We start from the raw sequence: 72,089 nt of genomic DNA, 5'->3' as shown, positions 1-72,089 counted from the left end.
AGATTGGGCAAGATGTGCACTCCCAGGAATTTGAAATGGCTCATAGTTTCCACCGATGTAAAAGGCTGTGAGTGGTGTGAGTTCTCCTGAAGTCAATAAGTACCAGGCCTTGATTTCGTCTACCTCCTCTCTGTAGGCCATCTCATCATTATTGCTGATGAGCCCCACCTCGGTCACGTCATCAGTGAATTTGACAATGACATTACTCGGGTGTTAGGCCGTGCAGTCGTGTGAGAGTACTTTAAAAGGAAACTTAGAATTCTTATTTTTCTTACTAGTTTGCTTATTTGCTATTCAATTCATCTGTTTCTGTTACCACTCTAAGTCAAACCTGAAACAAATTTGTATGAATCAGCTTTTAAGTTTGGGCTTGCATGTCGTTAGTATTGAGCTTGAACAAATTGAGTATTGAGCAAAGTCCATAGTTTGACGAAGACCATTGCTGAAGAAGGAGAGCAAAAAAATGGGGAGATGATGCCTAAGAGAAAATTGGTTAATTAGAGAACCAGAGTGAAATTGCAATCATCCTGGTGTAATTTTAACAGTCTGTCTGAGCTGAACCATCCCACAACATGAAGGAATACAAATCTTTGCGCCATGAGTTTGTCACAATGTAGAGAAACACGAAGTTAAAGGTCTAATTTCATGTGGAAAGAAGCTGTCCTGGCTTGTTTGCCAGACAGAAGCAGCTGGAACAGTTTATGGTCGGGGTGACTGGTGTCCCGGATGATCTTCCAGGCCCTCTTTCTGCACCCGTTGCTGTAAATGCCCTCAATGGAGGGAAGTTCACAACCACAGGTGAGCTGGGCTGTCCGTACCACTCTCTGCAGTGCCCAGTGATCAAGGTTGGTGCAGTTCCCACACCAGGTGCTGATACAGCCAGTCAGGATGCTCTCAGTTGTGCCCCTGTAGAAGGTCCTGAGAATTTGTGGGCTCATGCCGAACTTCTTCAGTCGCCTGAGGTGGAAGAGAAACTGTTTTGCTTTTTTTGCCTCAAAGCCGGTGTGTACAGTCCAGCTGAGATCATCGGTGATGTGTATACTGAGGAACTTGAAACTACTCACCCTCTCAACTGCAGACCCATTGATGTTGATCAGCCTGAGCCTGCTGAGTTTATTGTCATATGCACAAGTACATATCTGCAGAAATGCAATGAAAAAATTATTTATTGCATTAGAGACACGACATTCACAAGAAAAAACTAATCTTAAGTATGCAAAATTTGGTGTGGCAATGTGTGGTGACACTTGCAGACTGACCCCACCTAACGTATACTTTAAGTTGTATTGATGCAAAGAATAAATTTTACTGTTTCAATGAGTCTGACTATTATACTGGACTATCGCTCTACCTTCTCAGCTTAGTGAAACAGAAGCCAGATTTCTCTATTCTAATTCTTTTTAAATACTCTATCACCCTAGTGAATATGCACTGTTGCTTTTGAAGTCAGCACTTTAGGAGATATAACAGTTCAGCACAAGAACAGGCACTTCTCTATGATGTCTGCATAGAACTAAATCTCTTCTGGCTGCATGTGACCCATATCCCTACAGTTCCTACGTATTCACGTGTCTAACTAAAAGCCACTGAAATGCCATGATCATTTCTGCTCTCATTACCTGCACTGGCAGCCTGTTCCAGCACTCACCAGTCTGTTGTCCACTTGAACACGTTCAATCTGCTCGTGTGCAGCAGAAGTTTCAAAAGCAATATATGATTCCAGTTAAAGACCCTGTGATGAAAAGGGAGGAGCGTTCTGATGGGGTCTTGATGCAAAATATCGACCATTTATTCCCTCTATAGATGCTGTCTGACCTGTTGAGTTCCTCCAGCATTTTGTGCGAGTTGCTTTGGATTTCTGGCATCTGCAGATTGTCTTGTGTTTGAGAAATGGAGATAGGGTGGATGTTGGTGATCAGCTGCAGCTCAAAGCAACAATTACTGAAAGCTAGTGCAGCGTAGGTAGACAAAGTGCAAGGGCATAGTAGGTAGATTGTAAGATTAAGAGTACATCTTTATTGAATGTGCATTTAAATTCATCTATTCAAGGTGGTTATTGCTCGATTTGGGAATAGTTGTGCAATCTTTAAAGGTTTTTCTCTGACTCTTAGACTATACTTCCTGGAATCTGCCCCATGGTTGTTTTATTATTGTCATATCAGAATCATAGAACCATAGGACACTACAGCACAGAAAACAGGGCATTTAGCCCTTCTAGTCTGTACAGAAACTTTATTCCACTAGTTCCATTGACCTGCACCCAGTCCATAACCCTCCACTCCTCTCCCATCTATGTATCTATCCAATTTATTCTTAAAACTTAAGAGTGACCCACATTTACCACGTCAGATGGCAGCTCGTTGCACATTTCCACCATTCTCTGAGTGAAGAAGTTCCCCCTAATGTTCCCCTTTCCCCTTTCACCCTAAACCCATGTCCTCTTTTATTTATCTCTCCTAATCTAAGTGGAAAGAGCCTATTCGCATTTACTCTAGCGATACCCCCCATAATTTTGTATATCAAATCCCCCCTCATTCTTCTACACTCCAAGGAATAAAGTCCTAACCTGTTCAATCTTTCCCTGTAACTCAACTCCTGAAGACCCAGCAACATTCTAGTAAATCTTCTCTGTAGTCTTTCAATCTTACTGATATCCTTCCTGTAGTTAGGTGACCAGAACAGTACACAATACTCCAAATTTGGCCTCACCAATTTCTTATACAACCTCACCATAACATCCCAATTCCTGTACTCAATACTTTGATTTATGAATACCAGGATGTCAAAGCCTTCTTTACAACCCTGTCTACCTGCGACGCCACTTCAGGGAATTATATATCTGAACTCCCAGAGCCCTTTGTTCCTTTGCACTCCTCAGTGCCCTACCATTTACTGCGTATGTCCTACCTTGATTTGTCCTTCCAAAATACAACACCTCACACTTGTCTGCATTAAATTCCATCTGCTATTTTCTGGCCCATTTTTCCAGTTGGTCCAGATCCCTCTGCAAGCTTTGAAAGCCTTCCTCACTGTCCACAACACCTCCAATCTTAGAATCATCAGCAAACTTGCTGATCCAATTTACCACATTATCATCTTGATCATTGATATAGACAACAAACAACAATGGTCCCACCACAGATCCCTGAGGCACACCACTAGTCACAGGCTTCCAGTCTGAGAAGCAATCATCCATTACCACTCTCTGTCTTCTCCCACACAGCCAATTTCGAATGCAGTTTACAACTTCTCCATGGATACCTAGTGTCTGAACCTTCTGAACTAACCTCCCATGTGGAACTTTGTCAAAGGCCTTACTGAGGTCCATGTAGACAACATTCACAGCCTTTCCTTCATCTTCTTTCTTGGTAACCTCCTCGAAAACCTCTACAAGATTTATTAATCACGATCTACCACACACAAAGCCATGCTGACTATTCTTAATCAGCCCTTGGCTGTCCAAATACTTGTATATCCTATCTCTCAGAACACCTTCCAATAATTTACCTACTACTGATGTCAGGCTCACCGGCCTGTAATTACCTGGTTTACTTTTGGAGCCTTTTTTAAACAACAGAACAACATGAGCTACCCTCCAATCCTCCGGCATGGCTAAGGACATTTTAAATATTTCTGCCAGGGCCCCTGCAATTTCTACGCTAGTCACTCTCAAGGCCTGAGGAAATATCATGTCAGGTCCAGGGAATTTATCTACCTTTATTCGCTGTAAGGCAGCAAGCACCTCCTCCTCTTTAATCTTTATATGTTCCATGACACTACTGCTTGTTTCCCTTCCTTCCATATACACTATGCCAGTTTCCTGAGTAAATACTGATGCAAAATCAGGTTTATTATCACTGACATATGTCGTAAAATTTGTTGTTTTGCGGCAGCAGTACTGTGCAATATATAAAAATTATGATAAATTACAATAAGAAAATATAACAAAACAAATGGTGGAAAATGAGAATAAAATAGTGATGTAAATATATCATGCGCCATATATGAATATAGAGAAAAATAACAAAATCATAAGGTAGCAAATAGTGTTCATGGACACGTACATTGGCTGTCTGGCAGGAGGCAGAACGAGGCCTTTCCTGGTTGGCTGCTTGTGAATAGTGCTGTTCCACAGGGGTCAGTATTGGGACCGCTTTTTTTCACGTTAGGCCAATGATTTGGATGACAGAATTGACGGCTTTATGACCGAGTTTACGAACAACACTGATAAGTGGAGGGGCGGATAGTTTTGGAAGCAGGGAGTCTGCAGAAGGACTTAGACAAATTAGGAGAATGGGCAAAAAGGGGCAGATGGAATATTATGTAAGGAAGTGCATGATCATGCACTTTGGTACAAGAAATAAAGGTGTAGACTATTTTCTAAATGGGGAGAACATTAAGAATTCAGAGGTGCAAAGGGACTTGGAAATCCTCATAAAGGATTCCCTAAAGGTTAACTTGCAGGTTGTGTCAGTGGCAAATACAATGTTAGCATTCATTTCAAGAGGAATAGAATATAAAAGCAAGTTAATGCTGAGGCTTTATAAGGCATTGCTCAGGCCACACTTGGAGCATTGTGAGCAGTTTTGGGCCCCTTATCAAAGATAAGATGTGCTAACATTAGAGAGGGTCCAGAGGAGGTTCATGAAAATGATTCCAGCAATGTCATTAGAAACGGGGATGGTGCCAGAGGATTGGCGTATTGCTCATGTGGTTCCATTGTTTAAAAAGGGTTCTAAGAGTAAACCTAGCAATTATAGGCCTGTCAGGCCTGGAAGATCATCAGGGACACCAGTCACCCCGACCATGAACTGTTCCAGCTGCTTCCGTCTGGCAAACAGTACTGCAGCGTTAAAGCCAGGACCAACAATCTACAGGACAGCTTCTATCTACAAGCTATTAGACCTTTAAATTCATGTGTCTGTACATTGTGACAGAGTCATAACTCAAAGATCTTTACCCCCTCACATTGTGGGACAGATGTAAGATTTAAATAAATTCAAATGCAAATGTATTTATGTACTTATTTATTTTTTTTGTATTTGCACATTTTGTCTTATTTTGCACGTTGGTTGTTCGTCAGTCTCTATGTGTAGTTTCTCATTGATTCTACTGTACTTTGTTCTACTGTGAATACCTGCAAGAAAATAAATCTCAAGCTAGTATGTGGTGACATATACGTACTTTGATAATACACTTACTTTGAACTTTGAGTTAACAAAGAATGTCTGAAGCTTGTTTATCTTCTGTGGCCTTGTGTACTGGTAGATGTAATGTCAATGTTGCCATTCTTTGTGAGGTGTTTTATAAATAATGCCATTGGATAGGGATGGTGAAAGGGTGTGCTAGTTATAGGGGTTATGGTCTGGTAGCAATGTCCAACATGGTGACTCATAGTGACAAGGAGTCACTGTCTTGCCTTCACTCTCTAATACTACCTCCTGATTCACATTCAAGTTGCCCCTGACAAGGTTTCTTCAAGGATTGTAGATCAACCTTTTTCCCCATTGTGCATTTAGGACAATGTGATGTGTTTAACATATTTCCACTTTGAGGTTGTATTATCAAGTAGAATAACTAATGATTAGTTTATTGACATCACATGACTGAGATGCAGTTAAAAACATTTTATTTTGCATCTGGATCATTCTGTACCCAAGAAAAGGCAAGCAACAACAGAACATAGTGATACACTGACATAGAGATTGTTGTGCTGGTAGACAAGGGCCTTGATGAGGAATACTGAGAGGTCAAGTTTATCTTTGTTAAGTATGGGTTTAAGTGTGTTAAACACAAGAGATTCTGCAGATGTTGGAAATCCAGAGTGACACATGCAAAAAGATAGAGGGACTCAGCAGGTCAGGCAGCATCTATGAAAAGGAATAAACAGCTGATGTTTCAGACCAAGATCCTTCATTAGACTGTTGAGTCCTGATGAAGCGTCTCAGCCCAAAGCGTCGACTGTTTATTTCTTTCCATAGATGCTCCCTGACCTACTGAGTTCCTCCAGCTTTTTGGTGTTACTTTAAATGTGTTAAAAGTGGTTTTAAATGCATCCAGTAATTGTGATTATTGATCTATTGGGAGCATTTGTGCAATCTTGGATAATAGAGAACAGATGTAGATAATCATTCACTGAGACTCTGATGCACCATCAATAACTCTCAGAGGCAGGAAGTGAACGATAGGCTTTTATTAGCAGCAAAAAAGGGAGCCCACGACATCTCGGAGACTGAGGGAGGAGCAGTGCTCCAATCGCCTTTATACAGGGGTCTATGGGAGGAGCCACAGGAGCAGTCAGCAGAGGGGCGTGTCCAGACAGGTATACATACTTTACCACAGACTAATAATACATAAACTGTCCCTGTCAGCTCTCACCAGATTTTATAGATGGAATGTGGAAAGCATTTTGATTGTTGCATATAAGTTTGTTTTGTTTGTCACATGTACATCAAAACATGCAGTGAAATGCATCACTTGTGTCAAATCAAATCGGCGAGGATTGATTTGTAAAGTGATTAACATGCTTTTCAGAAAATATATTAAAACATGCATAAGAAGTCATATAACACCAATCAACACATTAATTGATTCTATAATCTCACACAAAGCTTGTCAACTTGTTACATAATATCAAGCTAGTTGTAATTGAAAACTATAACCATAATGCATTGATATTTATAATAAGTGAACATAAATAAAATATATCTGAAATTCTTAACCCTCGTTGGTGTTAACAAAATGATCCAAGTGTTGTATTACTATTTTTTCCACTACAGTTTTCTACTTACTATTTGTTGGGTTTCAGATATTATTTATTTTCTAAAGGAAGAAACTCATTCCTCCAAAATAATCCGTTAGCCAGCATCTCTCAGGTACCTGGTTCAAGTTGCACATTTTAAATTGTTTGGGCCACTGTTGTAGGATGGTTTCATAAAGGTGCAGGTTTTTCAGAATAATTGTGTAGTTCATGAAAAGTATTGTCACCTTTGTGTAACCAGAAATAAATAGTTCACCTTAATTAGTTAAGATTGTACTCAGCCTACTGTTCTCTTTATGTATTGGCATGATTATTAAACTCTTCAGTTTAACACAGTCAACTCTGATCCAGCAGACTGTAGTTTTAAGACCTTCTTTCAAGGCTTGATAACAGGAACAAGGACAAAATTCAGCAAATTGTATCAGACTCTTGTGTTGTTGTGGGTGTTGTTTTTAGAACATTAATGAAACCTGGTTTTGACCATTTCAGGGGATAAATAATCCCATAACGCTTGCTGAAAACCGCAGGCAAGTAATTCTAGTGGTTTAGTTAACACTGTATCACTCGTCCAATATCATTAATGGGTTTGCACCTCATTTTCTGTTTGGGGGTGCGTATGTGGCTCTGTTGGCACATTTGCTTATATTGTAATGACTACACTTCAAAAAATAAGTACTATAAGATGCTCTAAGGCAGGGGTTCCCAACCTTTTTAATGCCATGTACTATTAAGACCATTCAGCAAGAGGGTCTGTGGACCCCAGGCTGAGAACCCCTGCTCTAAGGTGGTGAAGAAAGAACTTAAGGGTTTACATTACAAGGAAAATTCATAAAATAGTTTCAGTTTGAATGGAACAACATGGTTAAAATAACAATAATTTTTAATAGATACAACTAGATTAGGTAGTCCGTCAAGGCTGTTTAGTAGCAAAAGCAAGGAACCCCACTAGATTATAACCATTAGTTGAAATTTGCAACTCACTTCCCAACAGGCTGTGGTGAAGTAACAAACTTGCGGTCTGAAGGTGATGGATTTTTGTTCTGTATCAGGGGATGAGGTATAGGGGCTCTGACTTACGCATAATCAAATCGACTGGCAGCAAATGCTCAGATTTATTATTAGTCTATTCCTCTTCTAATGCTCCTATATAACAGCTAACACAGTCTCAGGATGTCCTAAAGAATTAGAAGGTCACTGAAGTACAAACAAAATGTTTGCTATGACCTAAGGAAAATTGACTCATCATATGTGTGCATACCATTTCTACAACAGCATAATGACAAACGACTAGATAATTTCCTGCAGTTGCATTGCTTCAGGGACCAATGTTATCCTGCACATATCATCTGTTATTCTTAAAACATTATATTTGAATTTTTTGTGTTTACCTGAGGTGACCTAGGATTTTGAGAGCTTTGGTTTACTTGTTCGCTAATAAGATTGTAGCCACAACATCTGGCAGCTTGATGCTTATTGTCTTGGCAGAGTAGATGTCAAATTAGTTCTAAATTGGCTATTAATGGACCTCTATGGTATAGGTCATAGTTGCCAACACAGTGGGAAAGGTATAATCACATACACATCATTGTCCATCCAACATATGCAGAGATTTCAGAAGAATGAGGGTTGACCTAGTTGAGTGTTGAAAGGCCTCAGCAGAGTGGACGTGAAGAAGATGGTGGGAGAGTGTGGGACCAGAGTTCACGAGTGTCACCTAAAACGTTGACAAATCTCTAAAGTTGTACTGACTGGTTGCATCGTGGTCTGGTATGGAAACATCAATGTCTTTAGATGGAAAAGCCTACAAAAGGTAGAGGATCCAACCCAATCCATTCAGAGTAAAGCCTTCTCCACCACTGAGCACATCTATGAGCCAGCATCCATTATCAAGGAACCCACAATCCAGGCCATGCTCTCTTCTCATTGCTGCCATAATAAAGGAGGTACAGGAGACTCAGGACCCACACCAACAGGTTCAGGAAATGATTACCCTTCAATCATCAGCCCCTTGAACCAGAGGGGGTAATGTCACTCAACTTCACTCACCTCAACACTGAATTGTTCCCACAACCTATGGATGTTGTTGTTTCATATGGCAAGTGTTTTTCTCTTCACACTTCCAATTGGCTTTTGTCCAGCTACTCCTCCTTGATTCATGATGAAGTGTGGCCCAGAAGGGGCAGACAGGAGCCTGTCCATTCCGGAGCCAGGGCTCGATTGTAGGAGGATTGTAAGAGTAGCCATGCTTCTGGAATCAACATAGCATGTCTACCAATCCAACTTTGGAATGTGGCAGGAATCTAGAATCAACAGAGCATGCGCATCCATCCAACTTCGGAATGTGGCACAGGAAACTGGAATCAACAGAGCATGCTCATCCATCCAACTTTGGAATGTGGCAGGAATCTAGAATCAACAGAGCATGCTCATCCATCCAACTTCGGAATGTGGCAGGAATCTAGAATCAACAGAGCATGCTCATCCATCCAACTTTGGAATGTGGCAGGAATCTAGAATCAACAGAGCATGCTCATCCATCCAATTTTGGAATGTGGCAGGAATCTAGAATCAACAGAGCATGCTCATCCATCCAACTTTGGAATGTGGCAGGAATCTAGAATCAACAGAGCATGCTCATCCATCCAATTTTGGAATGTGGCAGGAATCTAGAATCAACAGAGCATGCTCATCCATCCAACTTTGGAATGTGGCAGGAATCTAGAATCAACAGAGCATGCTCATCCATCCAACTTTGGAATGTGGCAGGAATCTAGAATCAACAGAGCATGCTCATCCATCCAACTTTGGAATGTGGCAGGAATCTAGAATCAACAGAGCATGCTCATCCATCCAACTTTGGAATGTGGCAGGAATCTAGAATCAACAGAGCATGCTCATCCATCCAACTTTGGAATGTGGCAGGAATCCAGAATCAACAGAGCATGCTCATCCATCCAACTTTGGAATGTGGCAGGAATCCAGAATCAACAGAGCATGCTCATCCATCCAACTTTGGAATGTGGCAGGAATCTAGAATCAACAGAGCATGCTCATCCATCCAACTTTGGAATGTGGCACAGGAAACTGGAATCAACAGAGCATGCTCAACCATCCAACTTTGGAATGTGGCAGGAATCTAGAATCAACAGAGCATGCTCATCCATCCAACTTTGGAATGTGGCAGGAATCTAGAATCAACAGAGCATGCTCATCCATCCAACTTTGGAATGTGGCAGGAATCCAGAATCAACAGAGCATGCTCATCCATCCAATTTTGGAATGTGGCAGGAATCTAGAATCAACAGAGCATGCTCATCCATCCAACTTTGGAATGTGGCAGGAATCCAGAATCAACAGAGCATGCTCATCCATCCAACTTTGGAATGTGGCAGGAATCTAGAATCAACAGAGCATGCTCATCCATCCAACTTTGGAATGTGGCACAGGAAACTGGAATCAACAGAGCATGCTCAACCATCCAACTTTGGAATGTGGCAGGAATCTAGAATCAACAGAGCATGCTCATCCATCCAACTTTGGAATGTGGCAGGAATCTAGAATCAACAGAGCATGCTCATCCATCCAATTTTGGAATGTGGCAGGAATCTAGAATCAACAGAGCATGCTCATCCATCCAATTTTGGAATGTGGCAGGAATCTAGAATCAACAGAGCATGCTCAACCATCCAACTTTGGAATGTGGCAGGAATCTAGAATCAACAGAGCATGCTCATCCATCCAACTTTGGAATGTGACAGGAATCTAGAATCAACAGAGCATGCTCATCCATCCAATTTTGGAATGTGGCAGGAATCTAGAATCAACAGAGCATGCTCATCCATCCAACTTTGGAATGTGGCAGGAATCTAGAATCAACAGAGCATGCTCATCCATCCAACTTTGGAATGTGGCACAGGAAACTGTATGACCTGATGGAAGCGCAAGCAGTCATGGAAAGAGTGTACAAACTCCTAACAGACAGCATTGGGGATTACAGCTGGTGCTTTCATGTGTCATGTTAACCACTATACTACCAGCTCATGCCTGCTTGATATGGCAACTACTCTGTACATGGCCCCAGGGAACTGCAGGGAAATGTGGAACACAGCTCAGCACATCGTGGAAACCAGACTCCCCTCCACGACTCTATCAGTAAAGCAGCCAGTATAGTCGGAGACTCCAGACGTTCTCTCTTCTCCTCTCTCCCATTGAGCAGAGGTACAAAGTCCCCTACCACCAGGGTCAAGAACAGCTTCTATCCCAGTGTTAACAGATTTGTATAACAAAATGAATTCTTGGCCTCACAATATACCTCGTTATGATCTTGCATTTTATTGATTACCTGCACTGCACTCTTTCAGTAGCCTTTACACTTTATTCAGTATTGTTATTGTTTTACCTTGTTCTTCCTCAGGGCACTGTGTAATGATCTGATCTGTCTGAACAGAATGCAAGGTCAGTTTTTCCCTGTATCCTGGTCATGTGACAATAGTAAACCAATACCAATGCTTAGAATCCACCACATGGTTTGTTTATTATTGTCACGTCTACCAGGGTTCAGAGACAATCTACTGTTTCATGATCTATCCAGACAGATCATGTCATACATAATTACACTAATGTAGTAAAAAGAAAACAGCTTGCAGAATATAGTAAGCACAGGAGATTCTGCAGATGCTGAAAATCCAGAGCAACACACACAAACACACCAGGTCAGGCAGCATCAATGGAAGGAAAAACAGTTGCCTTTTCACTCCTCCTTCCCTTTCTCCCATGGTCCACTCCCCTCTCCTATCAGATTCCTTCTTCTCCAGCCCTTTACCTTTTCCACCTATAGGCTCCCAGCCTCTTACATCATTCCCCTCCTCCACCCACCTGACTAGTTTGTCCTTCTTCACCTTCCCCCACCTTCATAGTCTGGCATTTTCCCACTTTCTCTCTAGTCCTGATGAAATGTCTCAGACAGGAACATCGACTGTTCATTCCTTTCCACAGGTGCTGACTGACCTGCTGAGCTCCTGCAGTATTTTGTGTGTGATGCGGAGTATAGCGTTACGGTTATAGAGAAGGTGCGGTGCAGGTGGACAATAAAGTGTAAGGGCCACAGCAAGATAGGTTGAGAGATCAAGAGTTCGCCTTTAAAAGGTCTGTTCAATACAGTGGGATAGAAGCTGTTCTTGGGTCTGCTGCTATGTGCTTTCAAGCTTTTCTGTCTCCTAGAGGGGGAAGAAGAGAAAATGACTGGGATGTGAGGGACCCTTGATTGTGTCGTCTGCTTTCCCAGGACAGTGCGAATTGGTGCCAGAACCCAGTCCATCATGCCATCAACTTCCCCTCCACTGACTGCACTGTGATTTCCGGTTGACCACTAAGGGCCTGCAGGTGTACGACAGGTGACCAATGAGTTTAACCAGATGGAGGAATTTCTTTAACCAGAGCTTGGTGAATCCATGGAATTTATTGCCACACAGATAGCTGTGGAGGCCAAGTCTTTGGGTACATTTAAAGCAGAGGTTGATAAGTTCTTGATTAGTAAAGGTGTCAAAGGTTATGGGGAGAAGGCAGGAGAAAGGGATTTAGAGGAATAATCGAGCATACTCGAGGGGCTGAATGCTTATTTGACTTATTCTAGAGCTCTACAGCACAGGAAAAGCTCCTTCTGCCCATCTGGTCCATGCCAAACCGTTCTTCTGCATGCACAGAGGTTGGTGCAGAGAGAGAACCTTGCTGACGTTTCTTCCACAGCTCCCTGAAAAATATCTGCCTGGGAATTCATTAGACTCAATGTTCTATCTACAGTAGAAACTGAAGCACGCATTTAGATTTCAGCCAATAGTTAACTCACAATAATCCATTATTGTGTAGATATGTAAACACCCAGACTTTTCAGTTGAATCTTGCATCCATACATCATCATGAACCATTCTTGTACTCTTTTGGAATACTTATTTAATTGTTTTTAATATATATCCCTTATTGTATTTTCTAGTATATTTTATGTGTTGTACTGTACTGCTGCCACAGAACAACAATGTTGCGGCATATGCCAGTGATATTAACCCTGATTCTATCTCTGCCCCCTCCCATTCAGTCTTGTTCCTGCTTTAAGTGTGACCCTTCAGTGAGTGATGTGAGTTGTGAAGCTCTCGTGTGTTTATATCGAGTAACAGGCAGTTAACTCCTACTAAGGAGAGCTCCTAAGTGAGTCTGCTGATGTGACAAATTTAGGCAGTGAAGTAAGCTGTTTGCATTCCAACCCGAGAATGGAGTGCTGTTGAAGGAGGAGGCATTCATGGTGTGCAGTTTAAACTTGATCTGTGCTGAGAACACCGGACACAGAATGCAAGAAGCTTATGAGGAGCCAATAGAACAGGTACAAATACCGTGCATTGCAGGGCCAGCAGTGTCTTGATTATTCCTTCCTCTGAGCTTGTTCTTCAGTCTGCTTCTCTACTCCCTCTCCCTCATTTGCACTTGACTTTGCACCTGTCCTTGTTCTTCACTCTCCTCATTTTTCTTATCAGTGCATCGTTTGTTAACTCTCTCTCCTTGTTGCTTGTGCGCACTGCCAGTTGCACCTCCCCAGGATTGCCATCACTTCTTCTCATTGCTACCATCGACGAGGAGGTCCAGGAGCCTGAAGTCACACTTAGTGCTTCTGGAACAGCTTCTTTCCCTCTGAAAGGACAACCAACCATGAACACTACCTCAATATTTTCGTCTCTTCTTTTGCACTAGTTATATTATTTAATATTTAAAATGTTTTTCTTATTGTAATTTTGATTACTATGCACTGCAACGCACTGCTGCGACAAAACAACATATGTCAGTGAAATATTAAACCTGATTTTGATTCTGACCCCCATGAGTGGGCAGTAAGGAAAGCAAGTGTAATGTTTGCATTCATTCTGAGGGTGCCTGGATTACAGCACCATCTGGGTGTTAAAGAACTGTCCCACTCACCTTCTTTGAACCCCCCCCCCCCACTTTAAATGCATATTAGACACTTTCATCATGGAAAAAATAGACGAGCTTTAACCTAGAACATAAAACTGCACAGTCCACAATGTTGTGCCAAACTATTAAACTAACTCTAACTCTTCCCTCCTACATAGCCCTCCATATTTTTAGCATCCATATGCCTAGCTGGGAGTTCCTTAAATACCCCTAATGTGCATACCTGTCGATACCATGGTCCCTGGCAGGGTGTTCCACAAACCCACCACAACACTCTCTGTGCAAAGGACTTAGCTCTCTTACACACCTTTTGTACTTTCTTACAATCAGCTTAAAATTATGCCTCTTCTATTAACCATTTCTGCCCTGGGAAAAAGTCTCTGGCAATCCACTCTATATCTGCCTCTTATCATCTTGTACACCTCCACTGTGTCACCTCACATCCTCCTTCACTCCAAAGAGCAAAGCCCTGGCTCCTTCAATCTATTCTCATCAGACTTGCCTTCTAGTCCAGGCAGCATCCTGGTAAATCTCCCTTGCACCCTCTCCAAGGCTTCCACATCCTTCCTGAACTGAGTACAGTTTTCCAAATGTATGTGGAAATGCACCCGGAGGAAATCCACATGGTCACTGGGAGAACGTACAAACTCGTTACAAACAGCAGCGGGAATTGAACCCCAGTCTTACACTCTAAGGCGTTGTACCACTGACCAGCTATCTATACCCCTCATAATCTTACAAACTGCAGTCAGGTTTCCCCTCAGCCTCTGTTGCTCCAGAAGTGAAAAGACTAAGTTTGTCCAACCTCTCTCTATTGCCTGTACTCTCTAATCCAGGCAGCATCGTGCTGAACCTCTCCTGCACCCTCTTCAACCTTCTTGTAATGGGGAACCTGAACTGAATACAATACCCCAGATGTAGCCTAACCAGAATTTTATAAAGGTGCAATTCATGAATTCCATGACTAATCTAATAAAAGCAAATATGCCACACACCATCTTTATGACCCTGTCAATCTGTTGGCTTGGCAGAGAAATAGATGTTTGTCAGAAGTAGACAGGAGGATCACATTATACACAGGCATTACCTGTCAGACTGTCTTGAATTCTTTCTAAGTCAAGAAACCCCTTCTCACACAGCCTCTGTCACTCTGCTCCACCAGCTACCATAAACATGATGGTGTAGGGTACAGTTTACCATCAGACTTGTTCAACTTATAACACAATGGTGTCACCTTTAGACTAGAAACTGTGCAAAATTGGAATTAACAACTGCACAGTGATGCAGAGGAGACAAAATTTGAAACTGTGGCTTCAGATTTGTAAAGCTTTCAATGATAGAATGTTCTGGAACGTTTTTAAGATGAACAAGGGGAACGTTGCCATGGAGAGAGATATGAATGTGTGTGAGTGGGGGGGGGGAGAGAGAGGGAGGGGGAGAGAGAGAGAGAAGAAACAAATAGGGTGACAGTGAGTGAAAGCAACAGGAGAGAAAGTGAGAGCGAGAGAGACGGGTAGAGGGAGAGAGTGTGAGAAGAAGAGAGAGGCTGAAAGAGAGAGGCAGGGAGAAAATAGGGGTGAATGAGAGAGAGTGTTTGTAAGAGTGAGAAAGGTGACTGAGAAAAAACTTGAGTGAAGGAAAGAGAATGATTCTAAAGATAAAAGGAATAACAGGTTTAGAAAGAAGCAGGACAAATGAACGAGACAGGAAGGAAGGCAGGTGTGAGAAGAGCAGAATCTGGTGGGAAAACTGACTAAAGCTCAGGACTGAGAAAGGCTGAAATCAGAGCAGCAGAGGAAGTGAAGGAGGAGAATTTAGAATGAAAGTAATGAGGAGGGAGATTCGGTCTCTGCCTATCCCCTCACTGAGATGAACCTTCTTTGCACTGCTGCTAAAGCTAAGAGATTAGATTTTAAGCCAAAGTCTGAACAGTGTTTTCAGTTTTGCATTGTACATTTAAGGAAAATTATTCAAATTCAGCTACAGGCTGTATAACATGAGACTTTTAGATATGGGAGCAGAATTAGGCCATCCAGCTCCTTGAAACTGCTCTGCCATTTCATCATGGCTGATTCATTTCCCCTCTCAATCCCTCTCTCCTGCCTTCTTCTTGTAACCTTTCTTATCAATCAAGAATCTATCAACATCTGCTTTAAATACACCCAATAACTTGGCCTCCTCAGTCATCCGTGGCAATGAATTACATAGATTCACCACTCTCTGGCTAAGGAAATTCTTGTAAAACCCCTCTGGACCTTCTCCAATGCCAACATACCCTTTCTTAGATAAGGGGCCTAAAAAACTGCTCAAAATGCTCCAGATGCAGCCGGACTGACTATTGCCTTATAAAGCCTCAGCATTTCATCCTGGCCTGTATATTCCAGTCCTCTTGAAATTAATGCTAATATTACATTTGCCTTCCTTACCACTGACTCATCCTGCAAGTTAACCTTTAAAGGATCCCATATTGGGACTGCCAAGTCCCTTTGTACCTCTGATTTCTGAATTTTCTCCCTGTTTAGAAAATAGACTCTGTCTTTATTCCTTGTGTCAAAGTGCATGATCATACACTTCCCTACACTGCATTCCATCTGAAATTTCTTTGTCCATTCTGCTAATCTGTCTAAGTCCTTCTGCAGACTGTCTGCTTCCTCAACATTACCTGTTCCTTCACTTATCTTCATATTGTCCATAAACTTTCCACAAGGTCATGAACTCCGTCACGCTTTTGAATGTTTCTGATAGAGCGCCTTTATGCCCTTTTTTAAACCATTTGATGATAACCGTGCACCATCATTGTTATTAAGCTTGCAGATCAGGACAGCAGTCTGTTTGAAAAGTTTCTGCCTGACAGTGTTGGTAAGTACCTCTGTTTCTATCTATAAATGTGCTTCATTCTTCAATGCAATACTATACAAAAAAATCTAAATCGTCAAATTGGTTTATTATTGTCACAGTGCATTGAGGTGGATTGATCCCCAAGGAATTTACAGTGTCACAGTAGTATTACACAGGTATAAATATTAGAAGAGAAGTAGAAAGAATAAAAAGTAAGTGACCACAAACAGTCTAACAGGAGGGGGTCATCACTTCCCCGGCTTTAGGTTGACTCATTATCGAGCCTAATGGCCGAGGGTAAGAATGACCTCATACGGCGCACTTTGGAGCAGCTCTTGGAGTATTACAAGATAAAACAAGATCAGGATGCAGAATATAGTGTCATGGTTACAGAGAAAGACAACAAGGTAGATGGTGAGGTTAGGAGTCCTTATCATACGAAGGGACTGTTCACTAACTTTATAACGGTGGGATAGAAGGCTTTGCCAGGCCTGGTGGTAAGTGCATTCAGGCTTTAGTATTTTCTGCACATGGGAGGGGGAAAAGGAGAGGTTGAACGGTGAGGGTGGAGTTTTTGATTATTAGCAAGTCAGCGAGAAGCATAGACAGAGCCCAAGCAGTGGAGGCAAGTTTCCATGCTGAGCTGAGCCATGTCAACAACTCTCTCCAGTTTCTTGAGGTCGTTACCATATCAAGCCATGATGCATCCAGATAGGGCACTTTCTATGATCCATCAATAAGAGCACCTTGGTAAGAGGACATGCCAGGTTTATTCAGTCTCCAGAGGACGTAAAGGCATTCATCTATGTGATTGCATTTCCCAGCTTCTCACTCTCTTCTCCCCGCCACACCCACCTGGTTTCACCTATCACCTTTTAACTTGTATTCCTTCCCCTCTCTCCACTTTCTGATTCTGTCTTCTTTCCCTTCTTGATGAAGGGTCTCGGCCCAAAACTTTGACTGTTTATTACACTCCATTGATCCTGCCTGAACTCCGAGTTCCTCCAGCATTTTGTCTGCATTACTCTGAATTTCTAGCGTCTGCAGGATCTCTTATGTTAATGGCAGGCTGTTGGTGATGTTCAGTCCTTTTAACCTCAGCATTATGGATTTAGACAGAACCACATGCACTGCCCCCTTCCTGAAGTCAAAACCAGCTCTACTGTGTTGTTGACATTGAGAGAAAGGCTGGTCTCTTGGCACCATGTCACTAAGCTCCCTATCACCTTCCTGTACTCCAGCCCATCATTATTTGAGGTAGGGCCTGCTACAGTGCAATCACCTGCAAACGTAGATGAAGTATGAATGAATCTGGCAATGCAGTACAGGGAGCAGAGAAGGGGGCACAACCGTGTGGTGTACCAGTGTTTAGAATAATCATGCCAGAGGTGTTACTGCCTGTCCTTAACGAGTGTGGTCTGTTGGTCAGGAAATCCAGGATCCAATTGCAAAGGGAGCTGTTCAGTTCCAGATCTGGAGGTTTTGATGATGAGTTTGCATCAAATTAGTATCAATAGCCAGGCCTAGCTTTCTTTACGGTTTAAGTACAGTATTCATCTCCGAATGAAGGCGCTTTGATGGCATAATGCAAATCCTTGCAGTTGTTCAAAATCTGATATGAAAGTCAAGTTATTGAACATCATGGATCTAACACATTCACCGTGACCCTCTGACGTAGTCACAGCCAGAGAACAGAGGCAAGGAGGAATTTCTTTCACCAGAGGCTGGTGAATCTGTGGAATTCATTGCCACCGACGGCTGAGAAGGCCAAGTCATTGGGTATATTTAAGGTGGAGGTTGATAAGTTCTTGATTAGTAAGGGTGTCAAACGTTACAGGAAGAAGGCATTGAGAGGGGTAATAAATCTGCCATGATTGAATGGTAGAGCTGGCTTGACAGGCCTAGTGGCCCAATTCTGATCCCAGTTCTAATGGTCTTATTCTCTGTAGTCATGAGGGGATAGAGTTGTACAGCACAGAAGCAGGTCCCGTAGCCTATTTAGTCTTTGCCACCCCTGCCTCTTTACCTCCCCCCTCATATCTCTCTCATCTATGTACCTGTCCAAACCTCTCATGGATATTATGTATTGAGTAATCTATATGTGTGGAGGGCGGCACAGTAGCAGAGCGATTAGCGTAACGTTTTACAGCACCAGAGATCGGGGTTCAATTCCCTCCAATGTCTGCAAGGAGGTTGCACGTTCTCCAGTCTCCTCCCGCACTCCAAAGACGTATAGGGTAGTAAGATAATGGGTCACATGGTGTAATTGGGCAGGGTGAGTCTGAAGGGCCGAGTGGGTCTGTTACCGTGCTGTGTCTCTGACTTAAACTAAACTCCTCATCCTCACTAATCTCAGTTACCAGCACTTGGCCTGTTGGCATTGATACTTTGGTGATTCAAGTGCTCCTCTGGATATTTGTTAAATGTTTTGTGAGAGCCTACCGCCTCCAGGGAACCGCCCTCAGATACCTCTGACTTCCTAGGAGATGCAAGGTGCGGAGATCTGGAGCAAAAGGCAGCTGTGCAAGGCAGATTCTCGTTCACACAGAGGGTGGCGGGTGCTTGGAATACGCTGCCTGGGGCGGTGGTGGCACGAGGAGGCACGAGGGCCGGTTAGACGGAGATTGACCTGCGGGGTCCTGTGATCAGCTCGTCCAGGGGTCGATACCGAGGATTGATCAGTAGTCCGGAAGACGTAGCTCCTCAGCGGAAGCCCAGAAACTGGAGGGCAAAAGCCCTGTTCTGGGAGGGTGGGTAGGCGGGAAAGAGGAATGGGGCTGTCTTATTGCTTGTTGTGTTCTGTGTTCTTCTACCAAGCAATTTTGGTGCTAGGACGTGTTGCTGCACTTGCAGGCTGTCCTCAGCACATCCTTGTGTTGTGTTGGTTGTTGACACAAAAGATGCATTTCACTGTTGCAATGTGTACAGAACATAGAACAATACAATGCAGGCCCTTCAGCCCAAAATGTTGTGCTGAGCCAATTAAATTAGTAATCAATGTGATAATACATCTGAATAAAAATAATAATCTGAATAATATTCAGATAGAAGTGTTTTAGAGGCTGTTAGATATATGCGTGGATAGTAAGGAATGTAGGGATTTGGACCACATGCAGGCAGAAGAGATTTGGTTTAGCTCTGTTACGAATGTGACGCAACTCTGAGGGGCCGAAGGGTACAAAGTCGCCCCTCCTTTGTGAGAATCGCAAGATCGCTATTAATTCGGGTCTGGAACCCAGGAAATGAGAGAGAGACACGCAGAATACACAAGGTTTGGAATGTGTCCTGGCCTCAGCGAAACTGAACCACGGATAACGGCTATTGTCTCTTGGAGACGGAATTGTGTATTGAGTACTGTACATTGAAGCCCCTCAGGGGACGACCAGAGTGGGCTGGTTGAGGGATTGCATCATCCCAATCTGATTGACATCTGAGACCCCGTGAGTAAGGATAAAAGAGGGTCTGGGGAACAACCCCTTTAGACGCACCAGGAGAAACGCTGGAAAGCCAGTGATCGCGTTTTATAGTGAATGCCGGTGAGAGCTCGTGTGCGTCCTCCCTTGCCAGGGTGGTGGGCTCATCACGGAAGAACGGTTTAGCTAAAGGAGAGGCCACAAGTAAAAGGCCACGACAACGAGACTCCTGACGGATCGAAATCATAAAAGGAAAGCCGGCAAGTTTTCCTCAAAATCTCTCTCTCTCTCCAACAATTGCAACACAAAGGCTGCAGCCTGCATGAACTGAGTGAACTTTATATTTCCATCGGACAATACATTATCCCCTAGACAACGATAGAGCTTATTTCTTATTGATTATTATTATACCCGCACTTTTAGATTTAGTATTGACGACGTATATTATCTGTATATTTGCATTGATATTATTTTTGTGTATTTTTACTAATAAATACTGTTAAAATAGTATCATCAGACTTCAACAGATGTCTCCATCTTTGCTGGTAAGTGACCCAGTTACGGGGTTCATAACAGCTCTGCAACATGTTCAGCGCAGACATTATGGCTGTAGGGCTGTTGCTGTGCTGTACTGTGCTATGTACTAAAATACTGGTCTCAAAGTGTATATTCACTAGGATGATACGGCGTTTAAATAGTTAAAAGAAAGAAATGTGGCTTCTATTTCCCTAAGTTGATAAAGTGGAGTGGTGACCTGCAACACTAAAGCTCCATCATGCTGAGCATGGTGTCGTGTGCTCAGTGTGTGCTGACTCACGACTGCTCTGCCAGATCCTGCTCAAACTACGTCAAGTTCGCTGATGATACCACAGTGGTTGGCCTCATCGGCAACAATGATGAGCCGACATCCACAGAGGAGGCAGAGAGGATTGTCAACAACCCAAGTCTCAATGTGGACAGGACAAAAGAGATGATCGTAGACTTTAGGAAGGCATGTCAATGGCTCTACTGTGGAGAGAGAGAGAGAAAGTTCCTTGTTGTGCACATAACAGATGATCTAATCTCGACCCACCACTTCTTCTCAATAGTCAAGAAGGCACAGCAGTGTCTACAATTTCTGAGGAGATTGAGGCAAGCAAGGCTCCACTCCGCCATTCTAACAACTTTCTACAGGAGCACTATTAAGAATATCCGGTCTGGCTACATCATTGTGTCCTACAGAAGTGTGAGGTACTGGGCTGCAAGGCCCTACCGAGGATAGTATAAATGACCTCTGGGGTCTCCCTCCCTCTTCTTTGTGACACGTAGCAAAGAGAATGCCTGGAGCCTCGTTGAGGATCCCTACCACCCATCCCACAATCTCTCTGACCCTCTACCGTCAGGAAGGAGGCACAGGAGCATCAGGACTAGGTCTGCCAGACTGAGTAGCAGCTTCTTCCCTCGGGCTGTGAGACTCATGAATACCCTGCCACCACCCAGGTCTCGTCACCAGGACAGTGAGCTGTTTACTGTTTACCTGTGCTGTGCACTACATGCATTTTGAATTACACTGTATTAACTTATTTGTGGCAATATTTAGTTTTTTGTGCTGTGTGTGACAAAGGTACTGTGGGTGTACCGTGTTCCAGAGGAATGTTGTTTCATTTGGTTGTATATATGAACTTGAACGTAAAGTAAAATGATGACCAAGTATAATTTTTATATATTTCAGGATTAATTTTGTTCTCTTGTGAATGTTGTGTCTCTAATGCTATTTGCCTGTGAAGCAGCAGTATTTAATTACACTTGTGCAGACATGTATTTGTGCTTATGACAATAAATTTAATAAATAAATGGTTAAAATAACTATTTCCCCCACTGAATTTTTTTCTAGTTGTGAAAGAACCCCTAGTTAACCAACCTTCTCTTAAAGATTGCCTCCCCAGATGTTCACTCTGTTTGTTTATTTATTTGGCGGTACCGTGTGAACAGGCCTTTTGGCCCAATGAGCCGCACCACCCAGCAACCCATCTATTTAACCCTCGTCCAATCACAGGACAGTTCACGACTGGTATGTCTTTAGAATGTGGGGGGAAAGCGGAGCACCTGCCGTTCATGGGGAGGAACGTGCAAACACCATATTGAACACTGAACTACGACCGTCCCCACCCCACCGAGCTTCAATAGCGTTGCGTTAACAACTACCCTACTGGGGTGCCCACAACGGTACGGACTTCGGGCATGTTGTATGCTGGTGAGGCTCAGCAGATTGAGCAGCTTCTGCAGAGGCAAAGGGATAGTTGATATTTCGTGTCACCAGATGCCAGTTGTCCTTTTTACCCCACAGATGCTGCCTGAACTGCTGTGTTCCTCCAGCAGCCTGTTTTATTGAGCCACAACCAGATGGAGTAGGATAGTTGGGGTACAATTCCCGATTCGATCCTGAATCTCTGTGAGGTTTGACTCCATTTCTCTTCCCCAAAGGGTCGGAGCCAGATGCTAACATCTACATGAACTTCATGAAAGCACATCAATGCTATGATGCCATCCCCACCAGTTCCAAACTTGTTGTCTTCGATACCACCTTGCAGGTGAGACAGGGCTGATGGGGATGTGACTGGGAGTGTCGGCAAGGGGCTAAAATGTGATTCTTAAAAGCGTGGAGGAAGAGAGGGATCAGAGTCGTATGTCCCTCAAAGTTGCCACGCGAGTTGATCAGTGGGAATGTTGCCCTTGATTAGTCAGTGGCATGAGTTCAGGAGCCCATCTTTATAAAGCTCTGATTGTGTTCAGTTCTGGTCTGCTCAAATGGAAGGATGTGGAAGCTTTGGAGAGGGTACAGAGAGATTTACTAGGATGCTGCCTGGATTAGAGAGCATGTCTCATGAGGTAGGGAAATTCTACTTGGAACAAAGGGGGAAGAGAGGTGACTTGATAGAAGTGTACAAGATGACAAGAGACATAGATCGAGTAGATAGCCAAAGACCTTTCCCAGGATGGAAAAGGCTAATACCAGTGAGGATAATTTTAAGGTGGTGGGAAAAAAGTATGAGGGGGTGTCAGGCATAGATATTTTACACAGAGTGGTGGGTTGCCAGGGGCGACGGTGGGGGCAGGTACTCTTAGAGACTATTTAAGAGATTTGTAGGCACATGAATGATAGAGAACTGGAGCACCGAGTGGAAGGAAGGATTCAATTGATCTTGGAGTAGGTTAAAATGGTGGCAGAAAACCAGGGACCAAAGGGCCTGACTGTGCTGTTTTGTTCTACGTAAAGTTCACAGTACAACAGTAGGCTGTTATACCAGCTGGTCAATACTGGTTCTAACCCTTCAGAATCAGGTTTATGTTCACTGACACGTGTCATGAAATGTGTTGTTTTGTGGCAGCAGTACAGTGTAAGACGAAAATTACTTCAGCTGCAAAGATTATATAAATAGAGCAAAAGAGGAACAATGACATAGAAGTCATGGGCAGTTCAGAAATTCGATGTTGGAGGAGAAAAAGCTGTTCCTAACAAGTTGAATGTGGGCGCCCAGGCTCCTGACCTCCTCCCAGACAGACACTATCTTTCTTTACACACCGCCATTTGAAGATGTCCTTGCTGGTGTGGTGAACTACATATACCAGTCTGGACATGCCCCCTGCTGACTGCTCCTGTGGCTCCTCCCACAGTCCCCTGTATAAAGGCGATTGAGGCCTGAGCCTGCCATCTCAGTCTCCAGGATGTAGTATGGTGGTCACTCACTGCTTGTTCCTTCTTCCAGTCAATAAAAGCCGATATCTGGCCTTTACGTCTCAGAGTGAGTTATTGATGGTGCATCAGCTGGTGGGGAGGATTGTGCCCGTGATGGAGCTGGTGGAGTCTACAACCCTCTGCAGATCATTGCGATCCTGCACATTGAAGCCAATACCAGACAGTGATGCAATCTGTCAGAAAGCCCTTCATGGTACAACCATAGAAATTTGCTAGAGCCTTTGGTGACATATCGATCCTCCTCAAACCCCTAATAAAATATAGTTACAGGCATGCCTTCTTTGTATTGCATCTTTTCCCCTGTCATCATGTCCATCTGCTCCTTTCCCGAGTCTGCATTTGTCCTGCTTTTCCTTAAGCATCAAAACCTTCCCTATTCCCTGTGAGGGTAACCCCACACACTCATCGGCCCCTAGATGAAGAAATGTCTGCTGAATTCCTTGTTTGAAATAGAGAACAGTACAGCACAGTACAGGCCGCCATTGTTATTCTGACCTTTTAACCTTCTCCAAGGACAATCTAAAGTCTCCCTTCTTCCATTGTTAGAACATGGAACGTTACAGCTGCATACTGGCCCTTTGGACTTTAAGATCAATCCAACTCCTTCCATTTTCTGATCATCCATATTCCAGAGATGTACAAAAGAGCATCTATGAGTTTCTTAAATGCCCGTATTGTATCTGCCTCTAACACCATCCTTCACAGGGCTTTCCAGGCACTCACCATGCTCTGTGTAAAGAACTTAACTCTGACATAACCCCCCCCCCCCTATATTTTCCTCCAATCACCTTAAATTATGCCCCTCCTATTAGCCATTTCCACCCTGGGAAAAAAAAACTCTGACTGTCGGCTTCATCTATGCCTCTTACTATCTTATACACCTACAATCAAGTCACCAACTTCAGCTTGTAGAGAAGAGCCCCAGCTCGCTCTTAACGCAGTTAGCATCTTGGTAGATCTGCATCGTCTTTAAAGCTTCCACTTCCTGACAGGAAGAAAACAGGAACTTAAATAACCTTGAATTGTAACAGTGGTGAGCAGCAGAGCATCTCTGAACACACAACTCATTGAACCTTGAAGTGGATGGGCTCTAGCAGCAGAAGACTATACTGGGTTCCACTTCTGTACCTCATAAATGGCCACTGGGTGAATTTACCCATCCAAAAGCCTTTTAACTGTTGTAATTGTACACACCTCTGTCACTTTCTTACACCCATGGCAGCTCATTCCATACCCCACCACCGTTTGTGTGAAGAAGCTGTTTCCCAGTTCTCATATAAATAAGACCATAGGACATAGGAGCAGAAAGACCAGCTAGTCTGTCCCACTATTTCATCATGGTGATCCATTTCCCTCTCAATCCCACTTTCCGGCCTTCTGCCCATATCCTTTCACAGTCTGATAAATCAATAACAATCAGCCTCCACCTTCAATGCACCAGTGACCTGGACTCCACGGCCTCCTGTGGAAACGAATACCACAGATTCACCACCGCCAGGCTAAAGAAATTCCTCTTCCTCTCTGTTTTAAATGGGCGTCCCTCTTTTTTGAGGTTGTGCCCTCGGGTCTTAGGCTCCCCCACCAAATGAAACATTTTCTTCACATCCTCCGTATCTAACCCTTTCAACATTTGATAGTTTTCAATGAGATCCCTCCTCATTCTTCTGAATTCCAGTGAGTACAGGCACAGAGCCTTCAATTGCTGCTCATGTGATAAACCTTTCATTCCGGGAATCAGTCTGGCAAACTTCCTCTGAACCCTCTCCAATGTCAGCAGATCCTTTCTTCAATAAAGGGGCCAAAGCTGTTCACAATACTCCAAGGGAGGCCTCACCAGTGACTTGCTTTTATATCCTAGTCCATTTGAAATGAATGCCAACACTGCATTCGCCTTCCTCACCATCAATTCAACCAGTAAATTAACCTTTAGGGAATCCTACAGGAGGACTCCCAAATCCCTTTGCACCTCAGGTTTTTGAATTTTCTTCCTGTTTCAAAAATGCTCTGTGCTTTTATTCCTTCTACCAAATTGCATGAGCATTCACTTCCTGGCACTGGATCCATCTGCCACTTCTTTGCTCATTCTCCTGTTTAAGTTTTTCTGCAACCTCCCTACTTCCTCAACACTACCTGCCCCTCCTCTTATCTTTATATTGACTGCAAACTTGGCGACAGTTATCAATTCCTTTATCAAAATTGTTGACGTACAACATAAAAAGACTTGGTCCCAACACAGACCCCTGTGGAAAACCACTAGTCACCAGCAGACAATCTGAAAAGGCTCCCTTTATACCAACCTTTTGCCTCCTGCCATTTAGTCAATATTCTATCTGTTCTGGTATCTTTCCTGTAATAACATGGACTCTTATCTTGTTTAGCAGCCTTATGTGCAGCAGCTTGTCAAAGGCCTTCTGAAAATCCAAGTATACAATACCCACCAATTTGGCCTTGTCTATCCTGCTTGTTATTTCATCAAAGAATTCCAACAGATTCGACAGTCAAAACTTTCCCTTAAGGAAACCATGCTGACTTTGGCCCATTTTTTCATGTGGCTCCAAGTACCCAACACCTTATTCTTAACAATTAGCTCCAACATACTCCCAGCCAGAAGCCAGGCTAACTGGCCTATAGTTTCCTTTCTTCTGCCTCCCTCCGTTCTTGAAGAGTGGAGCGACATGTGCAGATCTTTACCCTCTCATCCTAAACCTATGTCTATCAGACAGGAAGCCTTTGCACGTTCTCTGGACTGCACGTGTTTCGAGCTCCTTTCCTGGCAGGACATAGTCCAGTACAGGAGCAGGCCCTTTGTCCCACAAGCAATGTTATTTGTGGTTTCACCCTAAACCCTGGCTTGCTCCAAAGAGAAAAGCCCTGATGTGCTCAACCACTCGTCATAAGATACACATTCTAATCCAGGCAACATCCTGATAAATCTCATAAGCGCCCACTCTAAAGCTTTCTCACCTTTCCTAATCTCAGGTTTTTATTTCACACAGTGACAGTGGCAGTGGAAAAGCTAGATACATTTAGAACATTTAAGAGGCTCTTAGATAGGCTTTTAGAGGGCTATGTGGGAGGGAGGGGCTAGATTGATCTTGCAGTACTTTAAAAGGTTGGAACTTCTATCAAGCCATTTTCATCCTCTTTCGCTCCAAAGAGAAAAGCCCCAGCTCCCTCAACCTATCCTCATAATGCATTCTCTCTAATCCATGCAGCATCCTGGTAAATCTCCTCTGCACACTCTCTAATTATGTCATCTCACCAGCTTTGACATAATTTCTCATCTTTCCAGAGCTGAATCTCATTGCTCTGTTTATGATCTTTTTGATGGTTTTAATAAGGAGGTCTAGTGATCCTGGTGGTGGGCCTCACACACCCCTCAACCTCGCTTGCCCCATTTTCTGAGAGGTGATGCTGCAAAGCTGATGGTACTCCCACTAATGGTGAGTGGGCACAGCCTGTAACCCACAGCCCAGTGAGACTGAGGTCTATTGAGGGAATTAGAATCAGAATCAGGTTTAATATTAATGTTGTGAAATTTGTTGTTTTGTGGCAGCAGTAGAGTGCAATACATAATAAAATAACTATAAATTACAATAAAAAATATATAATTAAAATAAATAAGTAGTGCAAAAAAGAGAGCAAAAAATAGTGAGGTAGTGTACATGGCTTCATTGTCCATTCAGAAATCTGATGGCCCAGGGGAAGAACCTGTTCCTGAAACATTGAGTATCTGTCTTCAATAAGGAGGTTCTTCTTCCTTGACAGAAGCAATGAGACGAGGGCGTGTCCTGGGTAATGTGGGTCCATAATGATGGATACTATCTTTTGAGGCATTGTCTTTGAAGATGTCCTCAATGCCAGGGAAGCTAGTGCCCATGATTTTGCTGACTGACTTTATAACTTTCTGCAGCTTTTTCTATACAGTGGCCCCTCCATACGCAACAGTGATGCAACCAGTTAGAATGTTCACCATAGTTCATCTATAGAAATTTGCACAAGTCTTTGGTTGCATACAAAGCTCCCCAACCTCTTCATGAAATTTTGCCACTTCTGTACATTCTTTGTAATTTTATCAATATGTTGGGTCCAGGACAGATCTTTGCAGATGTTGACACCCAGGAACTTGAAATTGCTCTCTTGTCTCACTCCTGATCCCTCGATGAGGACTGGTGTGCGTTCCCTTAACTTCCCCTTTCTGAAGTTCACAATTATTTCCTTGGTCTTACTGATGTTGAGTGCAAGGTTGTTGTTGCAACACCACTCAACCAGCTGATCTATCTCACTCCTGTACAGCTCCTTGTCACTACCCGAAATTCTGCCAATAATAGGAGTGTCATTGGCAAATTTATTGTTAGCATTTGAGCTGTGCCTCAGTGTTGGTTGGGATGGAGGTTTGGGAGTGATCACAAACAGAATGAGAGGAATAAGAGGCTGAGGCTTGTCTCAACTCTGTGCAGGTGAAGAAAGCCTTCCTGGCAATGGTCGCCAATGGTCTGAGAGCAGCCCCTCTCTGGAACAGCAAGGAGCAATGTTTTGTGGGTGAGTTTAGATCCTGGAGTCAGAATGTAACTGGAGTGTACACATCTTTAGACTCATAGAGTCATACAGCACTGGTACAGGCCCTTCAGCACAACTCGTCCATGCCAACCAAGATGCCATCTAAGCTTGTCCCATTTGCCCCTCTAACACAATATATCAATCTACCCTTCCCTCCCACATAGCCCTACCCTCTGTTTTCTTTTCTTCCATGTGCCTATCTAACAGTCTCTTAAATGTCCCTAATGCATCTGCCTCTACTTCTGGAGACCCTCTCCTAAAGAACAACTGTAATCATTCAAAGTGAGTTTCTCCAGCAGGTAGTTGCTTCAGATTCCAGCATCTGCAGGATCCCTTATGTTCCCAAACATTAGAGATTCTGCAGATGCTGGAAATCCAGAGCAACACACACAAAAAGCTAGAGGTGCTCAGCAAGTCAGGTAGCATCACACCTATAGAGGACAATAACCAGTTGATGCCCTAACAAAGGGCATCGGCCTGAAGCGTTGACTATTTATTCCCGACTATAGATGCTGCCTGACCTGCTGAGCTCCTCCAGCATTCTGTGTTCCCACTATGTGCATTTACTTTATCTATATCCTTCATGATATTATTAAAACTGCTGCTCAGTTTCCTACATTCCAAGGAATGAAGTCCCATTCCGCCAACCTCTACTTGTATCTCAGGCCCTTGAGTCCTGGCAATATTCTTGCAAATCTTCCTTGCAATCTTTGCAGCTTGATGACGCCTTTCCTGTAGCAGTGTGATCTAGTACACCAAGAGTGGCCTCAGCAATATCTTGTACAACATCTTCCACTTCTGAAGCAAGAGCAGATGACTGATATCAGTAACCTTCATACCTCGAACATGTTCAAACTGCTTTGTCCTATCAGTCACTGGTGTAGTGAAGTATGGCTGCCAATGTGTGCACCAAGTATGGTGCCACAGGCAGCAGTGTAATAATGGTCAGAACACCTGTCCCCCCATTCTCCACCTTCACTCTCCCTGTTCAACCTGTCGCTCCTCTATTCCCAGTCTATTTCACAAAATCTCTCCCAATCTCCCCCACTTTCCTCCCAATCTCTCCCCAATCTTCCCCACTCTCCCTCTCAATCCCTAATTTCCCCCACTCTCTCCACTGCCCTATACCCATCCACCCCTTTGTCATCAGCACCCCCACTTTCCCTCTGAATTTCTCTCTCAGTTACCCCACCATTCTACCCCAATACTTCCCCTCTTCACTCTTGCCCCTCTCCCCCACTCTCCTTCTTCACCCCCTCCTTCCCCTCTCCCCTCCCCTCCCTCTTCCCCTCACTCCTCTTCTCTCCCCCACTCTCCTCTATCACTCTCTCACCCTCTTTCCCATTCTGCCCACTCACCTACTCCTCTCTCCTCCCCTACTCTCTCCCTTTCTCTGCCCTCTCTTCTGTCTTCTCCCTCTCTGCCACTCTCGCAGACCCTCTCTCTGGTCAGTGATGTTAACAGGCCCCGTGTATAACTGCTCTTTCTCCACTCTCTGCCACTCTCGCAGACCCTCTCTCCGGTCAGTGACGTTAACAGGCCCCGTGTATAACTGCTCTTTCTCCGCTCCCTGCCACTCTCGCAGACCCTCTCTCTGGTCAGTGACGTTAACAGGCCCCGTGTATAACTGCTCTTTCTCCGCTCTCTGCCACTCTCGCAGACCCTCTCTCCGGTCAGTGACGTTAACAGGCCCCGTGTATAACTGCTCTTTCTCCGCTCTCTGCCACTCTCGCAGACCCTCTCTCCGGTCAGTGACGTTAACAGGCCCCGTGTATAACTGCTCTTTCTCCGCTCCCTGCCACTCTCGCAGACCCTCTCTCTGGTCAGTGACGTTAACAGGCCCCGTGTATAACTGCTCTTTCTCCGCTCTCTGCCACTCTCGCAGACCCTCTCTCCGGTCAGTGACGTTAACAGGCCCCGTGTATAACTGCTCTTTCTCCGCTCTCTGCCACTCTCGCAGACCCTCTCTCCGGTCAGTGACGTTAACAGGCCCCGTGTATAACTGCTCTTTCTCCGCTCTCTGCCACTCTCGCAGACCCTCTCTCCGGTCAGTGACGTTAACAGGCCCCGTGTATAACTGCTCTTTCTCCGCTCTCTGCCACTCTCGCAGACCCTCTCTCCGGTCAGTGACGTTAACAGGCCCCGTGTATAACTGCTCTTTCTCCGCTCTCTGCCACTCTCGCAGACCCTCTCTCCGGTCAGTGACGTTAACAGGCCCCGTGTATAACTGCTCTTTCTCCGCTCCCTGCCACTCTCGCAGACCCTCTCTCCGGTCAGTGACGTTAACAGGCCCCGTGTATAACTGCTCTTTCTCCGCTCTCTGCCACTCTCGCAGACCCTCTCTCTGGTCAGTGACGTTAACAGGCCCCGTGTATAACTGCTCTTTCTCCGCTCTCTGCCACTCTCGCAGACCCTCTCTCCGGTCAGTGACGTTAACAGGCCCCGTGTATAACTGCTCTTTCTCCGCTCTCTGCAGGCATGCTGACCATTACTGACTTCATCAACATCTTGCACAGATACTACACGTCTCCAATGGTAAGGGTATAAGTAGGAACGGTAAGGGGCAGTATGGTAGCAGAGCGGTTAGTGTAACACTATTACAGCACCAGTGACCCAGGTACGATTGCTGCCGCTGTCTGTAAGGAGTTTGTATGTTCTCCCTGTGACCTTGTGGGTTTCCTCGGGGTGCTCCGCTTCCCTTCCCCATTACAAAGACGTATGGATCAGTAGCTGAATTGATCACATGGGTGTAAGTAGGTGCCGCGGGCAGTCTAGTCAGTAAAATGATCCCTTTTAGAACTAGTTCTGTTGTAGGAGCACAATGAAAGATTACACAGAATTGGTGTTGGACATAACGTGTAATTTATTAAAAACTGGTTCACACCAGAAGACCAGTCAAAGCTGATCTACCCGAGCATGGATTTGTTACAGTTTTTACATTCCCAGTTGGTGAGATTACCAGTAAACTACATTTTGTTAGCAGAATAGTGGCTACAGGAAGACTTAATTAAGTAGCAGACTGGGTCCTGATTACAGAATAAAATGACGATCTACAGGTGTAACAGTAAATCTAATTTTCTCTTACAATGGGTGCACGCTGCAACTTCATTAGTGAAGTTCCTGAAACTGGGTGTTGGCCCATCTGGATTCCATGTTTTTAGTTCTCAGCTTCATCTGTGCTTCCCTAAAACCACATTAGCATAATCCATATCCCAATTTAGTAGTTATTAGCCCTCACTATCCCCTCCCCAACAGCAGTAATTGGGCAGTGCAAGCAGGCTACTGTTCATTAATTGATCCCTTTTAGAACCAGTTCTAAGTCTACACCCACACTGAGAGTTGTTACCGTGCTGGATCTCATCAATAAAAGTAAGGACAAGCCACGGACATTCATTGTTTGACCAGACTGAGTTCAGGGTATAACGAACAGAGTCCACAACACCCCGTCACCATCAATGCTGTTTGTTTATTTATCTACATATCTGACTATTCATTCAATCATTTATTTATCTATCTATCTATTTCTTTATTGACATATTTATGTATTAATATACACTATTTCTCTATTTATGTATGTATGTATGTATTCATTTATGTAGAGATACAGTGCAGAACAGGTCCTTTTGGCCCAATGAGCCAGACCAGCCAGCAACCCACCTATTTAACACTAGAGTAATCATGGAACAATTTGCCATCACCAACTAGCCTACTAACTGTGATGTCTTTGGACTGTGGGAGGAAACCAGAGCACCCAGAGGAAATCCATATGTTCATGGGAGGAACTTCCGTGTGTACCTGCATGTATTTACCCATCTATCTCTGCGTGATTATTTTTCTTCTGCGCTTTGGTTGTTTGTCAGTCTTTGTTTATGCATACTTTTTCCTAAATTCTGTTGTATTTCATTATTTTCCTGTAAATGCCTGCAAGGAAATGAATCTCAGGGAGTTATATATGTACCTTGATAATAACTTTACCTTGAAGTTCGAAAAACACCAGATCCTTTTTCAATGATAAACCAATTAACAATACAAGTCAGGCCATTAAAGAGGCGACAAGATTTTGCCCAGGCATGACAAGAGATGAAGGCATTGGCAGTCGGAGCTCCTGTGGTGAGGTGGGTGTGTTTTGGGATGAGAACGTACCAGGAGTCCAGAGCACCCATATTCTGAAATATTATAAGTTGGTACATTGATTTATTATTGTTGTGTGCAGCAGGGAGAAAGAGATTAAAGGATGTTCTCCAAAACGTTCTGCTTTCTATTGGTTTAATATTATTGTCACATGTACTGGGGTGCAGTGAAAAGCTTGAACTTCACACTGTTCATACAGATCAAATCATCACATCAGTGCATTGAGATAGAATGAGGTAAAGCTCTCGTAGAAAGCAGAATAAAGATGTACCGTGGAGAGCGTTCGAACAGGCTGCATCAGCGTCTGGCATGGAGTGGCCACTGCGCAGGATCAGACCAAGCTGCAGAAAAGTGCAGACTCAGCCACCTCCATCATCGAGGACATCTGGTTAATTGGAGAAGCTGCTTATTTGGGACATCCCTTGAAGAACAAAAACTAACAGAGAAAATAGCTGGGATTCTATTCATTTATTTGACACACTGCCATTTCATTGGGACAGAGGGTTTGTAATTAGCCTAAGTCACATGAACGTGTGGCTGTTAGACACTACACCGCTTAGCAACAACAGTATTGAAATAGTGTTCAAAAAGCAGAGATTTTTTCACTGATTGTTGCTGAGAAAGAGGCAATAAGACAGTTCAGAACTGGTTCTACTCGCTGCAGTTTCAAGCATTGAAGTTTGGAGGAGTCAGAAATGGCTGGGAGTGAAAATGAAATGATTTCATTATTTCAACAGGTTGGGAACTATGAAAAATTTGAAGGTATTGTCAATCATCTTGAATGTTACAATGAAAATGAAGATTTGGAGGATGCAATAATTGAAAGCATTGTATGAAGGCAGTCCATTATCTGCATCAGGTGTCTGCACTAATCTTGTTCTATTACAGTCAATCAGGAGATCAGTTGCTGGGCGATGAGAGTGAAACCTGTGCTGAAGAGTTTTTAACGTGGAGAAGCTGCTGCACTTGGACAATTCCACTGTCTTGACCTTGGACGACCATGTCCAGTGGTATGAGTTGTCATCACAAAATGGGGGCTTTCTTGCCGCAGTGGATAACCATGACTTCTGTGCTTTTCATGCCCTTTGCTCTCCACGAAGCATTGAAGAACGGCCTTCCCTCTGTTGATATCACCCACCCACTCTACCAGAGCGGATTTCACGTGCTAGGACAGACATGGGTATGAGGCTGTCAGCAACCCTCACCTGGTTTAGCCTGCCTGTCGAAGTGGTGTGGCCGCTGTCGCATGCAAACAGCTTTCTGGAGCCACAAGTGAGAGCTGACTGTCCTGTAGGGCCCAAAGTGAGTGAGCTGCCACAGAACGGACACAACAAGCTCCTTCAATGGGGTTCCACCCTCTCCGGACACCCCTTATACACCAGTCTACCCTGGATGAATTCATCCTTCCGTAACTATTGGGAAGTAATACACAGTTTTATTGTACTGTCATAATGTTGGTAGTGTTCTAATTTGTTCTGATTTCATTTAAATACATAATTTGTTACTTAGTTACTTAAGCGGTAGTTTGTCTTTTTTATATTTTTCTAACTATATCCAAGAAACTTTGTATAATTGGGGCAGCAGCTTAATTGGGCCAAAGTGACCCAATTAACCAGAATCTGTTGTATATATAAATATATTTCTAATCATAATTTAAAGTTTTTAAAATCATGTATTAAAATATTCCAACTGTGGTCAGACCAAAGCCAGTTAATGCCTCAACAGCACATCCCTGCTTTTACAGTACAGTACAGTCCTCTCAAAACAAATGCTAACTTTGGACCCACCTCCCCTACCATCAACTCAGCCTGAAAGTTAACCTTAAGAGAGTCCTGAGTTCTTCAGAACCAAGGTGAATAAATTACAATACAGGAGATATATATATATATGTTAAATAAGTACTGTAGTGGAAAAAGAGCTCAGAAATGGTGAGGTAGTGTTCATGGACTATTCAGAAATCTGATGGCAGCTGGAAGAAGCTGTTTCTAAAACCTTGAGTGTATGTCTTCTGGAAAGCATTATAGAGCTATTAAAACAAAGACTACATGCTACCTTAACTTCCTCCCCTAGGCAGTTAATCTGATCAACCATTCTGGTTAGGCACCCCCGCCCTCCCCATTACTGCACTGCAGTGTAAACGCTTTAAAAATCAGTTTTTATAATGGTATTTATTTATTCATGTGCATTTTATTCCATATTTGTACTTTAGTCTCTAACTTTATTTTTATTTAATTCTTTATTCTTTATGATTTTTGATGTTATTGTTTCCGTTGCATGTCGCACACCCTGACCAACACACCATTGCAAATTCCTAATACATGTAAATGTACATGGTGAATAAAGTTGATCCTTGATCCTTCACACTCCTGTACTTCCTCCCTGATGGTAGTAATGAGAAGAAGACAGGTCATGAGTTCTTCCATGAGGAACTGTGACAATCAACTTAATCCCAAAATACGGCAAAGCCGTGTGGCTGTTTTGATGTGAGCTATGAGGTCACCAGTTCCTCCTCCTGCAGTCCTCAAGTCCTCCTCGTTGACAGTGACAGGTATCAAATCTACAGATTAGCACATCAAGTGACCCCTGCTGACTCCTTCACCACTGCAAGGTGTCAGTTCGGATGAGATGGGGATGCCTCTGACAGGGAACGAACTCAGAGTTCAGAGCAGTATTACTGACATAATGGAACTCAGCAGTTCAGGCACCATCTAGAAAAAGGATTAAATCGCCAACGATGGGTCTCGGCCCAAAATGCCGACTGCTAATTCCTTTCCAAGAAGCTGTCTGATTTGCTGATTTCTTCTAGCATTGTGTGTATGTGTGGATTTCCAGCATCTACAGACTTTTTTAAAATCTTTTAACACCAGGTAATTAACTTTCCTCAGTCAAGTAAAACAAAAAATCAGGTTTATCTCTTTGTTGTATACTGCTAATAACTATTATCTTACCTCAATATATGTACAAGGGAACGTGTTAGTACACTGACAAAACAGTATGGAAGTTACTGATTATTTTAATTAGTAATTGGTTTATTAAAGATCAGATGAAGTTTAACATAATTTGTCACATGTGCAGATAGAGGGAAGTCCCTTTAGAACAGAGATAAGAAGGAATTTCTTTAGCCAGAGGGTGGTGGATTTGTGGAATTCATTGCCACAGATGGCTGTGGAGATCAAGTCATTGGGTATATTTAAAGTGGAGGTTAATAGGTTCTTGATTAATAAGGGTGTCAAAAGTTATGGAGAGAAGGTAGGAGAATGAGGTTAAGAAGGATAATAAATCAGTCTAAATGGAATGGCAGAGCAGACTCGTAGGCCAAATGGCTTAATTCTGCTGCTATTTCCCATGTTCTTATGGTCTTACATGTAATTATGTAACCTAGCAATTATAGGCCTGTCAGCTTGATGTCAGTGGTGGGTAAATTAATGAAAAGTATTCTTAGAGATGGTATATATAATTATCTGGATAGAAAGGGTCTGATTAGGAATAGTCAGCATGGATTTGTGCGTGGAAGGTCATGTTTGACAAATCTTATTGAATTTTTTGAAGAGGTTACTAAGAAAGTTGACTAGGTTAAAACAGTGGATGTTGTCTATATGGACTTCAGTAAGGCCTTTGACAAGGTTCCACATGGAAGGTTAGTTAGGAAGGTTCAATCGTTAGGTATTAATATTGAAGTAGTGAAATGGATTCAACAGTGGCTGGATGGGAGATGCCAGAGAGTAGTGGTGGATAACTGTTTGTCAGGTTGGAGGTCGGTGACTAGTGGTGTGCCTCAGGGATTTGCACTGGGTCCAATGTTGCCTGTCATATACATTAATGATCTGGATGATGGGGTGGTAAATTGGATTAATAAGTATGCAGATGATACTAAGATAGGTGGCGTTGTGGATAATGAAGTAGGTTTTCAAAGCTTGCAGAGAGATTGAGGCCAGTTAGAAGAGTGGGCTGAATGATGGCAGATGGAGTTTAATGCTGATAAGTGTGAGGTGCTAGATTTTGGTAGGAATAATCCAAATAGGACATACATGGTAAATGGTAGGGCATTGAAGAATGCAGTAGAACAGAGTGATCTAAGAATAATGGTGCATAGTTCCCTGAAGGTGGAATTTCTTGTGGATAGGGTGGTGAAGAAAGCTTTTGGTATGCTGGCCTTTATAAATCAGAGCATTGAGTATAGGAGTTGGGATGTAATGTTAAAATTGTACAAGGCATTGGTAAGGCCAAATTTGGAGTATTGTGTACAGTTCTGGTCACTGAATTATGGGAAAGATATCAACAAAATAGAGAGAGTACAGAGAAGATTTACTAGAATGTTACCTGGGTTTCAGCACCTAAGTTACAGGGTGCTAAACAAGTTAGGTCTTTATTCTTTGGAGCGTAGAAGGTTGAGGGGGGACTTGATAGAGGAATTTAAAATAATGTGGGGGATAGATAGAGTTGACGTGGATAGGCTTTTTCCATTGAGAGTAGGGGAGATTCAAACAAGAGGACATGATTTGAGAGTTGGGGGCAAAAGTTTAAGGGTAACACGAGGGGGAATTTCTTTACTCAGAGAGTGGTAGCTGTGTGGAATGAGCTTCCAGTAGAAGTGGTAGAGGCAGGTTCAGTGTTGTCATTTAAAGTAAAATTGGATAGGTATATGGACAGGAAAGGAATGGAGGGTTATGGGCTGAGTGTGGGACTAGGTGAGAGTAAGCGTCAGCACGAACTAGAAGGGCCGAGATGGCCTGTTTCTGTGCTGTAATTGTTATGTGGTTATATGGTAAACATCACTTATGTCAAATCAAATCAGCAAGGGTTGTGCTGGGGCAGCCCACAAGTGTTGCTGTGCTTCAAGCACCAACATAGCATGCTCACAACTCATTAACCCTAAACTGTACATCTTTGGGTAGTGGGAAGAAACCAGAGCACCTAGAGGAAACTCACGCAGTTGCAGAGAGAATGAATAAGCTCCCGACAGACAGCGGCCGGAATCAATGATCACGGGTGCTGTAATGTGATTGCCCTAACTGCCGCTCGAATGCTTTGTCACATATTCCAAGATACAGTGACGAGCTCTTATTTCCATACAGATTATTCCTTATGTAAGAACCTCAAGGCAGTAGAAAAGGAAACAAGATGTGAATGCAGTATGTATAATGTTACAGTTTTGGAGAAAGCACAGTGAAAGTAGACAAATAAAGTGCTCAGGTCATTAAGAAATAAGGTTTTTTTACAGAGACGTGGTTGGTGCGGGGAACACATTGCTGAGTGTGGTGGTAGAGGCAAACACATCAGGCACATGGATGATGGAAAATGGAGGGAAGGGCTAGGTTAACCTCACAGTGAGTTATAAGGCTGACATAACATTGTGGGCCAAAGGCCTGTAATGTGATGTGGTGTTCCATGTTCTACGCGGTAGATTGAAGATCAAGAGTTTATCTTTGAATTGGTTTATTATTGTCACATGTGCCAGGTAAGTGCCATCCATACAGATATTTCATCACATCAGTACACTGAGGTTACAGAAAACAGCAGAATGAAGAATATAACCTTCGTTTACAGAGCAAGTGCAGATCAGGCAGACGATAAGCTGCAAGGCCATGACAAGCATAGACTGTGATGTTAAGATTCCATCTTGTCGGACTAGAGGATCACCCTTCTAACAGTTGGATAGAAGCTGTTCTTAAACCAGGGGTACATGCTGTTGAGATGATTAGAGTGGATGGGGTCTTTCATTACATTGTCTGCTTTACCGAGGCAGCAGGAACTGTATACAGTCAATGGACGGGAGGCTGGTTTTCCCAATGGAATGGGCTGTGTTCATAACCCTGTAGGTCCGGATCATTTTGTTCTTAAACAGTTCATTCATAGGACTTGGCAAGACCATCAAGACATCCCTGAGTTAAGCTTGAGAAGGTAGAAGTGAGATTGTTAAATTTTATTTAGAGATACAACAGAGTAAAGCCATTCCAGCCCAACGAGCCTGTGTTACCCCATTACACACATCTGACCAACTAACCCACTAACCCACATGTCATTGGAATGCTGGAGGAATCTGGAGCACCCGACGGAAACACAAGGAGTCACGGGGAGGACACACTTAAGATAGTGGTGGGAATTGAACCCAAGTTGCTGGTGCTGTAATAACATTAGGGTTTCATGAACTACGCAGTCTGTGTAGGGAAGGTGCTCCGTTGTTCAGGAGACAGGTTCAGGTTGTTGCTCTTATCACAAGGAAGTAATAGATGATATTTGTATACAGTGTATCGCCCACATCCACTGGCGCACTGGGGATCTAATGTCCCACTCACCCGGGGAAAGTGCACGCACAATACATCGCCTCTCCTTTCCCGGTGTAGTGATCACCGCATGGTCACTGTCTGGCTTGCTAGGCAGGACGGCACTGCAAATGGCCTCTCCTACACTACTGTGTCCGTAGCAACACCTTCTCGTCAGTGCCCCCCGTTTCCACTGAGCTCGCTACGTCACGGCGCGACCGAGTGTCCGGCGTTATAACTGGCTGGGTAGGCTGGACTCGTTAGCCTTGGTTGGCAGCCAGCCTAAGAGAAGGGCAACTCTGTCTCCAAACCCGGGCAGGTGGGGCTCGTCAGGCCATCCACCTGGGAGAGGGACACTCCGACGTAACTCCTACGACCCAAGGACCTCGCTGTCACCGTCCCAGCTTGCTAGGCTATGGCAGATGAACCCCGAGTGTAAAGGGTGGGGCCAGTACTGCGCACACTGCACTCCACCTGAAAAGCCATTGCGCAGGTCGAAGGATGCAGACATGGGCCACCCTCCTTCCTAAACCTTCGTTCGTGAAGCGAAGCTAACAACTATTTAAGGATAAAAGAAAAATGGAAGATTATGCAGGAGGAAAGCATTAGACTGTGATCGGTGGGCAAAAGTTCAGTGCATCATAGGCCAAAGCGCCTGCAGTGTGCTGTATGGGAGGTACAATAGGTAATGTGAGTGTCATCACAGAGTGACAGATTCACAGAGCACTGCAGCACAGAAACAGACCCTTCGGCCCAGCTAGTCTGTGCCAAACCATTATTCTGCCTATTCCCATTGACCTGTACCTGAATAATACCCCCATGCTCCTCCCCTCCAAGTACCTATCCAAACATCTCTTAAATGTTGCAAGCAAACCCACATCCACCACTTCCACTGGCAATTTGTTCCACACTCTCACCACCCTCTGAGTGAAAGAATTTCCCTCAGGTTCCTCTTCAATACTTCTTCTTTTATCCTTAACCTATGGCCTCCAGTTCTAGTTTCACCCATCCTCAGTGGAAAAAAAGCCTACCTGCATTTACTCTGTCTGTGCCTCTCATAATTTTCTATACCCTGATCAAATCTCCCCTCATCTCTCCAGGAAATAAATTCCAATGGTATTAGGTTATGGTGTCATTGACATCTTAAATATTCCTGCTGTGCACACCTAGAGATGGTCAGTTCATCAGAAACCCTCAGCTGCACGAACCCAACCTATTCAACCTTTGCCTGCAGCTCAGTTCCTCAATCCTGTCAACTTCCTTCCTTGTAAACTTTGCATCATTGGAGGGGAATTTAGATACATTAGATCTCCCAGCTGACATTGTCCTGGAGGGTAGAAATTCCTGGAGATACACCGGGAGTGCTGAACCTGAGAGGCTGACTCACTGCTCCCTCCCAGGCTGATGCTGAGCCTTTGTTGGGAGAAGCCACTTCTTAAAAGTTGATCAGGGTCAAAGTCAAAGTCGATTTGTTTTCAATGTATGAATGTGTCACCATATACTACCCTGAGATTCATTACCTTGCAGGAACTTACAGGAAAATAAAGAAACAGAACGGAATTGATGAAAAATTATACATAAACATAAATAAAGACTGATAAACAACCAGTATGCAAAGGCAGAATTTGAGGTCAAGTTTTTTCTTTCAGGTGCAAATCTATCAGTTGGAGGAACACAAGATTGAGACTTGGAGAGGTGAGAAGGTTCCTGAGGGCCGAGAGCTGAATACTGTGTGTGCGAAGGTGTGTGTGTACACACCCATGTGTGGTATATGTGTGGATCTGCAATTGTACATGCATGAGTGAGTGCAAGAATCACTGAGTGTGTACGTGTGTTCGTTAGAGTATGCATGTATGCAAGCATGCGTGAGTGTGTGCGCAAGTGTCTGTGAGTGCATGTGTGCATGCGTGTGAACGTGGGTGTGTCAGTGCATGTTATTGTGTGTGTGTGCGCAAATGGGTATGTGTGCCTGAATGTGTATGCATGTGTGTGAATAAGCATGCGCACATAAATGTGTGTGGGTTTGTGTATGTCAGTATGTGAGTGTGTATATACACAAATGCTGGTTGGTGCCTGTGCTACATGTAAAAGGACGTGTGAGCAAGCTAGTCCATGTCAGAAGTGAGTGCACACGCATGTGAGTACATGCCTCTCTGTTAAGCTTCAATGATTAATTCTGGTCCACGTTAATTTTTACCCAGCATTGTTTGTTTACCTATTCCTTGAATGTTTATTCCCCACCCTGCTGTCCAAGTCAGAATCCTTCCTTTACACTTAACCTCGACAATGTTGCAGTAAAGCTGTTGATGCTTGACTAATCACCGTTGAGGAGTGGCTGCATTGTGCACCTACCACGGTACCAGGGACTTCACAGGTCACTCCAAATGGCCCCATATCTGACTGAGCTGTGGTCCATCATTGTGTTGATCTTTTTCGGGGGTGGTGGGGGGAGAAGATTTGAAAGATAGAACCAAGAAGTACGAGTGCCTTGTTAGAATAAGGCTTAAATACATCCACACCAAGTATCCTTGGCAGCCGTAACCTTGAGCAACATTACAACAAAGGGACATCACAATGGAAATCTAATGTACCTGAAAATTAAAATCTCACCTCCTCCAACAAACTTGCAAAATTCCATTTACCCCAACACCCACTGTTATCCAAGTAATGTGACTATGTAGCTCATCAGTCTCAAAGACAAACTAGATATATGGTGATATGGTGTTAAAATCTAATTATAACTCAATAATCAAATTCAGTTTTATAAAACTATCTATTTTATTTAACATTCCCGCAGGTGAAAACAGAAATTTTAGAAATACTCAGCAGGTCAGGCAGCATCTGTGGAGAAGGACCCAAGGCCAACATTTCAAGTCAATGAGTCTAATTTCTCATTCCATTTCTTGTGTACTTTTGGAAGGACTTTCAAAGAGGAGGCATCTCCTATCTCCTTAGCCTATGGGATATGGATGTTTTTGACAAGGCCAAGTTTTTTTACACATTCCTAGTGAGAGGAACAATAGATGCAGAACGACAGTACAACATTAATCCCCTCAAACTTCCTCTATCATTCATAAGACCACAAGGCATAGGAGCAGGATTAGGCCATTCTGCCCATTGAGGCTGCTCCGACATCCTTCTATTCTCAGTCTGTGCCCTCTGGTCCTAGACTGTCCCACTACTGGAAACATTCTCTCCATGTCCACTTTATCTAGGCCTTACAATATTCGATAGATCATGACTGTGCTGATTGTTGGTGTCAACTCTCAATGTATTTGATATATCACTGATGCACCATCAATAACTCTCTCTGAGACGTGGAGGCGAGATATCGGCTTTTATTGACTGGAAGAAGGAACAAGCAGTAGTTGACCACCATACTACATCCTGGAGACTGAGGGATGGGCTCAGGCCTCAATCGCCTTTATACAGGGGTCTGTGGGAGGAGCCATGGTCAGTGGGAGGGGCCACAGGAGCAGTCAGCAGCGGGCGTGTCCAGACAGGTATATGTAGTTCACCACATTCACCATCCTAGACCACTTGAGAGAGAGAACTTCATAGACACCCAGTTCTGAGAGAAGCAGTCTGAGTAACGCACACAAAAAGGTTGGGGGAGCTCAGTAGGTCAGGCAGCATCCATGAAGAGGAGTCAACGTTTTGGGCCGAGACGTTTCAATAGCATCCCACACTTCTTTATCCTTTACTGCAATGCTGATTCCTTTGAAAAGAAAGGTTGAGCTGTCTTCTTGAATGGGGCTTGTGCATAGAACATTGAACATTAGAACTGCTCAGGCCCTTTAACCACGATGGTGTATCGACATTTTAACTTACTCTAAGATCAATCCAGCCTTCCCTCCTACCTAGCCCTCAGTTTCTCTTTTGGTCTTATAAATAGAACAAGAAAATGGAATGCATCAGAAATTATGGCTATTTGAAAAGACATGGATCATAAGTCACTGCGTTGAGTAAACGTCATGAACATTGCTTTTCCATTCAGATGAAGCTGGTTCAGTTGAATGATTTCACTTTCCCCTTCTCTCTAGAGATTTATTTACAAGGTTCCTTTAAGAAACTGGTCAGTATCTCACCGAATGACAGGTAAAATGATTATTCTGTGTGATTGGGATTGATTTTATTGTAGACAAATAGTGAATTCTGTAAACATTTCTCTCCATTCATTCTTAAAAATAGATGTAACAAATGGAAAAAGATTGGTGTTGATGTGAAGAGCCAAAGAAATTATTTTGATAGAGCATGATTTAATGATTCTGAGAGGGTCATGGGATGAAGATATCGCTCTGAGAGAGGAACATACACAAGATGCTGGAGCAACTCAACAGACAGGCAGGGAGGAACAAACAGTCGATGTTTCAGTTTGAGATCGGGGTCTCAGCCCGATCATCAACTCTTTATCCCTCTCCACAGATGCTGCCTGACCTGTTGAGTTCCTCCAGCATTTTTATGTGTGACACTGAGGGAGCATTTTAGCGGCCTTTTTATTTGGGAGTATGGTTGTGAACCATCACCTTTTGAACCACAACAGTCCTTGATGTAAAGATTCTCCCACATGATTGTAAGGGTGAGATTTCCAATGGGGATGAGGGACCAGTAATATATTTCATGACTTAAATTGGCAATTTGGCTTATTATTGTCACACACACTGAGGCACAGTGAAGATGATAATTTTGCATGCCATCCTTACAGAATTATTTTGTCCCAAAAATACATTGAAGTAGTACAAGGGAAGTGAGCAACAAAACGCAGAATAAAGTGTTACAGTTACAGAGAAAGTGCAGAGCAGGTAGCCAACAAGTAACAAGTCCATAACAAGGTAGATCATGAGCTGGGGAGTCCATCTCTTGCACTAGGGGAACATTCAATCAAGGGTGAAAGATCAACTTTATTCGCCGTAAACATTTACACGCATTAGGAATTTTTTGTGGTCTGTTGGTCAGGGCACGGCATGCAACAAAAAACAACATTCAACAATTATAAAGAATCATATAAAAATAATTAAATATAAATAAAAATGTTAATAAAGTTGGAGGTTAAAGGATGGATATGGAATAAAAGATAGATGAACAGACTTAGACGTAAGCTGTCCTACATGCTTGGAGGATAATTTGGGAAGTGGTGCTATTCCACTGTTCCCAAAGCCCTTGACTTGGCAGTTTTGGGAGGTGCAGTCAGAGCAGTTCTGGAGAATAATGACATCTTTCTGAAGGTCTGCACTGTACGCACATTGCTGTACTGAAGGTAGTGGACATTTAAGCAATGGGATTTGAGGATGTTCTATTGGGAAGAAACTGATACTGTAGGAAGATTGAGGGACAGAGCCTGGTTGGAGTCAGCATTGAAAGAAAAAGCTCTTAAAACCTCCACAAAACACACAAAATGCAGGAAGAACCCAGCAGATTAAGCAGCATATGAGTATACAAACAATATTTCGGGCGGAGTCTCTTCATCAGGACTGAGAAGGAAGGAGGAAGAAGCGAGACATTTAAAACCTCATCAAGGTATCAAAGCACCTTGTAGCCAAGCTAGTAATTCAGGTAGGCACCATGCAGGCAGTGAGACATTCAATTCACACTCAGGTAAAGATGAATATTAAGATTAGCTTTATTTCTCAGACATGCTTTGAAAAATACAGTGCATTATTTGTCAAATCAAATCAACGAGGTTTATGTTCAGAGCAGCCCTCTAGTGTCAACAGCACCTATAAACCATTCCCGCAACTCACTGTCCTTAACCAGGATGTCTTTGGACTGTGGGAGGAAACTGGAGCACCTGGTCATGGGGAGAGCGTACAGACAGCAGTGCGGATCAGTGCCCAGACTGCTGATGCTGGCACTGCAAAGTGTAGCATTAACCCGGGGGTCGGCAACCTGTCCAACGGGTCCAAGTGGCTCTTTCAGTGGTAAAGGTTGCTGACCCCTGCATTAACCACTACTCTACAGTGCCACCTGCAGTTCACAAGGCACATGGCACCCTGGTGAATTTCAGAACTGGCTTGCCCATAGAAGATGGAGAGTAATGGTGGAAGGCTGTTATTCCGGCTGGGAGTCAGTGAACAGTGATGTTCCAGAAAGACTACTGCCAACTGCTGGGACCTCTGTTGTGCAGGCCAGGCAGCATCTACGGAAAAGAGTACAGTTGACGTTTCAAGCTGAGACCCTTCATGAAGCCCTGATGAAGGGTCTCAGCACAAAACACGGACTGTGCTCATTACGGCAGGCCTGACCTACCGAGTTCCTCCAGCATTTTGTGTGTTGCTTGGATTTCCAGCATCTGCAGATTCTCTCTTGCTTGTGATTAGTCCACAGTTAGTGGCAAACCCCTTAATAACACTGAGGTACAGAGAGATCTTGGGATCCAGGTTCATAATTCACTAAGAATGTCTATGTGAGTGAAAAGGGAGTAAGGAAGGTGTATTGAATAGAAAAACTTGCCTTCATTGGTCAGGATGTGCAATGTAAGAGTAAGGAAGTCATGTTGCTGTTGTATAAAACTTCAATCAGACCACACTTAGAGTATTGTGGCAGTCTATAATAGGAAGGATGTGGAGACTGTGAGAGATTCACCAAGCTGCTGCCTGGATTAGAGGGGATGAGCTGTAAGGAAAGGCTGGACTGACCTGGGTTGGTCTCCCTGGAGCATCCGAGACTGATAGGAGACCCGATAGAGCATTTAAAATTACGAGAGGCAGAGACAGGGTAGAGAGTCAGGGTTGAGGACATGCTTTTAGGGTCGGAGGAGGGAAGTTTGAAGATGATGTCAGGCACAGGTTTTTTTAATCAGAGAGTGGTAGATGCCTGGAACCTAGGTGACCAGGAGTAGTAGTGGAAGTTGGTGACGTCTGATAGACACACGAATATGAATGGAATAGAGGGATACACAACAGAGGGACATTTAGCATAAATTGGCATCAAGTGGGCCATAAGAGATTCTGCAGATGCTGGAAATCTTGAGGAACACACAAAATGTTGAAGAAACGCAACAGGTCAGGCAGTATCTACCAAGGGTGATTAGCAGTCGACATTTGGATGAGACTGGAATGGAAGGGGGAAGGTGCCAGAATAAGAAGGTGGTGGGGTGGGGGTGAAGGAGTACCTGCTGATGGGTGCTAGATGAGGGGGAAGGTGAGTGGATGGGGGAGAGAGGATAAAGTAGGAAACTGGGAGGGGATAGGTGGAAGGGGTAAAGGGCTGAAGAATAAGGAATCTGATAGGAGAGGAGAGTGGACCATGGGAGAAAGAGAAGGAGGAGGAGGGGAACCAAAGGGAGGTGATGGATAGGTGAGGAGAAGAGAAGAGGTAAAGGGGAGCCAGAATGGGGAATGCAAAAGAAAGAGAGGGGGATGGTGTGAGAAATAATCGGAAGAGAACAAAATCAATGTTCCTGCTGTCAGGGTAGAGGCTATGCAGATGGAATATGAAGTTTTGCTCCTCCACCTCGAGTGTGGGCTCCCCGTGGCAGTACTAGAGAACATGGGTTAATATGTCAGCCTGCGAATGGGAAATCAAATTACAATAGGTAGGCAGTGGGAAATCACACCTTTCATGCCAGGTGGGGCAAAGGTGCTCACCAGCGGCTCTGATTTATGTTCTATGCAATGGGAATAGCTTAAATGGGCATCTTGTTTGGCATCAGCAGTTCAGCGAAAGGACCTTTTTCTGTGTTGTATGTCTCTACATCTATATGGGTGGGGTGCATGTGATGGTCTGGGAGGGGGAGCATCTTTGGTGAAGGGGCTTGTCGTGCTCACTCACTTTGGTCCCCATCGAACACTCAGCTCCCACCTGTGGCTCCAAGTAGCCGTCGCGTGTGACAGCAGCGGCCACACTGCTTTGACAAGCCAGGCTAAAGAAGGTGAAGGTAGCCAGGAGGCCTCATACCCCAGTAAAACAGGGACATGCCAGTCCTAGCATATGAAGTCAGCTCCGGCAGACTGGGTAGATGAGATCCAGGAAGGTGATTATGCAATGTTCCGTGGAAAGTGGAGGCCACAAGAAGGCACAAAATAAGGCATGGTTATCCACTGAAACTAAGGAAGTCCCCAGTTTATGATGAGTACTCGTAGCCCTGGACCCAGACTTCCAAGGTCAAGAGAGTGGAACTGTCCCAGTGCAGTGGCTTTTCCGCCTTTAAAATCCCTCCCGCACGAGTCTCCTGTCACTGTGGGATACAAAGGACAACCAAGATCTCCTGGGTCCTGTTTCATTCCTCACTTGAGAATGAGCTCTCCAGGGAGTGGAGTACTCTGCCCTATGGTCAGGAGGGGGATTCGAACCTGCGGACTCTGGCCTCAGAGGTGAGCGTGCAGCTACCTGACTGGTAACTGGTCTTGTGATGGGGTACTCCTGACAGAGCACCACAGTTACGGTAACTTATTTTTGTATTTGCACGATTTGTCTTCTTTTGCACGTTGGTTGTTTGTCAGTCTTTGTTTATGTGTAGCTTTCCATAAATGCTTCTGTATTTATTTTACTGTAAACGCCTGCAAGAAAATGAGTATCAAGGTAGTAGGTGGTAAAATATGTGTACATTGATAATAAATTTACCTTGAACTTGTGCACAGTACAGACAGAGCAGCAGCACAGGGTTACCATAACTCTATCACAGTGCCAGCGACCCGCCGCTGTCTGTAAGTAACTAGGATATCCTCCAAGTGACTGCATGCACTTGCCTGAATGATCCTGTTTCCCCCCAGACTCCAAAGACGTGCGGGATGGTCGGTAATTTAGTCACGTGGGTGTAATTGGGTGATGTGTGTTCACTGGGCCGGAAGGGCCTGTTACTATACTGTTTTTCTAAATAAAAACAGCAAACACGTTCTGAGAGGCCTGCCGTTTACTGCTCTCTGATCTGATTTTGTCCGCTTTGTCTTTATTCCCTATCTACAGTCTATTTGATGCCGTTTACTCTTTAATTAAGAATAAAATCCATCGGCTGCCGGTGATCGACCCTGTATCTGGCAACGTGCTTTATATCCTGACGCACAAACGCATCCTGAAGTACTTCCACCTTTTTGTGAGTCTCCTCCGCATTCATTTTAAAAGCAGATGTGTGCACCTTGTCTTGTTCGTTGCCTGGAGAAGCTGGGATTGCTCTTCTTAGGTGTTTGATAAGCCAAACGGTTATATTAAATTGTTCCAGTGTAGGTGGGCAGTGGGAGAACTAGAGGGTTCTTATTGAAAGGCCTAGAAAGGGTGGACATGGGGAATACGTTTCCTAAAGTGGGGGAGACTGGCACCAGAGGGCACAGTCCATTCAACAATCAAAAGAGAAGGAGAAACTGTCCTTGAGCCTGGTGATACGCACTTTCAAGAGTTTGTATCTTTTGCCTGATGAGAAAGGGGAGAAGAGAAAATGTCTGGACTGCGATGGGTCTTTGATTATGTTGGTTGCTTTACTGAAGTAGCAAGAAATGTAGACAGTCATGGTTGCTCTGAGAGCTAGCATTGGCATGATGTGCTGAATAGCCTTCTCTGAGAGATGACAGAGGATATTAAGCATGAAGTTAAGTCAAGGTGTTCAGGTTCATATCAAAAAGGCAAGGAAAAATGGTCACCGAAGGACCTCAGCAGGCCAGGCAGCATCTGTGAAAGCAGAGGGAAGGTCGCTGTTTCCGGCCAAGGCTCTGCATTAGATAAACATCAAGATACTCCTTTTTCCATCATGCATGCTGCCTCACTTGCTAAGTTCCTGAAACAGATTGTTTGTTGCTCCAGATTCCAACATCTATTATCTCTAGTGTCTGCAAGAAAGAATCTAATTCCATTCTCAGGAACAATCACAAGATTAATAAAGATGTTAACACAAAAGTGATCTCATCCCTTTTAATAACTTTAGTAACCATGATTAGTTCAACCTGTTATCATCGGTACCATGACCAGCAGTGTACAAGGTGACTGACATCCTTGGTAAAACTGTGGATGCATTCCATTGGGATGCAAGCCCATGGAATCTGTTGGTCATAGCTGGCCAACCAGCCAATTGCTGACTAGTTCATGTTCTACCAACTGAGGATTTCTAAGTAGTACAATAAGAATGGACTCATGAATCCAGGGCTGGGGATAGATCATGAGGAATTATTGGCCCCTATAAATGATCCATTTATCTGATCTGACCTAGTTGGTGCCACAACAGAAACCTCTTAATCAACAACAGAAAGCCAAAGACTTGATTATTGACTACAGGAGGAAGAAGGTGGAGATCCATGAGGTAGTCCTCATTAGGGAATTGGAGGTGGAGAGTGTCTATAGCTCCAAGATCTTCGGTGTTAACATTTCAAAGGAACTGTCCTGAGACCCGGACGTAAGTGTCATCATAAAGAAGGCATGACAGCACCTTTTCTTTTTCAGAAGTTTGCATTGATTCAGCAAGTCACCAAAAACATTTGACAAATTTCTATAGATGCAGAATATCCGAAAAGCACCAATGCCCAGGAATAGAAAAGTTATGATAGTGGTAGATACAGCCCAGTCCATCACAGGCAAAGCCCTTCCCACCATTGAGCATATTTACATGGTGCGCTGACACAAGAAAGCATCGTCCATCATCAAGGACCCCATCTCTTTTTTCACCACCACCATTGGGTAGAAAGTTTAGAAGTCCCACAGTACCAGATTCAGAAATAGTTATTGAAGCCATTAAGCCCTTGAACCAGTGTGGATGACTTCAATCACCATTACTCTGAACTGATTCTACACCTACAGATTACTTTCAAGGACTCTTTACAGCTCATGTTCTCCTGTACCTATAAAGGGTACACTGAGTTTGTGATCTTCTGCTGCTGTAGTCTATCCACTTCAAGGTTCAATGTGTTGTGCGTTCAGATATGGTTGTCTATGCACCACTGTCGTAACACATGATTATTTGAGTTACTGTCACCTACCTGTCTGCTTGAGCCAGACTGGACCTTCTCCTTTACCTCCCTCATTAACAAGGCATTTTTGCCTACAAATCTACCACTCACTTGATATTTTTTTATTTTTTGCCTCATTCTTTGTAAACTCTAGAGACTGTTGTGTGTGAAAATCCCAGGTCACCAGTTTCTGAGATATTCAAACCACCCCAACAATTACATTTCTTCCCCATTCTGATGTTTGGTCTGAACAACAATTGAACCTCTTGAACATGTCTGCAATCTTTTATTCAATGAGTTGCTGCCACATGATTGGCTGATTAGATATTTACATTAATGAGCAGGTGTACAGGTATAGCTAGTAAAGTGGCCACTGAGTGTATATGTACTTTGACTTTGACCTTGATCTCTCCATGTCTGCAATTACTCCTAGGTCTCAAAGCTCCCCAAGCCAAGTTTTATGAAGAAGACTCTTAGAGAGCTTGGGATCGGAACATATGAGAATGTGGCCCTGGTGGAAGAGACGTCAACAGTGTATGAAGCTCTTGGCATCTTTGTGTCAAGGAGGGTGTCTGCTCTGCCTGTTGTCAATAAGCTGGGTGAGTGAGACCATGGGAAAGTGCCAGTGGGATACGGAGCACTCATGGTTAGTTGAGCTGGCAGTTGTCAGCTAGCAGAAGGTGGAGAGAACTGGGGACTGCAATACCTCAAGGTAAAATTAAACATCAAAGTAGAATATAATATCAAAGTATGTACAGCATATGTCACTGTATACAACCTTGAGATTCAATTTCTCACAGGCATTTACAGGAAAATAAATAAATACAATAGAATTTGGGAACAGCTATACATAAACAAAGACTGACAACCAACCAATGTACAAATAAATAAAGAACATGAGTTGTATAGCCCTTGAAAGTGAGTCTGTAGATTGTGGAATAAGTTCACAGTTGTGGTGAGTGAAGTTATCCATGTTAGTTCAGGAGGCTAATGGTTGAGGGGTGATAACTCGTCCTGAACCTGGTGGCATGGGATCTAAGGTTCCTGTACCTCCTTCCTGATGGTAGCAGCATGGCCCTGATGATAGTGATACTTGATGATGGATGCTGCCTTGTAAATGTGCACAATGGTGGGTAGAGTGCCAAACAAGGCTGTATCAACCACCTTCTGTATTCTTTTCAACCATTCAGGATACTTGCTACTGTCCATCTTGAAGTTTATCAAAGTTTTTGTTGTCATTCCAAATCTACATAAAACTCTAAGAAAGTAAAGACCTTGTTGTGCCTTCTTTGTGGCGGCATTTAACTGTTGGTCACAGCACGGGTCCTCTGATGTGATAGCGCCAAGGAATTTAAAGTTACTGACCCTCTCCAACTCTGATCCCAGAATAATGACTGGCTTGTGGACAATCCAGCTTCTTCTTCCTGTAGTCGATAGTCAGCTCTTTGGTTTTGATGACATTGAGTACAAGGTTGTTGTTGTGGCACCACTGAACTACATTTTTAATTTCCCTCCTATATGCTAATTCATCACCAGCTTTGATCTGGTCAACTGAGGTGTAGCCAGCAAACATGAACACAGTATTGGAGTTGTAGTTAGCCATACAATCATAAGTATAATGTGAATAGAGCAGGGGAGGTAAGCAGACAGCCGTAGTGTATCTGTGCTGATGGAGATTGGGGAAAAGATGATGCCAATCCATAATCCTGAACTAGCATGGATAACTGCATTTATCTAGACTCTGAACCGACTCTACAACCTATAGACTCACTCATAAGGACTCATGTTCGCAGTACCCATTTGTGTGTTTGTCTATTTGTTTATTTATTTGTCTATGCATAATTTGCCTTCCTTTGCACATTGAATGTTTGACAGCCTTTGTTTTTATAGGTTTTCATTGATTATATTGTATTTCTTTGTCCTACCATGAATACCTGCAAGAAAATGAATCTCAGGGTTTGTATATGGTGATATGTATGTAATTTGATAATAAATTTACTTTGAACTTTTGAACTTGTTATACTTTAGGGACATCCTGTGAGTTGGAAGTGCTGATTTAGGACACAGTCCTCCGAGTGGTGTTGTTGTCTCAACATCTGCGATCTTGTTCCAACTAATTTGGAACATAGAGCCAACATTTTGGGCCAAGTGCCTTCATCTGGACTCAAACAGAAGTCCCATCTCTTTATTTCCATTTGTAAATGCTGCCTAACCTGCTGAGTTTCTCCAATATTTTGTGTGGCTTATTCTGGATTTCCAGCATCTGCAGAATTTCTTGTGTTTATAACATAGATGTGTACTTGATGAGGTAGCATGGATATGGAGGGATGAAGGGCCTGTTTCTGTGCTGTCTGGCTGCAGGACTCTGACATGTCTGTTTTTCAGGTAAAGTGAACACCTGTTTATTTACTTTTTGTTTAATTACAGGTAAAGTGGTGAATCTGTACTCAAGGTTCGACGCTATAGTAAGTACAGTATCTTGCAGCTAAACCAGCAGAGCTGACACTCTGTGTGAAGAGTGTATGGAGAGGTTCAGTGTATTTGGCTGGCACCATTTCAGTGTACTGAATGGCAAGGTTCTGCATGCTATCCATACAGATCGTTTATTTACATCAGTGCACTGTGGTAGTACCACAGTAACAGGAGCTGGACAATTAAAACAAGGAGTGGACGATTTAAACAAGGAATAAATGATTGAACCAGGGACTGGACAATTAAAACAAGGAGTGGACGATTTAAACAAGGAATAAATGATTGAACCAGGGACTGGACAATTAAAACAAGGAGTGGACGATTTAAACAAGGAATAAATGATTGAACCAGGGACTGGACAATTAAAACAAGGAGTGGACGATTTAAACAAGGAATAAATGATTGAACCAGGGACTGGACAATTAAAACAAGGAGTGGACGATTTAAACAAGGAATAAATGATTGAACCAGGGACTGGACAATTAAAACAAGGAGTGGACGATTTAAACGGACTGGATGGTTGAAACGGGGGCCAGATGGTTGAAACAGAGAATGGATAATTAATACAGGGACAGCATAATTGAAACAGTTCTAGTCTCACCCAACCTCAGTGGAAAAATCCTACTTGCATCACCCTGTCTATACACCTTAGAATTTTGTATACTGCTATCAAATCTCCCCTCAATCTTGAGTGGCAGAACAGAGGGATCTGGGAATACTAATTCATAATTTCCTGTAAGTGGCATCACAGGTAGGGTTGTAATGAAAGCTTTCGGCACATTGGCCTTCATAGATCAACATACTGAGTCCAGGAGATGGGATGTTATGTTAAAATTGTATAAGATGTTGGTGAGGCCTAATTTGGAGTATTGTGTCCAGTTTTGGTTACCTACTTGGAGGAAAGATGTAACTAAGATTGAAAGAGTGCAGAGAAAGTTTATTAGGATGTTTCTGGGACTTTAGGATCTGAGTTAGAATAGGATAGGACTTTATTCCTTATAGTGTAGAAGACTGAGGGGATCTATGACAGCAGTATGCAAAATTATGAGGGGTATGGACAGGATAAGTGCAAGGAGGCTTTTTCCATTGAGGTTGAGTGAGACTACTCATGGGTTATGGGTTAAGGGTGAAAGGTGAAATATTTAAGGGAGCATGAGGAGGAAGTTCTTCACTCAGAGGGTGGTGGGACATGGAATGAGCTGTGGTGCAAGTGGCGGATGCGGGGTCAATTTCAACATTCAAGAGAAGTTTGGATAGGGACATGGCTGGGAGGAGTATGGAGGGCTATGGTCCGGATGCAGGTCAGTGGAACTAGATATATTAATGGTTCGGCACAGACTAGATGGGCTGAAGGATCTGTTTCTGTGCTATAGCGTTATATGACACTAGGATAATTAAAACAGTGACTGGACAGTTGAAACAGAGACCGGGTCAGTACAATATGCTTGGTTCTAGATGCAAAGCATCAATACTCCATGCCCTCTATCACACTCTGGCCTGGTGCCCTGGGGAACCTGAGGGGCAATATCGTCACTCAGAGTGTGGAACGAGCTGTCATTGAAACATTTAGACAGGTACAAGGGCTGCCCCGAGCGCATCCTCGGGTGTGTTGGTTGTTAATGCAAACAACACCTTTCCCTGTATGTTTCGATGTACATTTGATAAATAAGTGGATCTGAATCCAAATCCAGATCTGGATCTTGGTGGGAGGGATATGGAGGTTTAAGGTCCAGGCGCAGGTCAATGGGACTAGGCAGAATAACCAATAGGCACAAACTAGAAGAGTGAAAGGCCTGTTCTATGCTGTAATACTCTCTGACTCTTATCCATTGGCTGGAATTCAGACTTTGACTCAATGCTTTATTTATAGTTGCTATCAGAAATATTGCGATTCGTAACAGTAAGGTGATGAGGATCATTCAGAGACACCATATGACCGTAAGACAAAGGGGCAGAATTAGGCCATTCAGCCCATCAAGTCTGCTCCGCCATTGCATTATGGCTAAATTATTATCCCTTTCAACTCCATTTCCCTGCCTTCTCCCCATAACCTTGACCCCCTTACTAATCAAGAAACTATCAACAACAGGGCTTATGTGATAATGGGTCGAGGCAAGGTAGGTTACCTGTGTAGAATAAAGACAGAAAGAATGTGTGTGAGGCTGGTTTTCTGCGCTCGGTGTCAGATGTGGGAGGTCCTGGAGACTCCAAGCCTCTTGGAAGGCTGCATCTGTGCCAAGTGCGTCGAGCTGCAGCTCCTTAGGGACCACGTTAGTGAACTGGAAATGCAGCTCGATGACCTTCTTCTGATCAGGGAAAGTGAGTAGGTGACAGTCAGGAGACCAAAGGGCAAGAGTCAGATGCTAGAGAGTACCCCAGTGGCTGTTCCCCTTAACAATAAGTTCTCCTGCTTGAGTACTGTTGGGGTGATGGCCTACCTGGGGGAAGAAACAGTGGCACAGAGTCTGGCCCTATGGCTCAGAAGGGTTGGAAAAGGAAAAGGATGGCAGCAGTGATAGTGGATCCTATAGTTAGGGGGTCAGACAAGTGATTCTGTGGACTCAGGAAAGAAACATGGGTGGTATTTTGCCTCCCAGGTGCCAGGGTCTGAGAAAGCTTGGAGACACTGCGAGAGGGAGGATAGGCAGGTGATAGAGAAGGGACGCACTCAGACCAATGGTTTGAGATGAGTCTATTTTAATGCAAGGAGTATTATGAACAAAGCGGATGAGCTTAGAGCGTGGATCAGTACTTGGAGCTATGATGTGGTGGCCCTTACAGAGACTTGGATGGCTTAGGGATAGAAATGGTTACTTCCAGTGCCAGGCTTTAGATGTTTCAGAAAGGACAGGGAGGGAGGCAAAAGAGGTGGGGGTGTGGCATTGTTGATCAGAGATAGTGTCACGGCTGCAGAAAAGGAGGACGTCATGGAGGGATTGTCTACGGAGTCTCTGTGGGTAGAAGTTAGGAACAGGAAGGGGTCAATAACTCTACTGAGTGTTTTTTATAGACCATCCAATAGTAAAAGGGACATTGAGGAGCAGATAGGAAAACAGATTCTGGAGAGGTGTACTAATGACAGGGATGTTGTGGTGGGAGATTTTAATTTCCCAAATATCAATTGGCATCTCCCTAGAGAAAGGGGTTTAGATGGGGTGGAGTTTGTCAGGTGTGTTCAGGAAGGTGTCTTGACACAATATGTAGATAAGCCTACAAGAGGAGAGGCTGTACTTGATCTGGTATTGGGAAAATGAACCTGGTTAGGTGTCAGATCTCTCAGTGGGAGAGCATTTTGGAAATAGTGATCACAATTCGATCTGCTTTAACATAGCATTGGAGAGGGATAGGAACAGACAAGTTAGGAAAGCATTTAATTAGAGTAAGGGGAAATATGAGGCTATCAGGCAGGAACATGGAAGCATAAATTGGGAACAGATGTTCTCAGGCAAATGTATGGAAAAATGTGGCAAATGTTCAGGGGATATTTGCAAGGAGTTCTGCATAGGTACATTTCAATGAGACAGGGAAAGGATGGTAGGGTACAGGAACAGTGGTGTATAAAGGCTGTTGTAAATCTAGTCAAGAAAAAAAGAAGAACTTACAAAAGGTTCAAAAAACTAGGTAATGATAGAGATCTAGAAGGCTAGCAGGAAGGAGCTTAAGAATAAAATTAGGAGAGCCAGAAGGGGCCATGAGAAGGCTTTGGCAGACGGGATTAAGGAAAACCCCAAGGCATTCTACTAGTATGTGAAGATCAAGACAATAAAATGTGACAGAATAGGACCAATCAAGTGTGACAGTGGAAATGTGTGTTTGGAACCGGAGGAGACAGCAGAGGTACTTAATGAATACTTTGCTTCAGTATTCACCGCGGAAAAGGATCTTGGCAACTGTAGGGATGACTTACAATGGACTGAAAATCTTGAGCATGTAGATGTTAAGGAAAAGGATGTGCTGGGGCATCATTTTGGATAAGTCACTGGGACAAGACGAGATGTACCCCAGGCTACTGTGGGAGGCGAGGAAGGAGATTGCTGAACCTCTGGCGATGATCTTTGTATAATCAATGGGGATGGGAGAGGTTCCGGAGGATTGGAGGGTTGTGGATGTTGTTCTTTATTCAAGAAAGGGAGTAGAGATAGCCCAGGAAATTATAGACCAGTGAGTCTTACTTCAGTGGTTGGTAAGTTGATGGAGAAGATCCTGAGAGGCAGGATTTATGAACATTTGGAGAGGCATAATATGATTAGGAATAGTCAGTATGGCTTTGTCAAAGGCAGGTCGTGCCTTACGAGCCTGATTGTATTTTTTGAGGATGTGACTAAACACATTGAAGGAAGAGCAGTAGATGTAGTGCATATGGATTTCAGCAAGGCATTTGATAAGGTACCCCATGCAAGGCTTATTGAGAAAGTAAGGAGGCATGGGATCCAAGAGGACATTGCTTTGTGGATCCAGAACTGGCTTGCCCACAAAAGGCAAAGAGTAGTTGTAGAAGCATCATATTCTACATGGAGGTTGATGACCAGTGGTGTGCCTCAGGGATCTGTTCTGGAACCACTACTCTTCGTGATTTCTATAAATGACCTGGATGAGGAAGTGGAGGGATGGGTTAGTAAATTTGCTGAGGACAAAGGTTGGAGGTGTTGTGGATAGTGTGGAGGACTGTCAGAGATTACAGCGGGACATTGATAGGATGCAAAACTGGGCTGAGAAGTGGCCGATGGAGTTCAACCCAGATAAGGCTTGGCCCAGGTGCAGGTAAGTGGGACTAGGCAGTAAAATAGTTTGGCACAGCCAAGAAGGGCCAAAGGGCCTATTTCTGTGCTGTAATGTTCTATGGTTCTATGGTAAGCGTGAAGTGGTTCATTTTGGTCGGTCAAATATGATGGTAGTATACAGTATTAATGGTAAGACTCTTGGCAGTGTGGAGGATCAGAGGGATCTTGGGGGTCCAAGTCCATAGGATACTCAAAGCTACTACGCAGGTTGAGTCTGTGGTTAAGAAAGCATACGGTGCAGTGGCCTTCATCAGTTGTGGGATTGAGTTTAGGAGCTGAGAGGTAATGTTGCAGCTGTATAGGACCCTGGTCAGACCCCACTTGGAGTATTGTGCTCAGTTCTGGTCGCCTCACTACAGGAAGGATGTGGAAGCCATAGAAAGGGTGCAGAGGAGATTTACAAGGATGTTGCCGGGATTGGGGAGCATGCCTTATGAGAATAGTTGAGTGAACTCGGCCTTTTCTCCTTGGAGTGACGGAGGATGAGAGGTGACCTGATAGAGGTGTATAAGATGATGAGAGGCATTGATCATGTGGAGAGTCAGAGGCTTTTTCCCAGGGCTGAAATGGCTAACACGAGAGGGAACAGTTTTAAGATTCCTGGAAGTAGGTACCAAGGTAATGTCAGGGGTAAGTTTTTTTTATGCAGAGAGTGGTGAGTGCATGGAATGGGCTGCCGGCGACGATGGTGGAGGCGGATACGATAGGGTCTTTTAAGAAGCTCCTGGATAGGTACATGGAGCTTAGGAAAATAGAGGACTATGGGTAACCCTAGGTAATTCCTAAGGTAGGGACATGTTCGGCACAGCTTTGTGGGCCAAAAGGCCTGTATAGTGCTGTGGGTTTTCTATGTTTCTATATTTCTATCAATCTCTGCTTTAAATATATCTAATGACTTGGTGACAGAGGCAGACAGGCTAGATTGTGGCAATTAGTAAGTGCTTCCCAAATGTAAGAAATCACTCTTTTCTCCTTCTGTAGAATCTGGCTGCTCAGAAAGCTTACAACAACCTGGATGTCAGTGTGAAGGAGGTGCTGGAGCAGAGGTGGCATTGCTTCGAGAACGTTCTCAAGTGCTATGCACACGAGACCCTGGAAGTCATCATTGAACGCCTGGTCAAACATGAGGTATGAAGCAAACAAACCCAGTGACCGATGCCCTGCCTCTGATTCCAGCTGAATCGCAGACATCTGGGCTGCTAATGGATACAGCGGAGTGGAATCTTTCCCAGGAGCTCAGGGCGTTTATTTTTAGGATAACGATTGAGCTAAAAACAGCAGAGATGTTGTCCTTTGGCACCGTGAGATCAGTTTGTTGAAAGAACCTCTGATTAAATCTGCTCCTTGGCTCTCTACCCAGAACACTGAGCTTTTACAACATAGAACACTACAGCACAGTATAGGCCCTTTTGCCCAGAACCTTGTGCTGACCTTTAAACCTACTGTATCATCAGTCTAACCCGTCCCTCCTATATAGCCCTCCATTTTATTCGATCATCCATGTGCCTAACCAAGAATTTCTTAAATGTCTTTAAAGTATCTGCCTCTACCATCCACTTCCCATTCCCTCAAGAACACGTACATTCATGTGCTCCTTCCTCAATAGCAAGTCTGTTCACCTCCTCTTCCCTCAATAACACGCCTGTTCACATCTTCCTTCCTCAATAACAAGCCCGTTCACTACCTACTCCCTCAATAACACCTCTGTTCACCTCCTCCCCCTCAATAACACCTCTGTTCACCTCCTCCCCCTCAATAACATGCTGTTCACATCCTCCCCCTCAGTAACATGCTGTTCACATCCTCCTCCCTCAATAACACCTCTGTTCACATCCTCCCCCTCAATAACATGCTGTTCACATCCTCCTCCCTCAATAACACCTCTGTTCACCTCCTCCTCCCTCAATAACACCTCTGTTCACATCCTCCTCCCTCAATAACACCTCTGTTCACCTCCTCCCCCTCAATAACACCTCTGTTCACCTCCTCCCCCTCAATAACATGCTGTTCACATCCTCCCCCTCAGTAACATGCTGTTCACATCCTCCTCCCTCAATAACACCTCTGTTCACATCCTCCCCCTCAATAACATGCTGTTCACATCCTCCTCCCTCAATAACACCTCTGTTCACCTCCTCCTCCCTCAATAACACCTCTGTTCACATCCTCCTCCCTCAATAACATGCTGTTCACATCCTCCCCCTCAGTAACACCTCTGTTCACCTGCTCCTCCCTCAATAACATGCTGTTCACATCCTCCTCCCTCAATAACATGCTGTTCACATCCTCCCCCTCAGTAACACCTCTGTTCACATCCTCCTCCCTCAATAACATGCTGTTCACATCCTCCCCCTGAGTAACACCTCTGTTCACATCCTCCTCCCTCAATAACATGCTGTTCACCTCCTCCCCCTCAGTAACACCTCTGTTCACACCCTCCTCCCCCGATAACACCTCTGTTCACACCCTCCTCCCTCAATAACACCTCTGTTCACATCCTCCTCCCTCAATAACATGCTGTTCACATCCTCCCCCTCAGTAACACCTCTGTTCACCTGCTCCTCCCTCAATAACATGCTGTTCACCTCCTCCCCCTCAGTAACATGCTGTTCACATCCTCCCCCTCAATAACACCTCTGTTCACATCCTCCCCCTCAGTAACACCTCTGTTCACATCCTCCTCCCTCAATAACATGCTGTTCACCTCCTCCCCCTCAGTAACACCTCTGTTCACATCCTCCTCCCTCAATAACATGCTGTTCACATCCTCCCCCTCAGTAACACCTCTGTTCACATCCTCCTCCCTCAATAACATGCTGTTCACATCCTCCCCCTCAGTAACACCTCTGTTCACATCCTCCTCCCTCAATAACATGCTGTTCACCTCCTCCCCCTCAGTAACACCTCTGTTCACATCCTTCTCCCCCGATAACACCTCTGTTCGCCTCCTCCCCCTCAATAAGATGTCTGTTCACCTCCTCCCCCTCAGTAACACCTCTGTTCGCCTCCTCCCTCAATAAGGTGTCTGTTCACCTCCGCCTCCACTTCGAGGTTAACGAGAGGAATAATATCCTATATTCTACCTGGGTCATCTTCAGCCCTGCGAAATGAATACTGAACGTTTAAATGCATTCCATGCAGTCACCACTCTCTTTGTAAAAATCGTACCCCTGACATTCCCTCTGTACTTTCCTCTTTGAAGTGATGTCCCCTTGATTTTGATATTTCTGTCCAGGGAATAAAATCTCTGTCTATCCATTCGGTCAATACCTTTTGTCATCTTGTATGCCTCTATCAAGCCATCTCTGACCCACCTTCGCTCCAAGGAGAAACGCCGTAGTGCAGCCAACTGATCCTGAACAGACACGCTCGCCTACCCGGACAGCGTCCTGGTAAACCTCCTCCGCGCCTGCTCTGAGGCTTCCGCAGTCTTCCTATAATGAGCCCTGATCTCATGGTATGGCAGCCAATCACCACACATTTAGATCCCCTATAGGTAACGAGTTAATGGCAAGATAGTCTCTTTTTTCCCAACAACATGCTGAAGTACACTATGACCTGAAATGAACATTTCAGATTGATATAGACTTAGCTTTTGAAAAATCTCGCTGCTTTTGCTTCCTTTGATCTTTCACACCGATCCAGCCTGGATCTCCCAGTGGCAATTTAATTCCACTTCCCATTCCCTCCCTTACATCCTCCTCCACTTCAAAGTTAACTACAGGAACAACATCTCATATTCCACCTGTGCCATCTCCAACCTGGTGAAGTGAATGCGGAATTTTCAAACTTCCACTAGCCACTTCCCCTCCATCTCTTTTTCCTTCTCCGTTTCCTCGCTCTTCCTTATGCACTAGTCCACATCACGATCGTTCTTTCCCCTCCCACAGGTCCCCCTGCCTTCCTTTCCAGTCCTGGTGAAAGGTCTCATCCTGAAACCTTGACCATTTATTTCCCTCCATAGATGCTGCCTCCTCTTAGAGGACCATGATCTTGTCACAGGCTTTGGAGAATTGCGTGTCTCATTGACCCGGAGAGCTGTGTTGTCTGGAGTCAGGGCCTTGTGCTTTGGCTCTTGGTGGGGTCACCCATGTCAAAGGGTAGAGGCCAGACTGAGTGGTCCACCAGTCCTCCAGGTTCAGGGGTTTAACACAGGGCTAACACTCTGACTAGTCAACAAGCAATTGTTATGGAAACAGCAATGACGAATCCTTCTGTAGACACAGAGATGGAGGACCTTCATTGCTGCCTTAAATGTGTAATGGGCAGTAAGTATAGATGCTGCCTGACCTGTTGAGTTCCTCCTGCACACTGCGTGTTTTCTCTTTTCCCCCTTGGCATTTTTATCATGTTTTTGTGGTTTACAGTCTCTATCCTATTCGTTATCTACCACTCTCATAAAAAATAAACAAGAGATTCTGCAGATGCTGGAAATCCAGAGCAACACACACAAAATGTGGGAGGAACTCAGCGTTTGTGCTGGAAGGGAATACGGAAGGGAAGAGTTGACATTTCAAGCTGAGAACTTTTATCAGGACTGGAAAGGAAGGGGAAAGATGCCAGCATAAGGAGATGGGGGGAGGTGAAGGTGAAGGAGTACAACTGACAGGTGATGGGGGGAAGTGGGTGGATGGGGGAAAAACTGTAAAAAACTTACCTCCGACATACCCCCTACACTGTCCTCCAATCACTTTAAAATTATGCCCTTCATATCAGCAATTTCCACTTTGGGTCTCTCGCTGTGCATTTGATCCATGCCTCTTATCACCTTGTACACATCAAATCATCCCTCATCTTCCTTCGGTGCAAAGAGAAAAGCCCTGGCTCACTCAGCCTAAGCTCATAAAACATTCTTTCCAATCCAGACAGCATCCTGGAAAATCTTCTCTACACTCACTCTATAGTTCCTCATCCTTCCTAATCTTAACTTTTCCTTTTACTCCTTGTAACAGAGGCTCCTCATCCTTGGAATCATTTCTGTTGCCTCCGTCACTGGGTGAGAAATTGGAGTCAGGGCCACAACCAGTTTTTAAAGAGGTCTCAGAGGCTTTGTACAGATGAACCTTCTCTTGGTCTTCCCTCCTTATGTCTTTTCCTCAGGTCCATCGGTTGGTATTAGTGGATGAGGAGGACGTGGTGCACGGGATTGTCTCACTGTCCGACATGCTCCAAGCATTGGTCCTCTCTCCAGCAGGTATAAACGCTCTTTCCTCCTGAACACTCAGAGTCTCCTCTCTTCCATATCATTCTAAAGTGATCAGGTAGGTAGTGGGCTGCCTGTCAGGCAGGCTTGATCTAGACTGCACTAGAGTGAAAGGAAGGACTCAGCTCTGATCTTCAGCAGGCCCAACATACAATGTAGTCCGTATCCATACCCGCCTCCTGGCTACAGGATGCACAGGCTTGTAAAATGTAAGGATTCGCACTACATTTTATTTTGACCTGATGGCCGATTGCATAGATTATGAGGTTGTTTTCACTTGTCCTTTGCTTTGGGCATGTTGCTTGGGGGTAGATCTACACATCTTGGCTTGAAGCCCTGTTAGCCAATGGTGGTGGAGTGAGGGGTGGTGTTTGATTGGAAGGTGCTCATAGAGGGTTAAAAAACTTGGAGGCAGGGCCTTCAGCCCATCAGGTCTGTGCTGATCACCAACCATCCATTTACACTAATCTTACAATAATCCCATTTCATTCTCCTTGCATACCCACTAACTCCTACCCCCCAGATTCTGCTGCTCATTTACAAACTGGGGACAATTTCCAGTCACCAATAAACCTTCCATCTTTGGGTTGTGGGCAGAAAGGGGTGTACCTGCAAATAGGCAGATAGATACTTTATTGATCCCAAAGGAAGTTACAAAGTCACAGTAGATTACAAGTGCACAGATATACAAATATTACAAGAGAAGTAGAAAGAATAAAAAATAAGTGACCTCAACCAGTCTAACAGGAGAGGTTCATCACTTCCCCAGCAATAGGTTGACTCATTCTCGAGCCTAATGGCCGAGGGTAAGAATGACCTCATACGGCGCACTTTGGAGCAGCGCAGTTGTCTCAGTCTATCACTAGAAGTGCTCCTCTGTTCAGTCAAGGTGGCATGCGGAGGGTGAGAAATATTGTCCAGAATTGCCAGGATTTTCCATAGGGTCCATTGTTCTACCACAGCCTCCAGTGCGTCCAGTTTGACTCCTAGAACAGAGCCAGCCTTTCTCATCAGTTTATTGATCCTGTTAGTATCACCCATGTTGATGCCATTGCCCCAGCACACCACCACATAGAAGATTGTACTGACAACACAGACTGGTATAACATGTGAAGGAGAGGCCTGCACATTCCAAAGGACCTCAGTCTCCTCAGGAAGTAGAGGTGACTCTGGCTCTTCTTGAACACAGCCTCTGTGTTGGTGTTCCACTCAAGTATGTCATCCAGGTGCACCCCCAGGTATTTGTAGGTCCTCACTACATCCACATCCTCACCATCAATAGTAACAGGGAGCAGTGCAGGCTTAGTCTTCCTAAAGTCCATCACCATCTCCTTTGTCTTACTGATGCTGAGCTGCAGATGATTCAGCTTGCACTATTAGACAAAATCCTCCACTAAGGCCCTGTATTCATCCTCCCGTCCTCCCTTTATACGCCCAACTATTGCTGAGTCAGCAGAGAATTTCTGCAGATGACATGACCTTTATAAGCTTCATGCTTAGTAACAAACACAAAATGCTGGAGGAGCTCAGCAAGTCAGGCAGCATTCATCAAGAGGAATAAACAGGGCTGAAGCTCCTCATAAGGACTGTTTATTCCTCGCCATGGATTCTGCCCAACCTGCTGAGTTCCTCCAGCATTTTTGTATGTTACTTTGGATTTCCAGCATTTCCAGAATCTCTTGTGTTTAAATTCCATGCTTGACCTGATATGCTCCAACATCCTATTTCTGCCAACTTTTGTTTTAATATGTTGTTCATCCACTTTTAGGGATCAAGGTGCTAAAATGGCAAGGTAATTGGAATTGTAAATGCAATGACAATAAATTGATTTATTATTGTCACATGTACTGAGGTTGACTTGCATACTGTTCATACAGATAAAGTGCTTTGAGGTAGAACAAGATAAAAAGATAACGGAATGTGGAGTAGTAACACAGCTACTGAGAAAGTACAGTACGACCTGGCAATAAGATGCAAACCATCTTTTCACACTAGGGGGCCCATTCAATGGAGTAAAACTGTTCTTGAGCCTACGTTCCAGGCTTTTGAACCTTCTGCCCATGCGGAGAGGGGAGAAGAGAGAATGTTCTAGGTGGGTTGTGACTTTGATTATGTTGGCTGTTTTACCGAGTCAGCACGAAGTGTTCTTCAAACATAAAATAGTACAGCACAGTACAGGTCCATGATGTTGTGCCGAGCTTTTAACCCACTCTAAGGTTAATCTAACCCTCCATTTTGCCCACATGGCCCTCCATTTTTCCACACAACTGTAGACAGTCCGTGGAGAGGACTACATTGCAACTAGTGCATAGTGGTAATTCGACCTGGGATCCAACAACGGAGCAATGTCAAGCCATAGACGCTGGCTTCTGCTTGTCTTCATTGTAATCTCCATGCATGGCAGCTGACTTGATTGGTAGCCCCTAACTGTGAGCATGCTCCCAGCATTTTGTTTATGTCAGTGCATGATCCTAACTGTTGTAAAGGCATAAATAATCTACTTAATGGTTTGGCATGAATTGGACGAACTTACTGGGGCATGCAAATTGTCAAACTAATGTATTTGGGTTTAACAGAAACTGAAGGAGCAGAGGGATTGGCTCTGCATTGAATGTCTCATGGACAATGTTCATGAAGTAGAGGCTGATCATAGGTATCATCAACATAGTTAGAGTCACACAGCGCAGAAACAGGCTTTTCTGCCCTTACGGTCTGTGCTAGCCATTGAGTAGCCATTTGCACTAATTTTCAAGATTCAAGACTGTTTATTGTCATTCTTCAATCTGCAAGAGTAAAGGAGAAGGAAATGATTGTTACTCCAGATCTGATGCAGCATAAAAACACAATAAACACAAAGAACACAAGTAAAAAACCAAAAAGGACAATAAATATAAGTATAAAATAATTCCTATAAAACAGAATGTACAAGTAACTGTTATATACAAGGAATGATTGTATAGACATGAAGTAACATTGCATGATGATATAACGGAGGTAGGGGTGGTGTAGTGGGTTCATGGGTGGAGGTGTTGATCAGCCTGAGGACTTGGGGGAAGTCATTGTTTTTGACTCTAGTGGTCCTGGCGTAGACTCTTCCCTCAAAAGATTGGGGCAGTCTATAAGCAGAGTTGGTAACATCCTTCATGATATCGCTGGCTTTTTTCCAGCACTTTTCTGTATGCACTAATCACATATTATTTTACATTCTCCCCACATTCCCATCAGCTTTCCCAGAATTCACCACTTATCTACAGACTAGTGGTCAGTTATCCCACAAAATTGTGGGCTTTTGATGTGACCTCTATGAGGATAAAACCTGGCAGAAAACTATTATTCAAAGTTCAAAGTCAATTTATTGTCAAAGAATGTACATGTCACCATATTCTACCCTGAGATTCATTCTCTTGCAGGCATTCACAGAAAAATAAAGAAATACAATAGAATCAATGAAAACCGGGACTGACAAACAACCGATGGGTAAAAGAAGACAAAGTGTGTGAATAAAAATTAAAACAATAAACAAACAAATAAATGAACAGATAGATAGATGGATAGATAGATCGATAAATAAACTAAATGAGAACATGAATTCTCAAATCCTTGAAAGTGAGTCCATACACATTGGGGAATAAAATCCAAACCTATTCAACCTTTCCCTATAACTCAGGTCCTCACGTCTGGCAAAATCCTTGTAAATTTCTCTGTACTCTTTCAATCTTATTTACACCTTTCCTTTAGGTAGGTGACCAAAAATGCACACAGTTCTCCAAGTTGGTCCTCACTAACATCTTATACAACTTTAACATAACATCCCCACTCCTGTACTCAATATTTTCATTTATGAAGGCCAACGTGACTAAAACCTTCTTTACGACACTATCTACCCATGATGCCCCTTTCAATGAATTATGGATCTGTATTCCCAGACCCACTGTTCTACCGCACTCCTCCGTGTCAGTCCTACCCTGGTTTGTCCTCCCAGAGTGCAACACCTCGTATTTGTCTACATTTTTTCAACCTATTTTTTTCCAGCTGTTCCAGAACACACTGCATGCTTTGATAGCCTTCCTTGAAGTCCACTACACCCTCATTCATGGTGTCATCAGCAAATTTGCTGATCCAGTTTATCACATTATCATTCACATCATTGATACAGCTGACAAACAACAACGGACCCAGCACCAGACACAGTCTTCCGGAGAGACAGGCAACCTACTACCACTTCCCACAAAACCAATGTCTAAACCAATTTACTACCTCATCCAGAATGCCATGCAAATGAATCTCCTTGACCAACCTCCTATACAGGATCTTTTCAAAGGCCTTGCTAAAGTCCACGTAGACACCATCCGTTGCTTTGCCTACATCAACTTTCCCAATAACTTCCTAGAAAAATTTTATAAGATTGAAACATAGAAAACTTACAGCACAATACTGGCTCTTCGGCCTACAAAGTAGTGTTGAACATGTCCTTACCTTAGAAATTACCTAGGCTTACCCATAGCCCTCTATTTTTCTGAGCTCCATGTACTGTTACGAACCCCATAACTGGGTCACTTACCAGCAAAGATAGAGAGGCCCATTGAAGTCTGATGGTACTATTTTTAAAAGTCTTTATTTATAAAGGGGGACAAAAATAAGATTAATACAGACATTCAGATAAAATACGTCATCAATACTCAATCGAAAAACGATAGTATAATAATAATAATCATCAATTAAGTAATAGCTCTATCATTTGTCTAGGGGATATTGTATTGTCCGATGGAAAGATAAAAGTCACTGTCCTTTCAAGCTGCAGCTTTTGGGTTTAAGAGAGACGGTTTTAAACTTGCCCGGGTCTTTTATGAGGCCCATCCATTGCGTCGGGGGAGTTGGTTCCCCATTGTTAGTTCCAAGTCGTTTTCCGTGGTACCAGCCACCAGCCCCCAGGCAAGGGAGCCGAAAGCACGTGGCTTCCTTCAAATGGCTTCCCGCTATTACGGGATTGCTAGCGTTTCTTCTGGTGCGTCTGAAAGGGGTTGTTCCCCCAGACCCTCTTTTATACTTCCTCACGGGGTCTCAGATGTCAATCAGGTTGGGATGATGCAATCCCTCACTCAACCAGCCCACTTTGCCCGAGGGCTTGCACGTAGCATCGTCCCCAATCCACAAACGTGGTCTCCAGGAGACAATGGCCAGGTCTCTCTCTCTCATTTCCTGGGTCCTCTGACACAACCCGATAATGCTCTTGCGATTCTCACAAAGGAGGGGGCTACCCCACACCCTTCGGCCCCTCAGAGCTGTGGTGCATTCATAACAGTACCTATCCAGGAGTCTCTTAAAAGACCCTATTGTATCTGCTTCCACCACCATCACCTGCAGCCTATTCCATGCATGCACCACTCCCTGCATAAAAAACTTACCCCTGACATCTCCTCTGTACCTACTTCCAAGCTCCTTAAAGCTGTGCCTTCTCATGCTAGCCATTTCAGCCCTCGGAAAAAAGCCTCTGACTCTCCACATGATCAATGCCTCTCATCATCTTATACACCTCTATCAGGTCACCCCTCATCCTCCGTCACTCCAAGTAGAAAAGGCCGAGTTCACTCAACCTATTCTCATAAGGCATGCTCCCTAATCCAGGCAACATTCTTGTAAATCCCTCTGCAGCCTTTCTATGGTTTCCACATCCTTCTTGTAGTGAGACGACCAGAACTGAGCACAGTACTCCTAGTGGGGTCTGACCAGGGTCCTATATAGCTGCAACATTACCTCTCGGCTCCTAAACTCAGTTCCACGATTGACGAAGGCCAATGCACCGTATGCCTTCTTAACCACGCAGTCAACTGTGCATCAGCTTTCAGTGTCCTATGGACTTGGATCCCAAGGTCCCTCTGATCTCCACACTGCCAAGAGTCTTGGCATTAATACTATATTCTACCATCATATTTGACCGACCAAAATGAACCACCTCACACTTACCTAAGTTGAACTCCATCTGTCACTTCCCAGCCCAGTTTTGCATCCTATCAATGTCCCACTGTAACCTCTGATAGCCCTCCACACTATCTACAACACCCCCAACCATTGTGTCATCAGCAACCCATCCCTCCACTTCCTCATCCAGGTCATTTATAAAAATCACTAAGAGTAAGGGTCCCAGAACAGATCCCTGAGGCACTCCACTGGTCACTGACCTCCGCACAGAATATGGCCCTTCTACAACCACTCTTTGCCTTCTGTGGGCAAGCTGGTTCTCGATCCACAAAGCAATGTCCCTCTTGGATCCCATGCCTCCTTACTTTCTCAATAAGCCTTGCATGGAGTACCTTATCAAATGCCTTGCTGAAATCCATATACACTACATCTACTGCTCTACCTTCATCAATGTGTTTAGTCACATCCTCAAAAAATTCCATCAGGCTTGTAAGGCATGACCTGCCTTTGACAAAGCCATGCTGACCATTCCTAATCATATTATGCCTCTCCAAATGTTCATAAATCCTGCCTCTCAGGATCTTCTCCATCAACATACCAATCACTGAAGTAAGACACACTGGTCTATAATTTACTGGGCAATCTCTACTCCCTTTCTTAAATAAGGGAACAACATCCACAACCCTCCAATCCTTTGGAACCTCTCCCATCCCCACTGATGATGCAAAGATTATTGCCAGAGGTTCAGCAATTTCCTTCCTGGTTAGACATGACCTACCACACACAAAGAGATGTTGACTATCCCAAATCAGTCCTTGTCTATCCAAATACTTATATATCTGGTCCCTTGGAATACCTCCAGAAACTTTCCCACAACTGAAGTCAGACTCATTGGCCTAAATTTTCCTGGATTATGTTTAGAACCTTTCTTAAACAATGGAACAACATTAGCTATCCTCCAATCCTAATGAGGCTAAGGATGATTACAATATCTATGCTAGGACCCCTGCAATTTCTGCACTAACTTAAAAACAGGGCCTGAGGGAAGACATTATCAGCCCCCTGATGATGTGAAATTTTGCAGCAGCAGTACAGTGCAAATCCATACTCTAAATTATTAAAAATAAGTAAATGGTTCAAATAAAAGGAACGGTAAGATAGATTCCATAAATCTGATGGAAGGGAAGAAGCTGTTCCTGCTCACAGTCACAAGTAAAACATGCAGACTCCACGCAGGCAACTCTGGATGTGAGGATTGATCCTGGTTCTCAGGAGACATGAGGCAAACAAAGGCTCTTTCTGTGGCACCGCATTGCCCTTCCCACGGATAGACTCACAATCCGGATCGGCTGACAAACCACAGTGACAGGAGAACATTTCAGCTGGGGAGTGGGGGGAGGTGACCTTTGAGCTCAAAGTAAGCAGTGAGCCATTGAATAGTTCAGGATGGACTAGATGGGCCGAAGCTGCTGCTTTTGTGCTCTATGACTCCCTCAGATGTATAACTTAATTAATTTCTCTTCCATTTATTTCTATAGATCCCAAGGGCCAGTTCCTGCATTCTACCTGAGATCAATACACTTTTCAGGAGCACGCAGATCACGTGTTGATGGGATGTAAATGGATATTGGAAAAGGAACACTCCTAGCAGGAACAACTTCCTGACAAATGCCAACCTTTCTGTGATCTTCATGGGAAAGGGTTTCCGACAGTGACAGTCTTGGGATTTAATGCCCTCTTTTAAGCTTGCTCTTTAAGGCTATATTCCTGTCTATACTACTTCTGCAGCACTTTTGGGTTAAAGATGGAGATAACAGGAGAAGGAAGTTAAGTTGATGCACTATAGGAATGAGGTTCACCACAAACAAAATGCAATTATGATTGTCATTTAATTCTTGTTTTGCACTTTATTTGAAGCACAGATTTAGATAGGAGTTGTATGCTGATTTTACAGGTTGCTTCACAGTGTGGTGTGGTGTGCGGTGAAACTAATTAGCTCAACCCCATGGGTAACAATCAGACATGTGCTGTTAAATTGATAGTTTGAAATTTTGGAAGATTAGCGGTAAACATAAAAACACCTATTTCTACCAGTGTGTATCGAAGGCCTGTGAAATCCCTGTCCTGAGTCATGGCTGTCTCTCTATGCAGGAAGCTCTCAGACATAGATTAATGAAAGAAAGATTGCCTTTATTTGTCACATAGACATCAAAATATCAAAATATGCAGTGAAATGCATCATTTGTGACAATGACCAACACAGACTGAAAATGTGCTGGGTACAGACTACAGGTCTCGCCATGCTTCCAATCCCAACATAGCAAGTCCAAACCCATATGTCTTTGGACTGTGGAAGGAAACGGGTAAACCCATACAGTGGGTAAACCTGGTAAGCCTGGGGTAAACCCATACAGTGGGTAAACCTGGTAAGCCTGGGGTAAACCCATACAGTGGGTAAACCTGGTAAGCCTGGGGTAAACCCATACAGTGAAGACAAGAAGGTACCAACCCCTTACAGACAACGACAGGAACTGAACTCTGATTGGTGATTGTTATTGCTGTAAAACATTGTGCTAAATGCTATGCTACCATACTGTCCTGCCAATAGGGGATTGATTACCTATTTCAGAATGAGGGGATCTTGGAGGTGCTGGTGTTCTCTAGCCACAATTATTACCGTCCTTTTGGGTGGAAGGAGTTAAAGATCTGAGAGGTATAAATGGTTGGTGGTGTCAGAAACCCCTAGTACCTAAACCAGACCTCAAAGCATTATAAGCTTTCGCAGAATAATGTTCAAAGTAAATTTATTATCAAGGTACAAATATGTCACCATATGCTACCTTGAAATTCATTTTCTTTCAGGCATTCACAGGCAAATAAAGCATACAATGACATTTATGGAGAAGTATAAATAGCAAGGACTAAAAGCAACCAATGTGCAAAATAAGACAAATTGTGCAAAAAAAAGTGAAAAATAAATAAATAATACTGAGAACATGAGTTGTGGAGTCCTTGAAAGTGAGTCCATAGATTGTTGAATCAGTTCAGTGTTGAGGTGAGTTCAGCTCTCCACACTGTTTCAGGAGCCTGAAGGGTAATAACTGTTCATGAACCTGGTGGTGTGGAACCTAAGGCTTCTGTACCTCCTTCTTGAGAGATGAGAGCATGGTCTGGCTGGTGGGGTCCTTGAGGATAGATTCTGCTTTCTTGTGGTAGCACTCCTTGTAAATGTGCTCAATGTGAACAAAAACTATTCATGGAAATAGCCGGGATTCCCTTCATTTATTTAGGCCAGTATGCCACATAACTGGGGCAGGGAACTTGCCAAACGTTTTCTAAGTTGTGTCACAATTGCACGCCTATCGTGTGCCCGTTAGACACACACCATGCTCAGAGCGAACAGTTTTTAAGAGGAGTCAGTTTGTGCATTTGTGTTCAAAAAGCAGTGACCTTGGTCACTGATAATTGGCAAGAAATAAGCAACAAGACAACTCAGAGCTGTTTCACTCACTTTGGTTTCAAACATTCAGACTTGGAAATGCCAGAAACAGCTGAAAGTGCAGATGAAATAATGTCACTAATTCAGCAAGTTAGGACCTACAAAAAATTTGAAGGGATCGACAATCATCTTGAATGTTACCTTTGGGTCCAGTCTACACAAGCAGGCATGGACTGGCGGGCCAGTTGTGGGAATATTGTACTCAGCCCCATGTTTCGTGACTGTAGTGGAGAATAGGGGCTTGGAGAGGCTTGGGAATTCACCCAGCAGTCGAGTAAACTCACATGCGGTGGTGCATATGCTTGACAGAGTCATGGGTGGGGAACTAACTGGCGGAACAGGGTAACGACCCAGTCCTTGACATTCACAAGCCAGCAGTTCTTAAGATCAACTATCAGTCCTTGGGCACACAGGAAATCTGTGCTGAGCAGAGGTCTAACTACTTCAGCCGGATGAAGTTTCACGTGTAACATCACCCATCCTGTCCCGTAGGTCTGAATCTTGCTGCCATTAGTGACCTCCAGTGAGGTTTCATTGCTGTGTCACTCAGGAAGTGTAGCCCTGAAAGGGTGTCCATAATAAACAGTAGACGACCCAGGCAGCTGGATTCACAGATCTCTGATGTCCCGATGCACTGGCACTGTCTAGGCTGCAAGGTGGTTGACACTTCCTGATGTTCATAGCAAAGA

The 72,089-nt window shown here is 43.9% G+C and overlaps 1 protein-coding gene across 2 annotated transcripts; it reads left to right on the top strand.

Moving 5' to 3' along the window:
* Positions 1–13,017: 13,017 nt before the first annotated feature.
* LOC132392979 (5'-AMP-activated protein kinase subunit gamma-1-like) lies at positions 13,018–70,835 on the top strand. Of its 2 annotated transcripts, none has more exons than XM_059967623.1 (13): positions 13,018–13,133; positions 16,525–16,576; positions 22,432–22,538; positions 28,165–28,246; positions 30,741–30,799; positions 40,308–40,353; positions 42,702–42,756; positions 47,563–47,689; positions 49,960–50,125; positions 51,954–51,991; positions 57,761–57,907; positions 61,880–61,973; positions 69,440–70,835. In XM_059967623.1, the coding sequence occupies exons 1-13, from the start codon at positions 13,053–13,055 to the stop codon at positions 69,469–69,471; spliced, it is 1,086 nt and encodes a 361-aa protein (XP_059823606.1). In that variant the 5' UTR covers positions 13,018–13,052; the 3' UTR covers positions 69,472–70,835. The 2 variants fall into 2 exon arrangements, with proteins under 2 accessions (XP_059823606.1, XP_059823605.1); XM_059967622.1 differs by lacking the exon at positions 69,440–70,835 and adding an exon at positions 65,393–65,466.
* The last annotated feature ends 1,254 nt before the right edge of the window (positions 70,836–72,089 follow it).

The sequence above is a fragment of the Hypanus sabinus genome, chromosome 4, assembly GCF_030144855.1.
Source record: "Hypanus sabinus isolate sHypSab1 chromosome 4, sHypSab1.hap1, whole genome shotgun sequence".
Lineage (NCBI taxonomy): Eukaryota > Metazoa > Chordata > Chondrichthyes > Myliobatiformes > Dasyatidae > Hypanus > Hypanus sabinus.
Note: the sequence above shows the minus strand (reverse complement) of the source record. Positions and strands in the feature narration are given on the sequence as shown.

Excerpts from the sequence above, each read along its gene's own strand:
- LOC132392979 (XM_059967622.1), top strand. The coding sequence starts at position 13,053 with ATGGTGTGCAGTTTAAACTTGATCTGTGCTGAGAACACCGGACACAGA. Across the intron at positions 13,134-16,524 it reads ATGAGGAGCCAATAGAACAG|CTTGCAGATCAGGACAGCAG; the intron begins GTACAAATACCG and ends ATTGTTATTAAG. Across the intron at positions 22,539-28,164 it reads TCTTCGATACCACCTTGCAG|GTGAAGAAAGCCTTCCTGGC; the intron begins GTGAGACAGGGC and ends AACTCTGTGCAG.